The sequence below is a fragment of the Scomber scombrus genome, chromosome 7, assembly GCF_963691925.1.
Source record: "Scomber scombrus chromosome 7, fScoSco1.1, whole genome shotgun sequence".
Taxonomy (NCBI): Eukaryota; Metazoa; Chordata; class Actinopteri; order Scombriformes; family Scombridae; genus Scomber; species Scomber scombrus.
The window spans coordinates 14,002,843-14,057,211 of NC_084976.1; the positions used below are offsets into that span (position 1 = coordinate 14,002,843).

Below are 54,369 nucleotides of genomic sequence, written 5' to 3' on the forward strand. Positions count from 1 at the left end.
TCTATGGTTTGATGAACAGGAACGAAAGTAAGCACTATCACACCACCTGCACCTTGGTGACACACTAGAGATAAGGAGATGTTATGTACAATCAACAGCATCCAAGGAGTACCTAAATCGAGCTTAATGTTTACATATTAATCATTATTATATCTAAGTAAATAATGCTTTTATCAAATATTTAGCTTTATCTAGTGTAAATATCAAGATTGTGTTTTTCAATGTATCCATTCATACATTTAAGTGTGAAATTTTTCATAGTGCACTTCATTAAAACTTGAATTGATACGCTGTCAAGGCAAAGAGTGAGCGAAAGATTCCAATCTTTATTAAAAACAAGGTTTATACATTAATTACAATATCAACTCATGTCTTAAGCTTGTGCCTTATGGAATGCAATGACTGACACACCACAATGTGTAAGGCAAGGCATAAAACGCACAAATCAGCATTAGTGATAATTTCTTCTTTAAACGCAGGACTACAAAAAGGCTCTTAGTGTTTTTAAATGTTACATGATATGATAAAACATTGGCAATTCAGCCTTGACAATTTGTCCTTAATAAGGTGATAATGTTAAAATGTACAGTGTATTTGAACTGTTTTATATAGAAAATCAATACAAAAAAATATTTCAATTAAGCACAGCACTTTGAAAAATTCCATTCACAATACTTGTCTGCTGTCAGAGAAACAGGACATGTGATTCATTTGTGTGGGCGTGGAGATATTGGAACATAGACAAAGGAACATTTTCAGGATTGTACCAAAAATGTACAAGTACAAAATATACTGACTTCATTTTAATTCATTCCATACTGATATTGAGGTAACTACTATATAATGCATCAAATTACTGTACCACCATTACAACCATTAACATACTACGTACGTCAATACCATTTAACAGCAATTATTGATATTTTCTGAAATGCTTTGTTATTGTTTTGTACATCGTATTATTTAAAAATCCTTTTTTCCTCAAGTCAATCACATATTCTGCAGAATTCTGGAAATAATGGCTTTTGTGAGAGCACAGGTGGTTGAGAGGTGGCGAGCATGCTATCACCTCCTGTACCGTACCACACTGCACATTGCATGATGCTCACTGCTATGGATCAATATATGTCTCCCTGCTGCAAACTGACTGCTATACAGGTACAGATTGTTGCCCGTGGCTGTACAAGGCCAAACACAGTCAGACACAGAAAGGCATAGCACCGGAAATAAATTACCTTAGCTTGGAGTAAACAAGGAAGAGCTGAGAGAGGGTCTATTAGGACTCTCAAGGTGTAGTGACGTAGTTTTGCATACAGTCTAGCAGTGAAAGGGAAGCCCTGTTACGATCTGCAGGGCGTGCCATATTAGTCTTATCTAACTCTCACACTCACATCATGCTGGGGCTCCCCTGCGTTGCCCCCAGCACTAAAATAGTCCAGCTAATCAGGGGGATTCCAGACCTGGCCAATCAGAGAAGTCTGATCTTGTTGGTCCTAAATACGGAATCTGTAACTGAAACATCTGAGGTATTGAGAAAGTGCATTGTTGCAGAGTCTTTGTGATAGTTCAGTAACAACAATTCAGCAAAAAGATAAAGTTTGTATAGTCATACCAAATCAGGTGTAAAGTAAGAGTAAAGGGGACCAAAGTGAGTCATTGGCAAATAAAAAACTTCTACTGGCTAAAACCACCATCAACCAGGATAAGTAAAAAAATCCACTTTTAAAGGTGCAGTGTGTAGAATTTAGTGGTGTCCAGTGGAAGGGATCTGGCAGAAATGGAATAAAATATTGATAAGTATGTTCTAATTAGGGTATAATGCCATGAAAATCAGAGCTGTTGTATTTGTTTTATCTAGAATGAGCCCTTGATATCTACATATGGAGCAGGTCCTCTTCCAAGGAGCCTGCTGTTTCTGATAAACAAAGCACTGGCTCTCAAGAGAGGACCTTTCACTTTTTGTGAGTTTCGCTTGCCATTGTAGGTTCTCCTACATGTTTGGAAGAGGAGAGCGAGACGAGGGGTATTCAGTTGGTTGCAATCTGCAACCTCACCGCTAGATGCCACTAAATCCTACACACTGATCCTTTAAACACATGTAGTGATTATAACACTCAATAATCACATTGAGAGAAGTTAAACAACAGAAGCACAACAACAGCAGAGGCAATTATTTGACAAAGGAATAAAAAGAAATGAAATATATTTCCTTTATAATACCCTTCTTATTTCCCTTATAGCATCATTCACACTGCCTAGCATACTAGGCAAGAAAACAAAAAACAAATATAGCTAAAAGACATGAAGAGACTCAGCTGAAATCCCTGTCAGGCAAGATGAGAGGGGCAATGAGGGTCCAGAGGTAGAGCCCAAGGCCCAGCCAGCTGGAGCTCATCTTCACCCACACAGCAGGCATACTGCTCTGCATGGCCTGGGTGGTGGTGTCTGGTCTGGGAGGGGACAGAGAGGGAAAAGTAAAACTTACTGAAACCAATTCCAAAAATCCACACATTATAAAATGTATCAACAGATATTTTTCACATACTGTTCTGTGATTGATAAGGAAAAGCTCAGTGGTGGATGAGATTTTTCATGTAACTTGAAATGATAGTGCCCTCTGGTGGCCATGTTTGAGGCCTACAATGCATTGGCAATAACGCCTGAGAATCATTTTAAAACTTTTGGCAATCTCATAAGCATCAACACAGACATGTTCAATTCTTCACTGTTTGCTAATCATTTTGTCAATCGGAGATTTAACAATGTTGTGTTTAAATGCTCTCAACTACGATAAAAAAAAAAATAACGATCTCTCTCACAAGCTGTATTTACTAGTTTAACCACAATCTTACAAGCAAGTGCTGAACTGAACCCTTCATGTCACAAGCCTAATTCTTCGACTTATGCTGCATTTCTATCTGTTGGCACACTAACCCTAACACATACTTACTGGTACCAGTTGGTGAGAGTCATCATGATGTACAGAGAGGCCAGACAGAGGTGAAAGTGGAAAAACGAGTAGCTGTAAGTGACTGCCTCTTCCTCATTGTCCACTGCCCTGCGTATGCCGTCCTCTCCCACTACACCCTCTCCACCTGACCCTCCGCCCTCCTCTGTCTGCATCAGTTTGTTGACTTGGGTGTTACTAGATGAACGGATACTATAGGAGAGACAGATGGAGAGAAAAAATATTAATTATTTTTTTTTTTTTTTTAAACACAAAATGTGATTTATGATGGTGTTAGTGCTGCTAAGCCTACCTGGCATAGAGAGTACAGAAGAGGAAGATGATCAAACCAACAATACCCTGAGCATCCCACCACTGCACCTGTCCTGGGGTGCTGTCACCAGACGGTTCAGTGGTGCTGACGTTCGACACGAGACTCAACAGGCTGGGGTTGCACTTGCGATCTAAACACAGCACACAGCATTTGACATTTTAATAAACTATAACAGGCTATAAAAATACATTATCTTACAGTGTCCCTGTTGACACGCGACCTCAAATTTGGCCTTTTTAATTTACACTTGGCTGTAATGACAATAATAAAAAATAAATAAATAAAATTCAGTATATGCATCCAATGTGCAGTGAAGATGCCCAAAACCTCCCAGAATGTGGTTTGAAATTAATTTGATAATATTAATATATCAGCAGCAAAGTGTGCATGATTTCCAGTTTATAAATACATTACTCTCCGCTGAAATAAATAACTGTCCATGTTGAGCAGTTTCTAATGTTTTAATATGTTCCCTTTGTGATCTAAAATAAGCAGATGTAGCCTGTGAAATGCTAACATAAAGAAAACATGGGCAATGTTTCAACATGCATTAAACCTGAGACAGAAAGCTACCCTCAATTACATTCTTTATCTATCTAATTTTTTTCAAAAAGTAAAGTGAAATCCTCTGTTTGGGTAGTCAAGATGCTTTTTTAAATATTGTGTAAGTGTTATAACTCAGATGCCAACAGTAATACTGCAGTCTACACAAAAGGCAACTGAACACTAAGCTTACATTTAACACAAGCTTGCCAAATGTCTATACAATGACATTTGCTTAGGAAACGAAGCTCACAACACATGAGACTAGGAAGATGCGCAAACTATTAGCAAGAAGCAGCTCTTTGTTTTTCCTATAATGTGCCACTGAAAACTTACCGGTATGATCAAAATGCTGCAGTGGATAAACCGCATGTATACAGGTTTAAAGAGGACAGTATGTATTATCACAAATGCATGCAGAAAAGAAGAAAGCTGCAACTGTTAAACAAGACAACAGGAGACTCACTTGGATTGTTGGTCATTGCAGACCATGTGACATACATGGTGTAGAGGGAGATGAGTGAAGCCTGGAGCAAGCCAGAGTGTGGTTGGGCTTCCTGTAACAAACAGGCCAAACACTCAACATGACAGATTTTCACAAACAAAACTGCATCAAAGACATAAAACATAGTGTCCTCATATCTGATGGAGGTGATGCAGGTAACTAATCTATACTTTGTTGTATGCTCTACTTCAATTGGCCATATAACTGTATGACCATATGTGAGGTGGAGAGACCCCTGACAGGCTCTACAAACATAAAAACATAAATTAATACTTACCTGTCCTTAAATCAAGTAAATGAAATTAAGTGTGTTTGAGTGTGGTATTAGTAAGACATGCTCATCTGAGACTTTAAAATGAACTGGGTCAGCCCATGAGAAGAGGAAGATCATGCCTTATTTGTAATTTGCCATATTAAATTTGACTGATTGTAACAGAAGACGCTTCTGCTGATGAGGCACAAATCCATTTAAACAAGGGAGCTAACAGCAAGGAGAAAAATGAGGTCATGTCCATGCTAGGAGAAATAAATGTGAAAATGCTATATTCCTCTCAACATAGTTCCACCCAAACTAGTGTATTATACATTTTCACTGTGCACATTTTAAATGTGGTCTTACAGCGTGAACCAAAAGTAATCAATGACATTCTCTGTGTTATCTGATTGGCATTGTTGTATAGAATTAGAAATCAGGGGGAACCAGAAATGTCAGAGTTTGTCTATGTCTTGTGTTTTCTGAGTTGTTGATTCTGGAGAGCTTTTTAAGAAGTTTCATTTTTGAGGTGCTTTTGGGAGAAAAAACAGGCTAAATATAGAGATGGAGTGCCAAAAATGAAGAGAATATGCATTTTCATATAAACCTGAATTAGCACAGAGATGGCATAAGACTGGTCCACACTGTACCTGTATCTTGGGTAGGATTGAGACAATGGATATAATAATACAGAAGATCAGGTTGAGGCTGATGAAGACTTTGTGCTCCGTACAGTCATCAGGCGTTGTGTAGTAAACATAAAACAGAACCACAGCAGTGATAGCCAGGCCGTAGAGGAGGACGGTGAAAGACAACAAGCCTGGAAATGACATCAACAAGAATATTTTAAAAGAGCAGCACAGGTTTGTATAATCCATTCAAATGTTGTGTCAAGTGCAGAAATAATTGATATGATTAACACCCATTTTTTAATGTTGTACCTGCAAACCAGCATTTGTTGTCACTATTTTCAGCATTTTCTACCCACACCTTGTTCCAGGAGTGAGCAAAGTCGATGAGGAGAATAAGTTGGATTAGAATGAAGATGAAGGATCCCACCACTCCAAAATAAAACCACACTGTGAAGCGTAAAGGAAAACACACAGTTGTTCCCATAATCTAAAACTGTTAATTGTCTGAGTCATTGATAAGTCAGTGTCTGCTCAAAATAAAGACACATAACATATGAAAGCATGTTAGTACCAGTATGAAATGTTCCATCAGGGATGAAAAAGGCTCCCACTGTTATCCCAATAAGGATCAGAAACTTAAAGAACCAGAACCTGGAAAAGAGTTCCAACACCACCATGAATACAGCAGACAGAAAAAAAGTCGTACATGAAAAGCTGAACATTTTTCCACCCACGTAGCCTAATGACTAAATTCCTCTCATCCTGAATGGTACACATATTTACCCCCTAAACACATTTTAAATTGTGGTATAATGCAGATTGTGAAGACAAGCTAATAGGTAGTTGTTTAAGTTTTAACCTCAATCCCCGAGACATGGACTTCATCTGAGCCAAAGAAAACATTTACCCGTTCTGAATAGCTGCACGTGGGTCTTTGCTACTACGGACACGAATCATGATGGCGGAGAACATAAAGAAGAAGCAGGTCATGGCGAAGCACATACGGTACACAGACTTGTAGCCCACAATGACATCACAGTTGACATGGTTTTCGATACCAGGTATAGCTGTTCCTCCCTGGCAAAATCCTGGGATCTATGAAACATAAGAATTAAAGTAACTTGTAAATTAAGCTTAGAGGAAAGTATTTCATAGAGCAAATATGTAACAATACTTAAAATACCTCAAGGTAAGTGACTGGGGATTTTCTATGAAAGTGTTAAATTGTAAAAATTTTTTACAACATCTAGCAACACGTTTATTACACACACATTAGCCACTTACAGAGTACTTAAACATGTATGAACACCTGTATTCCATACAACTTGTATAGTGTATATTTAGCAAGTACAGCATATCGTAGAATAAACATATACTGTAGTTCAAGAAATCTAACGTGAGGCCCAAAATGCAACACTACCTTAGGGTAACGTAATTGTTAGTAACTGTGATCTCACTTTGCGGAGCTGTGTCTCCATTCCAGGCAGGATCATGATGACTGACACGAAGGTCCCCAGCAGCAAAAAGAAGGAGAAAACCAGCCGTGTGATTGTGGAGTTGTTGGAGGATGGACAACAGCCACACAGAAGGCACGGTGCTGAGCCACACAGACAGGAGACCTACAGGTGTGGCAGAAAATATTATTAACTGTCCAACTACATTTTCTTTTGTATTACCATAAAAACTGGTGTAGAAGTTGCACCGGTGTGTAAGATGCAGTCTATTTTGGGGTAGTGTCATGCTGGGAAAAACTATTTTCTACAAAGGCTGGTTTATTTGAATGCACTACTAACTCAGACTGGCTTGGATTAGGCTATGAGTTTCAATTAAACCTTTTAAAAGAACACAGTAACTTTACATATTTGATACAGTGTGTAGCTATATGCTTACTCAAGTTCCAAAAACTCTCCATCAGAGCTGTCGCAGTGCACAAATACTGTGGCCAAGTTGCACTTTTGCAAATTGCGTTTCAACATCAGTTTGGTCTGTAAATACTGAAACATCACAGTAACTAGTGTCTGAAATACTGCTAATCAACACACTGAATCATTTTTAGTGTGGACGGATTTTTACATACCTATGATCATATCCAGACCCAACCTCTCTCTTCATTTTACTGCTGTATAGGATACACCGGTGTATAAGATGCACCCCACTTTTAAATGAAAAAAATTGCATTAAAGGAGTGCCTTATACACCAGTTTTTACAGTACGTAGAAACTGACAGAATTACATGGAATCCATTATTCTTCATTTCACATTGAATATGACAAACTTTTGATTTTTGCTTTTGATTTACAACTTAATATATTATTTAAAGTTTGTGTTAAGTGAATTCAGCCATGTTCTTCTAAACACATTAAATAGGTCATAAATGTATTTCTCAAAAATGTGTCAAAAGCATTTCAACAATTTAGATTTGAATTGTGGAGTTAGGCTTCACAAACTGTGTTTCAAAATTTCTGTGTTCAGGATTTAGTGGGCGGGTCTGAAAATCACGTAACGCGGCGGTGATTGGCATAAACTTGCCCCTGCTGCTGTAGCAGTATAAATACATTCAGCGCACACTACTACTACTACAGTCTACAGTTAGCCTCCGAGTTAGCCGCGGAACTAGCAGCCAAAAGCTCTCAGACAGGTCCATGTTTCGGGTAGAGGTGGTGACTTTGATTGACAGGTGACACTTGGTAGAGGATGGGGTTTCAGCGAATTCGGCGGGCCCGCCCACAGCGTTTGTGAGCAGAGACAGAGGCTGATTTTTACACAACTTTGAAGCCTAATTTCATATATTTGGCGATTTTTTTAATCATTCAAATTTGGCAGGGTGGTTAACAACACACTTTTCTGTGGTATGTCAAACTCAGAACACATATTTATTCTTACTTTACACAGACTTTAATATTATTAAACAAATGGAAATGGATTAGCATAGCCAAAAATGTTGGTTCTCTTTAATATTTTGTAGCACAGCCTTTGGAGGCAATAACTGCAGTCAAGGCCTTTCTGTAAGTCTGAATAAGGTTTCTACACTGGTGGTTTTCTTCTTGAGCAAACTGCTCCTGTTCTCTCAGGTTTGATGGGTGTCTCCTGTTATGGAGAATTTGTTTGTCAATGGTTAACTCATCAGTGGAGAAAGTGCACAGGAGCTCAGGATGTTTTATGCTGAAAATGTTTATTGAAGCTTGGCTTTGGACAGTCATATCATCTGACCTTGGGTGACACTGTGCAATGCTGTGTCACTGTTATCAAAGTGACTCCTGTCTTCCCCAAAACACCACAGACAGTTGCCTTCATCATCTCAAGCAGAGAAACAGTATTTTTTTAAGGTCAGCCTTTACTGTGACCTCAAGGCCGTGCCTGACCCTAAATATGGAAAATTCTCTAACAGTCTCCCAACTGCAAGTTTCAGCTCTTTCCACAGATGTTCAATTGGATTCAGATCAGGACTCATAGCAGGCGACATCAGAACAGTTCAACACTTTCTTCTCATCCACTCTTGAGTGCTTTTTTTTTTTTTTTTTTTTTTTTTTTTTAGGTTTGGGGTAATAACATCACTGAGCCTCCTCCATTTTTTATGGTAGGCATGGTTTTCTCTTTTTTGAAGGCTTTATTTTTTTCTTCAGTAAATATAGGGATGGTGTGCTTTACCAAAAATCTCTAATTTTGTTCATCTGTCCAAAGCACTTTCTCCCAGAAGGACTGTGGCTTGTCAACATGCAATTTGGCAAAGTCCAGCCTGGCTCTTATTGTGTCTTTTACCATGGAGCCAATTTAAATTCAGACATCGTTGGATGGTGCAATTTGTAACTATTGTACCTTGAACTTAAAGATCAGCTTGGATCTGTATTGCAGTTTTTCTTGGTTCTTTCTTGACCATTTGAGCAATCCTTCTGGTCAATCTCAGATCAATTTTCCTGTTGCAACCATGTCCAGAGATGTCGGCTACAGTTCCATGGGCCTTAAACTTCTTAATAACATTGGCAACATTGGTCACAGGAACATAAAGCTCTTTGGAGATGGTCTTGTAGCCTTTATGCTGACCATGCTTGGCTATTACCTTTTTTCTAATGTCTTCAGCCCACTCTCTAGTGTTCCTTCTGTGTTTCATTTATAATGTGATGTACACAGTGGCACAAAACATTAGAGTGAGTAATTTAACCCCAACCCTCCTTCTGAACTGGCTGCATGAGTGCTTATAAAGATTGAAAACAACTGTGATACTAATTAAAACACAATAGTCTGCTTAAAGCACCAGTACAAATCAATTATTTTATGCAACTTCCAAAGACCGCCAATAATTTTGTCCATGCTATTTATAATGTCTTTGTAGAATATACATGAGTTAAGATATTTTCAAAACGTTTTTGTTTAGTTCCACTGCAAACCAAACATAGACATGCACTGATAATAAAATAATTTTAACTGTTCGGGGCCAATGGTGCATTATTTTAATAAAACGTAAGGGTACAAATAATTTCAACCATGTCGATTAGGGATGGAGAAGGGACAAAACAAAAAAAAGACATTGAGAGTTTAAGCTTTAGGGGGACCCTCATTTAAAATCAGTCAAATTCATGTGGGCAACTGCTTTGCCAGAAAATTAATAATAATTTGGTTTTGTTCCATTATAAAATACTAGGCCTATAAATTATTAATCATGACAATCAATTTCGAAAACTGGATCCAAATAGATAAACATCATGCACATTTCTGACTCAAAACCTAAATAATGATACCATGTCTTAACTGACCAAAGGTTTACAGCTGCAGCAGCTTGCTGATGTTTACATACTGTTAGCATTTCAGATTAAACAATTAGAGCAGAAAATGTTTTCAGAGTATTAAATATTATATTAAATATTATTCTAAACTGCAGCCCCACTAGGGTTATCGGCGAGTATAACTTCCCCATGGCTTTTATGGTGTTAACTTAGTCATCATAGATAAAAAAAAAAAAAACAAGACACCACCCTATTTATATTAAACTGACTTAGCTTTACTCATGCTAGAACTAATGTTTTACTGGCCAATATCCTGAGCATACATATTACATTTAGTGTGTCAATAAGTAGCCAGCGTTTACAATTATGTGAAATATTTCTAACATTAACTTTAACCAGCCAAAGTGCAAATGGCCTGTTCTGACACTTCCTCTTTCCTAAATGCCATGTTAATTCACTAGTTTGATAAGCTAACTTCCTTGAACTGTGTAATGTAATGTTAATGTGTAATTGTCCAGTACAGATAGCAATGTTGTCTGACTTTACATTTAAGCTATAGTAAAGGCATTTAACATTTGGTTTCCTGTTAGCAGGTTTAATTGCTTTATGCTAACCTTAGTTTACAATCGAGTTATTTAGCATTAGCTCGACTTAGCTCGCTAAAGTTGAGAATGAACACAAGAGTGAACAAAAACCTTGCAATAATATCTGAGACAATATTCGTATTGAGATGAGATACTTACACAGCTGGCTACAGAACACAAGGCCAAACAAGCTCCCATTTTGACATTAAAATACAAAGATCGACTCTCGTTTCCCTGTAAAACAGCGTCAGAAGCTAAAAACAGACGGAAGTTCCTCTCCACAGATTTCAAAATAAATGTTTTCGACCTCAAATGACAAGCTTTTCAACATAAAACACAGAGTGTAACAAGATGGGTCCACTTGAAGATGCAGGTATGACCGTTTTACCAAAAATTTTCTGCATGAATAATTTATTGTATTTTTGAAGGATGAAAGCACATCTTTGTATAGTAATTAGGTTTACATTTTTGTTTTTTGTTTTTTATTTCAGCCAAAACAGCCTCGTTGTGATGGAAACAAGAGAGTTTATGTGGGGACTTTGAAACCTACCATCTGATCTCTCACTCAGCATCCTAGCAGAGGAGCGTCTGTTGTTTAAAACTGCAGGAACAGCAAAAAAAGAGCCTGTCAGGTGCTGATAGAAGCCTCTTCAAAGGTCCTGCTGCTAGTGGGGCATCAGCACAGCAAGGGATCCGATGCTGATTGGGTTATTAATAGCCCCTAAATATTAAACCAGCAACAATGAATATTTCAGGAATGAAGCAGGTAAATATAGTAATGAAGTACTGTTAGGTAAAGTTTGGTCTAGAATTCATGTTGTCTTTCACCTTATATATAATGCAATGTACGCATACCCTACCTCTTGAAGAATAAGCAGATAATGGTTCTGGTCTATGAAATTCACACAACATTTGTCTCATTATTTCTGGGGCTACTAGACATAGTACTGGCTTATTGAAACAAGAAGCACAGTGTTTAAAATATTGCTATAAAGTGCTAAAAAGATGCCAGGGAGGCGGGCTGAGTGAGAAAGGAGCAAAATCAAGCACAGTTGGGGCGTTATGTGAAAATTGTGAAGGATTTTCCAAACGGGGCAAAAATTGAAACAAACGACAGTGCCGGTAGTGTCGAAAAGGTCAAAAATGGGGATTTTCCCAAACCTTGCTAAAAGGGGCCAGGGGGGCGGGCTGAGTGAGAAAGGAGCAAAATCAAGCACAGTTGGGGCGTAATGTGAATATTGTGAAGGATTTTCCAAAGTGGGCAACAATTTAAAAAAAACGACAGGGCCGGTAGTGTCGAAAAAGTCAAAAATGGGGATATTCCCAAACCTTGCTAAAAGGGGCCAGGGAGCGGGCTGAGTGAGAAAGGAGCAAAATCAAGCACAGTTGGGGCATTTTGTGAAAATTGTGAAGGATTTTCCAAAGTGGGCAAAAATTGAAAAAAACGACAGGGCCGGTAGTGTCGAAAAAGTCAAAAATGGGGATATTCCCAAACCATGCTAAAAAGGGGCCAGGGGGGCGGGCTGAGTGAGAAAGGAGCAAAATCAAGCACAGTTGGGGCATTTTGTGAAAATTGTGAAGGATTTTCCAAACCGGGCAAAAATTGAAAAAAACGACAGTGCCGATAGTGTCGAAAAAGTCAAAAATGGGGATTTTCCCAAACTTTGCTAAAAGGGGCCAGGGAGCGGGCTGAGTGAGAAAGGAGCAAAATCAAGCACAGTTGGGGCGTTTTGTGAAAATTGTGAAGGATTTTCCAAAGTGGGCAAAAATTGAAAAAAACGACAGGGCCGTTAGTGTCGAAAAAGTCAAAAATGGGGATTTTCCCAAACCTTGCTAAAAGGGGCCAGGGGGACGGGCTGAGTGATAAAGGAGCAAAATCAAGCACAGTTGGGGCGTAATGTGAATATTGTGAAGGATTTTCCAAAGTGGGCAACAATTTAAAAAAACGACAGGGCCGGTAGTGTCGAAAAAGTCAAAAATGGGGATATTCCCAAACCTTGCTAAAAGGGGCCAGGGGGGCGGGCTGAGTGAGAAAGGAGCAAAATCAAGCACAGTTGGGGCTTTTTTAAAAAATTGTGAAGGATTTTCCAACGTGGGCAAAAATTGAAAAAAACGACAGGGCCGGTAGTGTCGAAAAAGTCAAAAATGGGGATTTTCCCAAACCTTGCTAAAAGTGGCCAGGGGGACGGGCTGAGTGATAAAGGAGCAAAATCAAGCACAGTTGGGGCGACACTACCGGCCCTGTCGTTTTTTTCAATTTTTGCCCACTTTGGAAAATCCTTCACAATTTTCCCAAAACGCCCCAACTGTGCTTGATTTTGCTCCTTTCTCACTCAGCCCGCCCCCCTGGCCCCTTTTAGCAAGGTTTGGGAAAATCCCCATTTTTGACTTTTTCGACACTACCGGCCCTGTCGTTTTTTTCATTCTTTGTTCAATTTGGAAAATCATTCACAATTTTCACATTACGCCCCAACTGTGGTTGATTTTTCTCCTTTCTCACTCAGCCCGCCCCTCTGGCCCCTTTTAGCAAGGTTTGGGACAATCGCCCACCCTTCCCCACTTTTGACTTTTTCGACACTACCGGCCCTGTCGTTTTTTTCAATTTTTGCCCACTTTGGAAAATCCTTCACAATTTTCACAAAACGCCCCAACTGTGCTTGATTTTGCTCCTTTCTCACTCAGCCCGCCCCCTGGCCCCTTTTAGCAAGGTTTGAGAAAAATCCCCATTTTTGACTTTTCCAACACTACCGGCCCTGTCGTTTTTTTCAATTTTTGCCCGGTTTGGAAAATCCTTCACAATTTTCACACAATACCCCAACTGTGCCTGATTTTGCTCCTTTCTCACTCAGCCCGCCCCCCTGGCCCCTTTTAGCAAGGTTTGAGAAAAATCCCCATTTTTGACTTTTTCGACACTACCGGCCCTGTGGTTTTTTTCAATTTTTGCCAGGTTTGGAAAATCCTTCACAATTTTCAAATAACGCCCCAACTGTGCTTGATTTTGCTTCTTTCTCACTCAGCCCGCCCCCCTGGCCCCTTTTGGCAAGGTTTGGGAAAAATCCCCAATTTTGACTTTTTCGACACTACCGGCCCTGTCGTTTTTTTAAATTTTTGCCCCGTTTGGAAAATCCTTCACAATTTTCACACAATACCCCAACTGTGCTTGATTTTGCTCCTTTCTCACTCAGCCCGCCCCCCTGGCCCCTTTTAGCAAGGGTTGAGAAAAATCCCCATTTTTGACTTTTTCGACACTACCGGCCCTGTTGTTTTTTTCAATTTTTGCCAGGTTTGAAAAATCCTTCACAATTTTCAAATAACGCCCCAACTGTGCTTGATTTTGCTCCTTTCTCATTCAGCCCGCCCCCCTGGCCCCTTTTAGCAAGGTTTGGGAAAAATCTCCAATTTTGACTTTTTCGACACTACCGGCCCTGTCGTTTTTTTCAATTTTTGCCCGGTTTGGAAAATCCTTCACAATTTTCACACAATGCCCCTGTCGTGCCAAAAAGTGATCGTCTGCCAGAATCTGATTTGTGGCCGCGGGAGCGCGCACAGCAGCCCGTTGAGCGGTAGCGCTATAAAACGTCTAGTTTTCTTTTGATTAAACGGTCATAATATGCATATACAAACAATTATCACACATTATCACAACTGTGGCCAAAAGAAGTGTAGTTTGTAGCGAAATAAGGCATGGCAATTACGTGATAGACATGTCTCTACAGTATGTTTGATTTATGGGTGTGTTTTCAATAAAGAAATGATCACTTTTGCATTGATCCTCGTGACTCTGCATTGTTTTTTATCTGATCTGGGCCCTACGTAGTATTTGCTTCCCATGTTTGGATGTGTTTTGTATATCTAATATTATTGTTTATGCATACTATTAAAATAACAAACAGTTTTCACCTGCCAAAATTGATTGGAGGCCAAATGCATTTACTGAATGGTTATTTCTGCCTAAATATGACTTGATCTCATTCATAAGCTTCATAATATAAACACTAGAGCTCACAGGACAGTTTGGAACTCTTTTAAAGGAACATTACAACACAAAATGTGCATTTTCACCTGCCAAAAATTGATTGTAGGCCACATACAGTTACTGAATGGTTATTTCTGCCTAAATATGACTTGATCTCATTCATAAGCTTCATAATATAAACACTAGAGCTCACAGGACAGTTTGGAACTATTTTAAAGGAACATTACAACACAAAATAAGGCATTTTCAACTGCCAAAAATTGATTGTAGGCCACATACAGTTACTGAATGGTTATTACTGCCTAAATATGTCTTGATCTCATTCTTGAGCTTCATAATATAAACTCTAGAGCTCACAGGACAGTTTGGAACTCTTTTAAAGGACCATTACAACACAAAATAAGGCATTTTCACCTGCCAAAAATTGATTGTAGGCCACATACAGTTACTGAATGGTTATTACTGCCTAAATAGGACTTGATCTCATTCATAAGCTTCATAATATAAAGATCTGAGCTCACAGGACAGTTTGGAACTCTTTTAAAGGACCATTACAACACAAAATGTGCATTTTCACCTGCCAAAAATTGATTGTAGGCCACATACAGTTACTGAATGGTTATTTATGCCTAAATTTGTCTTGATCTCATTCTTGAGCTTCATAATATAAACTCTAGAGCTCACAGGACAGTTTGGAACTCTTTTAAAGGACCATTACAACAAAAAATAAGGCATTTTCAACTGACAAAAATTGATTGTAGGCCACATACAGTTACTGAATGGTTATTTCTGCCTAAATATGTCTTGATCTCATTCTTGAGCTTCATAATATAAACTCTAGAGCTCACGGGACAGTTTGGAACTCTTTTAAAGGACCATTACAACACAAAATAAGGCATTTTCAACTGCCAAAAATTGATTGTTGGCCACATACAGTTCCTGAATGGTTATTTCTGCCTAAATATGTCTTGATCTCATTCTTGAGCTTCATAATATAAACACTAGAGCTCACAGGACAGTTTGGAACTCTTTTAAAGGAACATTACAACACAAAATGTGCATTTTCACCTGCCAAAAATTGATTGTAGGCCACATACAGTTACTGAATGGTTATTTCTGCCTAAATATGTCTTGATCTCATTCTTGAGCTTCATAATATAAACTCTAGAGCTCACAGGACAGTTTGGAACTCTTTTAAAGGACCATTACAACACAAAATAAGGCATTTTCACCTGCCAAAAATTGATTGTAGGCCACATACAGTTACTGAATGGTTATTTCTGCCTAAATATGTCTTGATCTCATTCATAAGCTTCATAATATAAAGATCTGAGCTCACAGGACAGCTTGGAATTCTTTTAAAGGACCATTACAACACAAAATGGGCTTTTCCACCTGCCAAAAATTGATTACGGCCATTAATTTGATACTGAAAAGTGTTTTCTTGCTCAAAATTACTTCCTATTACTCAACAGAGCAATATTTAGCTCATTATAGATTAACCTGTACTCTGTATCCTCTGGAAATGGTGTAAAGGGCCAATGCTATGCATAAAATGCATTTTTTTACTTGCCAAAAATTGATACCTGCCCTTAATTTGATTCTGAAAGAGTTTTTCTGCCTCAAAATGACTTCATATCACTTTCCACAGTAATATGAAGTCATTTTGAGGCAGAAAAACCCTTTCAGTATCAAATTAAGAGCTGGAATCAATTTTTGGCAAGTGAAAATCTGCATTTTATGTGTTGCACTGGCACTTCACTCAGTTTTCAAGAGGTAAAGGGTACTGTTTATGGTATTATCTTCTAAATATAACTCTGTTGAGTGATATGAAGTCATTTTGAGGCAGAAAAACTCTTTCAGAATCAAATTAAGGGCAGGTATCAATTTTTGGCAAGTAAAAAAATGCTATTTATGCCATGCATTGGCCCTTTACAAGATTTCCAGAGGGTACAGAGTACTGGTTAAGGTATAATCAGGTAAATATAACTCTGAAGAGTTACATGAAGACATATCGTGGCAGAAAAACCCTTTCAGTATCAGATCTGGAGCGGGAATCAATTTTTGGCAAGTAAAAAAATGCATTTTATACGTAGCATTGGCCCTTTACACCATTTCCAGAGGGTACAGAGTACAGGTTAATCTATAATGAGCTAAATATTGCTCTGTTGAGTAATAGGAAGTAATTTTGAGCAAGAAAACACTTTTCAGTATCAAATTAATGGCCGTAATCAATTTTTGGCAGGTGGAAAAGCCCATTTTGTGTTGTAATGGTCCTTTAAAAGAATTCCAAGCTGTCCTGTGAGCTCAGATCTTTATATTATGAAGCTTATGAATGAGATCAAGACATATTTAGGCAGAAATAACCATTCAGTAACTGTATGTGGCCTACAATCAATTTTTGGCAGTTGAAAATGCCTTATTTTGTGTTGTAATGGTCCTTTAAAAGAGTTCCAAACTGTCCTGTGAGCTCTAGAGTTTATATTATGAAGCTCAAGAATGAGATCAAGACATATTTAGGCAGTAATAACCATTCAGTAACTGTATGTGGCCTACAATCAATTTTTGGCAGTTGAAAATGCCTTATTTTGTGTTGTAATGTTCCTTTAAAATAGTTCCAAACTGTCCTGTGAGCTCTAGTGTTTATATTATGAAGCTCAAGAATGAGATCAAGACATATTTAGGCAGAAATAACCATTCAGGAACTGTATGTGGCCTACAATCAATTTTTGGCAGGTGAAAATGCACATTTTGTGTTGTAATGTTCCTTTAAAAGAGTTCCAAACTGTCCTGTGAGCTCTAGTGTTTATATTATGAAGCTTATGAATGAGATCAAGTCATATTTAGGCAGAAATAACCATTCAGTAAATGCATTTGGCCTCCAATCAATTTTTGGCAGGTGAAAACTGTTTGTTATTTTAATAGTATGCATAAACAATAATATTAGATATACAAAACACATCCAAACATGGGAAGCAAATACTACGTAGGGCCCAGATCAGATAAAAAACAATGCAGAGTCACGAGGATCAATGCAAAAGTGATCATTTCTTTATTGAAAACACACCCATAAATCAAACATACTGTAGAGACATGTCTATCACGTAATTGCCATGCCTTATTTCGCTACAAACTACACTTCTTTTGGCCACAGTTGTGATAATGTGTGATAATTTTTTGTATATGCATATTATGACCGTTTAATCAAAAGAAAACTAGACGTTTTATAGCGCTACCGCTCAACGGGCTGCTGTGCGCGCTCCCGCGGCCACAAATCAGATTCTGGCAGACGATCACTTTTTGGCACGACACTACCAACTGTGCTTGATTTTGCTCCTCTGTCACTCAGCCAGCCCCCTGGCCCCTTTTAGCAAGGTTTGGGAAAATCCCCATTTTTGACTTTTTCGACACTACCGGCCCTGTCGTTTTTTTCAATTTTTGCCCACTTTGGAAAATCCTTCACAATTTTCACATTACGCCCCAACTGTGCTTGATTTTGCTCCTTTCTCACTCAGCCCGTCCCCCTGGCCCCTTTTAGCAAGGTTTGGGAAAATCCCCATTTTTGACTTTTTCGACACTACCAGCCCTGTCGTTTTTTTCAATTTTTGCCCACTTTGTTTTACTCTCACATATGTGGATTATGAGTTTGGGTACTGTCCATGTATCTTTGGGTCATTCGAGTTTCTTTTCAGGAACGAGTATTGAAAAACAAAAAACGAGTGATTTGTTTTAAATCTATGATCATCATCATCTATGATCATTTTTACTACTATTGAAATGTACTGCAACATACTGACAGGGATTCCTAATCCACCCCATTATATCAATGAGGTCAAGCTAAATAACAGAAAACTCTTTGTATAATGAAATATAGTTCAGCAGTATCACAAACAGCTCCAAACAGTTGATTTAATGCCTCTCTGAAAACAGTTTCAACAAAAACTGAACATTATAACCTTAATAAAGTGAGAATTTACTGCACAACTGTTTTAGTATTAGACTACAATACTTTTAGCAAGATGGACATGATGCACTGGCAACTACTAATTTATGGCAGTTTGCATATGCATTGTTTATTCAAGTAATTCAAGTGACGTTTACAAGAAACTATCTGGCAGACACCACAACACACAAACATAGCAGACAGAGGAGCTTTGTTGTCAGTACTGTTTCGGGCAAATAAGCCAACTCATTCCAGCGGCAACATGGTGACCCCGGTCTGTTGTTTTTTTGTTTTGTTTTGGGTTTTTTCATAACGTTGAAGATGTTAAAAGTATGTGGCGATGATGATGATAATGATGATGATAACAGGGTGAAAAAACAGATGGTGGTTCAGGATAGTTATCATAATCAACCAATATATTAACTCAGCCGGACAAGTCAAAATAACCACTTTGCTCAGTCATGGGTTTCAAGTTTAATTAATAATCTTGTACATTTAGTGACTGAAAATGTGTTTCTGAGTAAAAATGGTTAGGAAGTGATCCTCCTCTGACCTCCAATACCTGGGCGGTTTGACTGTTTTTGTGAGACCAGAGTGAGCTGTAACACCTTGTTACCAGAAATGTCAGAGCTCGATCATATCATATTTACCTTTCTATATTGACATACAAATACATATGTGGCACAGATATTTACCGTTATATAAGACAAACTGATATACTTCTTTTGTATGCGCACAGCAATACGACAAACCTCCCAAATACATTATGGTAAGAATTAAAAATGCAACTGCAGCTAATTGTTACATGGTTTCATAAAGATACAGTGCGATTTAAGTTGAATAGCATTAAACTGTATCAGCTGTATTACTATGGTAATCAGATTACTTCCCTACAAGTAAGTTAATTACTTGTTGGAAGTTAAATAGTGGTAAACTGTATTACAATTAGGGCTGTCAATCGATTAAAATATTTAATCGTGATTAATCACATGATTGTCATGAGTTAATCTGCGATTAATCACAAATTAATCACCCATTTTTTATTTGTTCTAAATGTATTTTAAAGGGATATTTTCCAAGTTTTTAATATTCTTGTCAACATGGGAGTAAACAATCCAGAATAATGAAATACTTACTGTACTGCATGCTTTAAAAAATATGCTGAAAGCAAGTCGGCTGGCAGAGGCCCTTGGATGGCAGTTCATGGTTGCCAATTGATCAGTGGGACAAAAGTTGAAGAAAACCACAGTGAAAGATGCCAAAATCCTGTTTAGGCAGCCTAAAGAACACCCCAAGGAGGTCGGCTTCAAGTCTGGTGGATTGTCGGGGCCGCCCTCTGGAACCCTACGTAATGTAGTGCACCTATGGTAGCCTACCGATGCAAAAAGTAACTACAATTTTTTTAAATTACAATTTATAAGTGTGTTGCTCTATTTGTGCATTTGTGTGATGTAGGATTTATTTATTATTATTTATTCTTTATTATTTATTTCTATTTTATTTCTTTATTTTATTTCTACTTAGAAAGTATAAGTTAAGAGACTTTCATTACAAGATGATTAGTTAAAACAATTCAAAATACACCTGCATTGTTATACATTTTGTGACTTTCAGTCATATATTTCATCATAGAAGTTTTCTGGAAAATAGTGTTAAAATCTTGTCTCGTTCTCGTTCTCGTGAACCCAATACCGTGTATCTTATTGTGAGCTGAGTTTATGTCACACCCCTGTTTCACACTGTAACAGATAAAGCAACATCAGTCCTCGGGGTGGCCCTGATACATCAGCCTTGCACAAATATTTAGAGTCTACCTTAACATGTTCCTGCATAGAAAAAATACTAGTGTACACATGTGTCAACATACTACAATTACATTTAGTTTTAAACTACAAGCAATATCACACAGCCTAGGATGGAGGGAATGCGGTAATAATTTGGGACATGCAGTGTCTCTGTGATGTAATGTTGCCTTGTACCACACCAGCAGTCAACTCCAACCTGTCAGAATGTTAACTGTTTATGAGCTTCAGCTGAGCTGCTTATGACTTATTCTCACTACTAGAGGCTATACTGATTTGACAGAACAATCTGGTGGCTGAATATAAGGCATTCAAAGTACCACCCTTTGCTATGTCAACCCATCTGTACCAGTCTCAATGATGAATGGTGACATGGGCCCTGTTTACAGGACTGACATTAAGCCTATATGAAGAATACCTTGAACTTCAGTATGTGAAATACACATGATGGGGTAGTTTTTTTAACATATAGTAAAGTTATATCACCCATGGGGCATTTTTGGCCACTTGCCCCTGTGAGGCTCCTATAATCTCCTCTTTGTTCTTGTGCTGGTGGGCTCACTTGGTTGGTAGCAGTTATTAGCTGATGTCTGCCTTTCTATTTTATTGTTCATAGGACGCAGCTGCCAGGATTAAAACTTCCCTTTCAACCATTACAACTCATTCATCACTCTCTCTTGTAGTTTTTCCCTTAAGGAAGAGCTGCAACAAAAAGCCGAACATTGCACTTGAGCTTCACAGAAGATGTGCAGAGAACCTGTTTTCATTCAAATAATTTGATTCCTAATATTGGAGTTTTATAACAGTTTGTTTATAAGTAGTCTAACAGGGAGATAGACTGGTCTAATCGACCCCAAACATAAGTGACATCACTATTAGGCTACATACTTTAGCCTACATGATGTACACTACATTTCTTTGTGAATTACTTTTTGTAAAATAAAAGGCACATATATTTGTTCATGCATAGCCCATGTAACTCATAAAACATAAAATATTTCCTTATTCAATGTAATAGCAATACTTCCATCAATGTGGAAGCTACACTTGTGAGAAAGGGAAACATTACTAAATACTATATTTGATTTTAATAAGACCAGAAGAATAGAAAGTACAATTAATTAATTACATATGTGGTATACATTTATCATTATTTTTACACATACTATGTTTGAGGTGAGGTCTGTGGGTCTATTTTAAGTAAAGCTAATGTCAATTAAACACAAAGGTTTTAACAAGACCAACTTGCTGTACCATCCCAATAATACTTATTTACTAATACTTATACGGGTAAGTCTCTTTCAGTGCAATATGCTGGATTGCAGTGTTGGGAAGTAACTAGTTACATGTAACGGTGTTATGTAATTGAATTAAAAAATAAATGTAACTGTAGCCTAATGCATTACATTACATTTTTTTATACTTTGTAAATAAATCATGACATGGGCTGAAATGGTGTCACAGTAACAATTAAGCCCATGCCAGACTTTTGACCTTTTTCATAAAATATCTTTATTTTATATTCCAAAATCTACATGAATTAATGAATACATTTCAAATGAGAGATAAATCTTGCTTTATAAGAAATGATCTCCCTTATACATCATGTCAAGTAACCTTCCCAACCCTGCTGGATTGCATATTTATCTGCGGACAGTGACTTAAAATACACATGTATGTGATGTCAAGTCTATGAAAACGTTAGATTAACGCATGGTGTGTTTTGGCAGGTGTTGCTCTAACAACATGAGGAGGCTCTCTCTGTGCCAGCTTTGTCTGTTATTTATCCTGTTACTCCTGGCGCTTACAGCGTCAACAGTGTCTGTGATTGGTGGATTTGGACCAATGAAAACAAACTGCGCTGATGATGTATGAAGTCAGTAGCTTTTCGCGCGAAGGGGCAGAAGTCGGCGGCTTGAATAGAGAGAAGGAGAAGTTGGTGGAAGTCTGCTCTTCAAGCGCAAGCACTTGACGGTGAGAACAATACTCTTATGTAAATTTTTAACCAGGCTTTCAGTCCATTCAGTATTAGTGCTGACAGACTTAAAGGTAAATTCACACACCTTTTTTCTTTTTTCCCCCTTTACAGTTCGGTTCAGCTTTACTGAAGTCAATTTTAGATGTTACGGACTTTGTTGACATGGCCGCTGATATGCAATTCATCAAAATTCAAACAGCTTTTGAAAATACATTAAAAACAGGTTGCATTTATCAGTATATAATAGGCATATCATTTATTATATTGTAACATCTTCCCATATACTATAACGTTAAGCCAATACGTTTATTTACAATAAGTTGTTTTAGTCGATATTATGTAATCATGACCATGATGACACCATAGTACGTTTAGCTAGCTGTCTTTAGTGGTTGATGCTTATCTTTCTTACTATTTGTTGGAAAACCGACTTATTATTATAATTTTAAAGTACTTTTCCAAGTTTATGTTTTTGCTTCGGTATTTCAAGTGTGTGTGTGTGTGTGTGTTTGTGGGCGGTGGGGGGTGGGGTGGGTGTAGTGTTAGTAAGGTATTTTTCCGTTTGTTTTGCCGCGCCCCCGCCATTTTTTATAACATATCTTGTAGAAATGTACCTTGTGTGTGCACTTTTGGAAAACTGCCTTTTTAGAAACTGCGTTTGTGTCATTATTACTCGCTAACACTGTATAGTAGCTGAGACAGTAAGACAGATAACTTGTTTTGTTATGTCATGTTGATAACAGGTTATGTAACGTTACACCAGTATGATTTGCAACTATAAAGCACCTGCTGCTGTGTAATTCGTATTTATACTTAGAGGATGAACTGCTGCATCCACATGTGTGACAAGTCCTCAAATAAATGACTTAAGTATATGTATTTTTGAAATAAACAGGTTATCATGTTGGCTTTGTGTGTCCAAAGCAATATGTGTTTTGATTCTGTGGGCTAAAACAGGAGGAGAGTAATATTTTTTTGCATGCTTGAACAATGATCTGTCAAAACATGAGCTGTTATTGTCGCTGCATTGCTGCTCCTGCTGTCAGATCATAGACATTCTGCAAAAATAGCACCGCACCCTTTGATTTACCCAAGTTATATTAATGAACACTTTACTTTATGTACAATCAAAACATGTATTTCTTGATACTAATCTTTATGTTTTCCTCTAGTGGTATTACAAGCAACAATCCTGCTGAAATGGAAGTCAGTGGAGGTGGGTGTAAACTGCTAATATGTGGATTATAATTTTTTTTTATGAATGCAACAATATTTAAAAAAACATTTTAAAATCAAAATGAATGCCTTTTAAAATAAAATGTAAATACTCTTTCATTCCGACATAGGTCTGTACTATAAAAACAAAACCAAAACAAAAAACATACTTACTGAGTAAGTTACTGAAGACTTCTGAAACCATATAACCACTCAAACACATGTTGTACCAGTAACTGGAGTTCTTTGATGTGGTTGGTGCTACATGTTGCAGCAGTGATCTGTAAGGCAGCACTTGTACAATGCTGAAAAACAGTCTTTGTTTTGTCACATCTTATTTTCATTTCTACTTCATTGGAAACGCAAGATGATGCCACAAAGCTGTCTGGATTGTTGTTTTCTTTTGACCTCTCTGACAGAGCAGTCACCCCTAAAAAGTAGCAGAAAGCAGGGCTGGGAGATTTGGACAAAATCAAATATCACAATATTTTAGATATCGATATTTCAACAGTATTGTAGAGATGAATGGTGATGCTTTCATAAAATATTTACACAATTAAGTTTTTGATAGATAATCATCAGTAATATGGATATAATGACAAACTTGGTAAAAGGTACATAACAAAACAGCTAGAACAGTGGTAAGTTCAGAAAATTATATATTTTTATTTTTATTTAAAACCAGGAAAAGACAACTCTGATGATATTACGATATCCAAAATCTAAGACGATATCTAGTCTCATATCACGATATCGATATAATATCAATATATTGCCTAGCCCTAGCAGAAAGACAGCTTAAACTCTTTCAATTATCTTCAATCCGACAATGAATCTCAGTGGAGGCACTATCTTTGTGTAGCACTGCTTAATTGAACACAGTTTTGTTAATCAGTTAATTGTTTGTCATTTATCAAGTAAAAAACAACCATTTCTAATATTGGAATCAAATTCTATGTTCTTTGTCTCCGTCACTCTATCACAGATCTGCCATAGCTTGACCATCCATTTTACTAGTCAGCACTAACAAATGTCCTGTTTTATAGACATCCAAGTTAAGGAGCTGAACAAGCGTGCTTCAAGTCATGCATTCGAGCTCATCCTGAGCCCCTCAACTCCTGATGCCAAGGGTGAATTTCCATTGTCCCCTCTTAAAAAAAAGGAAACATCGCTGGATGAGATTAAGAGGAAACTGGAAGCTGCAGAAGAGAGACGCAAGGTAATTGCTCACGGATGTTTTTAAAAAATGACCATGAATACACAATACATGTTTAGGATTCAGGTTCAGTAAACTCTTCTGTCATTTTGTCAGAGCCATGAGGCTGAAGTGCTGAAACACCTCGCTGAGAAACGTGAGCATGAGAAGGAGGTCCTCCAGAAGGCCATCGATGAAAACTGCAACTTTAGCAAGATGGCACAAGAGAAACTCAATCAGAAAATGGAGGCAAATAAAGAGAACCGCAATGCACGAATGGCAGCACTCAATGAGAAATTCAAGGAGAAGGTAAGCTCCTAATGGCATATCGGCCTCATGTTCATCTTTTATGTTGGAGAAAAAATTAATGAATGTGATTCTTCTGTCTTTAAACACAAACAGGACAAGAAGCTTGAAGAAGTGAAGAAAAACAAGGAGACAATGACTCCAAGCAAAGAAAATTAATTTTGATCATAATCTGGAAAAGTTTACATCTCAAAAGATAAGTTTATATTTTTTTAACTGACACTTATATGGTATTGTTTGTTGTGTTAGTTTTGATGGTGTGGATATAGGGTGATTCCTCCTTACTTTTTTCTTTAGATTTCTCTTCGGCAGCTGATTACACTGTTTTTTGTGGTATGAAACTGTGTATTTTTACTTTTGGAGGCATTCCATTGTACTAAAGTGGTTTATGTACTAAATACTGTTTAATATGCTGAATAAGTCTCATAATACTGTTCTAAATTGTTGATAATGTTTGAATAAGCTGTATGTGGTTCACCCATTAAAGTTGATGTCCACAATTTAAACGTTTTCTGCCCTTATGTATGTTGAGTGAATCAATGTTATTGTGAAAATTATTTATTTCTGTATCATGAGATGAAGACTGGCATACTTTAATGTAAGAGTACAGAGTCATCATATGGCATGTCCTGTAGTAGTTTAGTAATACTGATACAATGCTGACACCTAGTGGCAGCTTTGTAATCTTACTAACAGTTTTGTGACTTAGAAGCAGTGATTCTCAAAAAAAAACCTGAAGGGTCACTAGGTTTAAGACAGAAAATATTTTTTTTCTTTACTGTTTCTTACTTTTGCTCCTTCAGTTAAGACAAATGGTCAAAGTGTTCACAAATCAAGTCCACGGTGAGGTTATAGCCTGGGGTAATAGGCTAAACAGGTTGGGAACTGCTATTTTGAATGATCAAATGAATAAGCTAAGGAGGAGGATCTTTTGTAACTCTAAATGATGTATAGAATATTTAAATAAAACTAGCTAATAACCCACAGACATGAAATCAATGACAATGTGTCACAAGTAGACATAGCTTCACTTTAAGCAGTCACAAGCCAATTATGTGATAATAGACATGGATTACCATCTTTCCTCAGTGTTAACCATCTTTATTCCTGGGTATTCTTCAAGGTAGGGAAACACCCCTATCACTGTGGTACCACATAAACATATTCACACGCAACTGTATACATGCACATTGATTTCTCTAAAGCTTCTCAACCTGCTTTTATTTCAGTTTCACAGCATGTGGAGTTTATTTTTATTTTATTCAGTTAATTTTATATAGACAATGCAAGTTAACAAAGTAGCACTTCCTCTTGTTACAAACAACTTGAAGTACTGATGTTCTGCATACAGAGATCATAGCTACTGCTAGTTTCCAACTTCAGTCTCTAGTTAGGTTTTTAGTAACAGAAAGAAAAGCCTTATAAGGAACTGAAGTCCCACGTTTCATGTGTGAGATTATTGTCATTTAAATTATTGTTTATTTTCACAAATTGATATCTGACACTTTAAATATTCAGTAAAAACATTTATAATGTAATCATGATCTCATTTAGTTTACAGATTTTGCAGAAGTTGTACTCTCAAATACTAGAAAATGTTTTCACATGGTTTACATGCATAGTAAGTCACACACAACTGCACTCATGAATAAACCATTTTCATCTTACATCAGTGAAATAAATAAATAAAACCCAACACACAACACTAGAAATATTTCTTTTTTTTCAAGTGAATTAGTGATTTTTACACTTTGTACACAGTATCGTAATGTTTGTCCAAATTACACTTTGTACACAGTATAGTAATGTTTGTCCAAATGTGTTTACACATAGCTGTTTGTGTTAGGGTTGTGCTGCACAATTCCGTCTTTGTCATGTGTTGGGAGGAAACTTCTGTACTCACCAGCCCAGCCTGCTTGTCACATAGTGCTGTGTTCCTTAAGTGTCTGACAGCACGGGGGACTAAGGCTGGCTGGACTCCAAGACCCATCTCTCAGCCTCTGCTGGAGTTTTGGATTCTTACTCATGATCAGGACTTTTCCTGGATTTACAAAGGTATTACCAATTTCCATTTTGTTAGTTTTTTCCATATTATCATTGATGTTCTGAGCTTCTGTTCACACTTGTTGCTCATGTTCTCAGAAGATGGCCTTACTCAGGTTAAGACACAGATCATCCTAAAGTGGATAAAAGCCCAGAGGGCCAAACGTATTTATCTGTATTGTAGGAACACCCCGAATTAATCTCTGTTGGGAAAATGCACTGAGTGGGTTGGCTTAAATAAAGAAACAATTTAGATCTCTCAGACACACTAAGTTCAACAAAGAAAACATTGTTATGGAACGCAAACCAATGGTAGGCAAAGGGCCATAAAATAGCTTTGACCACAGTAGTCAAGCAGCAAATTTGCTCATTTTGATAATAAAATGAGAAGGCAACTTAGAAGCCAAAACACTGACAGAAAAATGCATGTTTGTGTTGTACATATTACTGCATAATTCTATTAATATTCCTCATTTTCTTGTTTTGCTGCTGTGTGTTGTGTCCTTCTGCTCTTAGTTAGTACCTGACAATGTCCTAAGTCATACAAAGTATTTGCTAACATTACTATTTTCTCTTTAATATTGCTCTGCATGATTATCAACTATTCTTTTTTAATTTAAGGGGAATTATGTAACATCTGTCCAGGGACTACAATTGAAAAATATATTGGACTCTAAATCCTATTTGAAGGCAGGAACGCCAAACTTGTGTGGGTCCAATTCATTGTCCACAGGATGATGACGGGCTTTACATCTGAGTAAATTCTCATAGCATTTGGGGGGAAAATGATGCACGTTGATAGGAATAGCATGTGCAAAATTGTCACATCCCTTTAACCTTTGTTAAATGTAGTGAGACTTTTTTGTATTTTATTTAATGTAGCAGACACACTCTGCTACATGCAGGTGAATATATCATTATATCATGTTATTTATTTATGTTATTTGTTATATTTTATAAATAACCAACAGGTTATCTGTTAGAAATGCCTCATGGAAGTGCCATACATTCAGTAGTGCAGTGGAAGATTTCCTGTGCAGGGTGGGTGGGTTGTTCGGCTAGGCGATAGCTGCCATTGGTCGAAACGATGCGTGCGGCCGTAGAAAAGAGCCGCGCTGTGTTTACTGATTGGATAGAAGATCCGTCTGTCACAATGCCTCCGTGTCCTCCCAGCATCTGCGTGGTGGGAGCCGCCAGCCAGGCGCTGCTCCCTTCACCGTCATCCTTTCTCTGTCTCTCCCGTCAAACAATGTTATTAATATTCTGCACGGCTCTGAGTCATTCATCGACTGCTAAAATTAAGACTTTGGATTGAGTCTACCATCTACAGGTATGTGCGATTTTGGGTGTTATTTAGTGTTATTGTGTGATTTTCTTCCGGTAAAAATGATAAAGCGGAATAGGGTGAAATACGTTCAGATGCGCCTCAAACGCTAAACCCGGACAGTTGTTCTTAATGTGCAGCGATATCTTCCTAATTCAGCACACAGCCGAGGTTTATGATGCACATGAGGATTTGAAGCGAGCCCCCATGCTCGGAAGAAGGCTGAATGCAAATTTATTTCGGACAGAGGATCTCATTTTTAAGAGGCATGTCGATCAGGTGCAGATTTAAAGCAGTTGCTTGTGGGAATTCACTGCAACAGGCCCATATAGGCCCGTATCTAACACACAGGCTACACATTGAAAGATCTCTTCTGGTTATAATCGAGCATTTCACTCACGTTTAAATATTTCAAAGGATAGCAACCCTTGTTGGAAACAGGGTGTGGACGTCGGATGGGTTATGTTACGTAATCTCCTCCCATTCATCACTCCACTCCTTTCCTCCTGAACCCCGGCCTGTGTTCATCCCACACAGCCTGGTCTCTGTGAGACCGCTGCCCCTGCTCTCTGCCCTGCCCACATCTCTGGGAAGCAAAGTGCATGAACCTGAAAGATCTGGAGCACATCAAATTAATGTGATTTTAAACGGATATCAATCCAGATTTTATTCTATAAAGAACACTCAAATGACTATAGCCCAAAAGACAACATTTGTAGAATATTGTCCAGTTGTTAATGTTTCAACAAACACGAACATCTATATTTGTTGCAAAGCATTGTAGGTGTTGTCAGGCATATTTCCCCCTGTTTTTTGTTTACTTAAAGACCTGTCCAAGTTTCTCTATATTTGAAAAGGAAAAATAAGTAACTAAGCAAATGGTCATCTAAATATATAGCATTGTAAATATTGCATCTAAATCATCCACAGGTCAGGTCTGAGAAATGTGTCAGTGCTGTTATAAATGCTGCAATCATGACACATAAGTAGCACTATACTGGCAAAATGCTGGTAAAATTTTCTTTTCCAAAAAACAGCGATAATCTATTTAGTTGCTTCTAAAATTTATAAAATTGGTGTTGGACAGAAAAGCTAATTTTGCACCCAACTCTGAGTAGAAATGTTTTTGGAAGCAGATATCAGGCTCCAGTGTACAGTATAGTGATAACTGTGTCATTAGCTTAGCTGTATTTGTGTGCACATGTGCATGTGTACATTTGCCAACTGTCATCTACCATTTACAGTGTAATATCCAGTCCTTTAACATTTCTGGGAGTTTGGGTGTTTCTCAATGATCCAAAACAGACAGTCCTCCACTTTTCAGGGAATAATATCTTGTTTGCATCACTGATACTGATAATTAGGGGGAAAAGGCCTTATTATGAGAATATGTCTATAAGGTCTGCTAAGGCCAATCTTTTTGCTCCCCCTCAACCTTTTATTAGCAAATACTAATGGAAAACATTATTGCTTCTGTCACTCGTTAAAGTGACCATCATCACATTAGATCAGCTGTCGCTAATGAACATTTATTCCATTATGACTGAAATGCAACGTTTGGCTGTTCTGTGGTTTATGTACTCTCTGTGTCTGTATTCAGATAAAGATGGTTTGTGGGTCACATAACAGCCCTGTACAACCACCAGTGAACTGAATGTGTGCTGCTGTTCAATAGGGACCAACAAGGTGGCAACTCTTAACTGGCAAACTTAGGAAACTCACAGTTTAACTTTGATTTAACATTTTATTTTGCTCAAGTTAATACACCTGAATTAGAACTTTCAGTATATCGTGTAAGTGGCTGCTGAAGTACAGCAGGCAGCTGACTGTGTCAAGTACATTCATAAACATTTTATATATTGCTAGCCTCATTTTCAGGTTGTAGGTACAGGTCAACATTAATTAGAAAATTACAAAATTGAGTTGTGTATATACTTTAGCATTTAGTTATTTGTTGGAAGACATTGAATGGTAAATGAATTCAATAAAATGCCATAAAACCCCATCACTACTCTTTAGTCAAGCATAACTTCATGTGTAATGTAAAAGTGGTTTCTCTCATTGTCAGTCACGCAGAGAACTTTCAACAACACTGCCGTTCATTAATCTGAAGCTTTTTAGTCTATTTTGGATGATTGTTTTGGTTTTACGGCTCACAACTCTTTAGCAAAAACAAGCTGAGATAAATCCACTTTTCACTACCTGCCAATCTCTAGCATTTATCAACCAAAAAGCACATCTACAAGTGCTAAATCAAAGGCAACTCACTTGCTTTAGATTGTTGAAGATGTTTTGCTTCTCATCCAAAAGGTCTCTGAAGAAAACCTTCATGCAGAAGGCTTCTTGAGTTCTGATAAAGCATTTTTGATGAGAAACAAAATGTCTTTGACTATCTAAAGCACAGTTGCCTTTGACTGAGCACTTCTACATACATGATGATTAAGATGACTGAGAATGTTCACAGATCCAAAGAGCTGGATATTTTTCTCAGCACTTGGTGGAGACATAAACAGAGTTGAGAATAAATGCATCCTACCTTTCATTTATATGACATTTTTTAAGTCAAAGACAAAGTGTTTTCATTTATCGTAATTTAGAGTTGCAACAAGGATTATTTTGTAAAACACAATTTATCATTTAGTCTAAAACATGTAACCAAACAAATCAAAATGTCTGTCAGTTTCCCAGTGCCCCAGGGGGCTTCTTCAAATTGCTTGTTTTGTTCAGTCAGCTGTACAAAACAAAATATATTCCATTTGAACTCATATAAAACAGAAAAGTGCCCATGTCTGCAGCCACAGAATATGTGACAATTTTGCCTGATAACTTATTGATTTTCCAAATGTATTGATTTTCTTTGCTTTGTTGTAGTGGTGGTGTTTGCAGCGCACATTTATACACACAAAGACCTGGAGATGCAATATCTCAAAGCCAGATAGTTATTGACTAACTTCAGTTCATTCATTCTTTCAACCTCCCTCTCCCGCCCACAGTTTGCCATGGCGACGGTGGTCATGGAGCAGATTGGACGCCTGTTTATCAACGCGCAACAGCTGCGTCAGATCCCTCAGCTGCTGGAGTCGGCCTTCCCCACTCTGCCTTGCACTGTGAAGGTGTCTGATGTTCCCTGGGTGTTCCAAGAGCGTCACATCCTCAGCGGCTACAGACAGCCGGACCAAAGCTGGCGTTACTACTTCCTCACACTCTTCCAAAGGCACAACGAGACCCTTAACGTGTGGACCCATCTGCTGGCTGCCTTTATCATCTTGGTGAAGTGGCAGGAGATCTCACAGACGGCAGATTTTTTGCGAGACCCTCACGCTCAGCCTCTTTTCATTGTCCTCCTGGCAGCTTTCACCTACCTCTCCTTCAGCGCCCTCGCTCATCTTCTCTCTGCCAAGTCTGAGCTCTCCCACTACAGCTTCTACTTCCTCGACTACGTGGGGGTTGCTGTCTATCAGTATGGCAGTGCCCTGGCACACTACTATTATGCCATAGAGGAAGAGTGGCACAGTATAGTGCGAGGGCTCTTTTTACCTGCTGCAGCATTCCTGGCCTGGCTTACTTGCTTCGGCTGCTGCTATGGCAAATATGCTAGTCCTGAGCTGCCCAAGTTTGCCCACAAGCTTTTCCAAGTGGTGCCCTCAGCTTTGGCTTACTGTTTAGACATAAGCCCTGTGGTCCACCGCATCTACAGCTGCTACCGGGACGGCTGCTCTGACCCAGTCGTCCCATACCATTTCTACCACGTGCTCTTTTTCCTAATCGGCGCCTATTTCTTCTCCTGCCCTCACCCAGAGAGTTTGTTCCCTGGGAAATGTGACTTCATTGGGCAGGGCCACCAGATCTTTCATGTGTTCGTGGTGGTGTGCACCCTGACGCAGATCGAAGCGCTCCGAACAGACTTCACAGAGCGGCGACCTTTCTATGAGCGTCTCCACGGCGATCTTGCACACGATGCCGTTGCACTCTTCATCTTCACTGCCTGCTGCAGTGCACTCACCGCTTTTTACGTGCGCAAGTGTGTGCGTGCTTCTCTCCACGAGAAGGAAGAGTAAAAAACAAAATTTAAATGAGTGAAAATGTTTAATTTATTTTACTCTTAAGTGACAGTTAGTTAAAATAATTCAGATGTTTTGTCAATGAAAGCTTGTGAAAGTGACTTATTATTCCTTCTCTCTGTGATCTGCCAAACTACAGTAAGCTAAAAAATTTGATGTTTTTGTGAGTTACAGTGAGGAAAAGGGAATCTCGTAATTTGTCTGTAGCAATACAGGTAGTCTTTAAACACTGCAACGAGTCCTTGTATCTTTATTCAGCTCTTTTATCAGTCTGAAAGGGGTTGTTTCACTTCAGCATATAAACATACACTTCAGAGGTGAGCTGAAAAATGAAGAGGCTAGTTTCTTAAGATGCCTTTTACCCAAACATATTTCGAATAATCTGTCTTTATCAAATTGTAGCATTTCAAATCATGCAAGCATTTATTTTTAGAATTTACAGTCCCATAATACTTTCTATACCAATTTAAATTTAGTTCAAATTGGTGTTCTTTCATATACCTTTCTGACACTGTCCTTGTGATTCTGCCCCCCTTTTTAGGGATCAAAGCAGGGTTTAAAAAAAAAAAAAATGTTATTAAGGCACTGTGCCACACAGATGTTAGAACATATTCCAGGAACACTGAGAAATCAATTTGAAACCAAATAATTATACCTCTAATTAAAATAAACGGACAGGTCTTTTTGATAGCATTCTAAAACATCATGCAAAAATGAGGCTGGCACTCAGAAGTGGTTAAAAGATGGAAGATTACTGATGTCTCTTTGTTGTTGTGACAATGTTAATATTTTTAATTCAAAGGGCTGGAACTTCAGCTTTTGCCTTTCCACACCCCATGATGTCAATGCTTTTGCGTGCATTGTTTTCATTGTTAGTTGAGTCACAGAAGCTGTGTTTGACTGTGTTTTGCTTTTGGTATTTTTTCTTTTTAGTATGATGAATATGTATGTGCCTCAAAGCATGTCTTTTGGTATATACTGTGGATGTTAAATGTGTGAATGTCTATAAAAGGTTAGCCAGGCACTTCTTTCCTACCCTGTAAATAAGCTGTGTTTCTCTAGAAAGTTGTTTGCATTCCATCTTTGTCTCCAACTAGTAACACTCAGAGCTGAATGCATATTTTCCTGGAGTACAGCACATTCCTATTTTCCTCCATCTTAAAAAAACAAACAAACAAACAAACAAAAAAAAGGGTTTTGTGTTCGGTGTCCTCTGCCTATCAGACTATATTGGCTATGGATACATCATTTCATACTGTGGCTCTGAAGTGTCCCTTTGTTTTGTTTTTTTCTCCTTTGTTGACTTTGTTATAAAAAATATCCTGCATATATGGCTCATTGATAATGTTGCCTAGATTTTTATCTCACAAAATCTCAAATGCTAATGTCAGAAATGATCTATATTCATTACTGCACTCTCTGTTCATGATGGTGTTTAATGTGCCAATGAATCTGTGATTATATCAGTGATGGTACTACTGAAAGATGAATTCAGAGGCTGAATGTCATAAGTGACAAGTTGATTTAAATGATGTCTCGACCAGACTGCAAACATGTTACTGATGAAATTTAACCTTTACACCCTTGAATATGAATTGTTGACTTTGGCATTACTGACCTGGTCTCATCATGCACTGCCTGGATCAACACTGTATATACTGTAGCTGACAACACTGGCTATGTTTACATGCATGGATATTTCTTCTGTTAATCTGGTTATTCTGATTTTGTGTTGACATTTTGCACATGTCATAATTAAGAATAACTTGGGTAAACCTCCAGTTGGGAGAAACTTCTACAAGATTATTGTGCAGGGTTATAAAATTGGTTGGCAGCACGATTGATGCTCTTAAACATGCATACAACACATTTTGTACATGTGAGCTCAGTATTATTTATATTAATGATATTCAATTGGCAAATAAAGCCTGTAGCTCTCTCACCAGTCCTGCCTGTCACATGAGGTTATTGTCATGACCATCAAGTGGACCAAAGCACTGGGATTATAATTTCTTGTTCAAGATAATGGAGCAGGCTTGTGATCAGTATTTGTTTTTTGCTGCAAAATGGATATTCTGTGACAGAGTATCTAAGTAGCAAATCTGACTAAGATCTGAACTGGAACTTGGCCAGTACTGTGTGTAAGTGAATGTGTGTGTAAACGTAGCCTCTGATGCCACCAAAGGTTTCCCTTCATCCCTTTATGAAAGCAGGGTGACAGGGACCAGAATGTCTTCTGCCTCTTAAAATATGTGTGACTGACTGTACTAATATTCTATTGTATTTAAGAAAATAAAGTGTTACAGTAACTTCAAATTCTACTGTTTGTTTTTTACAGGTTGGGGATCATACATGAGCAAAGAAAGGCCACAATTTAAGTCTTAATTGCAAAACCTGATTGATTTAAATATGACTGAATTTATTGCAATGTATTTTGAATTTCCCTTTTTGAAATTTCTGTAAGGTCATTTAAAGTTGTAGAATTTCAAAAACCCCTTTCTGTATTTTTTTAGGGTTCACAAACATAGAACATTTTCTCAAACTCACTTGTTAATTTTTGTATAAAAAATCGAAGTTGAGTTTAAAAAAAAATCAGGCTGCTCAAATTGGATTGCTGATATTAGGACACCAAAGTTCAAATTCAGTGCCGGCCCTGACTATGTTGACGCCTTAGGCAAGATTTTAGATTGGAGCACTCGACTGCTGCTGCCCCAAACCCCCATTACTACAACACCACTTATTCACCTGATTTTGGTCAGCTCTTGAAGCAATGCATAGCAACTGCATTATTTGTCACATAAAGGAAAGCAATGCAATGCAATCGTTAAAGAGACTGTAGTTAAAATGGCAACATCACCATCACCACTCATTTATTAATGTGTTAATTATTATGGCCTTTCTTTGCTTCCATTGATCTTAACGCATTAATGTCCATTTATTTCAAATCAATACAGTTTCACTATGATTGAATCTCACATTTGCCCATTGAGATTTATGCAGCATTAGGAAATAAATTACAGTTTAAATTGAATTTAAATTCTTGGTGAAATTGAAAGTTTATAAAAGTATTTTAAAGGCATTTCATTGTAAATCTAAATCTAATTTTAAGTTTTATTTCCTGACACATAAAGGGAGTATGCAAAGATACTCCTGGAACTGGAAACTGCTAATCTATTGGTTCATCCTGATACAGGTTGACTTAACTGTCTCAATAACTTCTAATGTTATAGGGCAGGTAGTACATTTTATTCTCAGACCCTACTGCAGGCAGAGTAATGGGCCTGGCTGATAGGTGGCAAGTAGGAGGTGGTAAATGTAAATAATGGACAGTAAAAGAGGCGTACTATTTCTCACGACATGCTTTAGCTCCATTATTAGTTATTTTTTCCAACACCACCAGAGGGCAGCCTTGTTGTTTGATAGGATAGATACAGTTTGACAGTGAAGGGTAGACTACAGTGTATTGGAGGGACCATGTCATATTCGCTAAAACAGACTTTGAAGAGAGGTTTTCAGCTAAAGGGATTTTGTGGGGGAAAAGGATGTGCAGCTGTTTTTGGAATGGTTTTGCAAGAGCAGTTGATCACACAGATGCAGTTTTATCACAAAAGCATTTAATCGTGAAAGAGAAACTAATCTCATAAATATGTTATACATACATTGTTGGGAAAGAATGGCCTCCTAATGTTGATGACTTATAAAGGCACAGTTTATAATATATTTCCTGTTAATCTTGACTTGTTTGTAAGTGAAATGGCTTAAAATGGTAAATAACTTTGTGAATTGTTGAAATGTTAACTATTTGAATTACATTTCTTGTCATTTGAAATGTTTATCCAAATTTAGATGAAGTTATTTACTTTGCAAGTTGATAAATGCACTGTTGTGTTGGTGCCACTATCTTGGGTTACAATGGCAAAAATGCAAAACAGATGGCTTCTGTCCTCTGTACAGTGTACATCAATTATTATCTTCTCAGGAAAAGAGCTCTAAATTGTACCTAGCTAGTAAAAAGTTTCATCTATTATTATCCAGATAGATAAGCTCAACAGTTCTGCCAGATTTATTTCATTCTACAAAACCAATTTCTGTGGCATGAAGTTCCAAGAATTAATGTTTACAAGATTGAATGTTTCCATTAGGGGGCACAAATGATCTCCATATCTTCACTAACATATACATCAGAGCACTTTAAAATGAGCTTGCACGTCAATCAAGATAGCTTTTAAAAATGTATTGATGGTGATGCCCTGCTGTTGTAACATATCAGAATATTCATTATAAGCCATCTGCAGCCTGGATTATTAAACATACTGTTGACAATGTCCTTTGCTGAATCACTGAAAATGAACAATGAAAATGAATTATTGCTGTAAACATTTACTTATTGGTCTAAGAATAAGACATGATTGAATCTAATATTTTTCTTGCAGATGCTCCTCTGGGAACAAAAGTTGGCAATGCATCCTGCTCCTTCTGCAGCCTGGTGGCTGGTACATATGCTTTAAGCATACTATATGCATGTTCTGTATGTGTGGATGAGTGGTCTCAACACTTATTTTTTCGTTTAAACATGTCAATTATTTTGTTTGTGTTCTTACATTAGTCTAAATATGTGGAAATGTGTGTGGGTTTACATAGCATGATTCCTTTTGTTTACATATGTCAAGAGCTTTGCTTAGGATGATTAAAATGACTTGTACACTTTTGAGTTCATATTAGGTAATTGCCACCAAGTTTAGCTTTATGTCTCTCTCTTACACACACATACACAAACACATACATAACAATATAACCGCAAGCAGTGATTGCAAGGGTTTAACAGCTTAATTAAAAATGTCCTAAAAGTTTGGTGATGTTTGGACAAACTAACTTTGATTTGTGGTTAAATTTGCCCAAGGCCCATGCACATGTTGGGGATAGGTGGCGCCACCTACTGAGCGATTTCAAAATAATTTTATATGTTTTGTTCAACATTTGTTATGATCTGTTCTTTAATGATTGGACAAACAATTCCTTATTAAAGCCTGATTAGCATTATGCAATGCCCATTCCTTGTGTTTGCGCCCCCTAGTGTTTGATTTGAATGAAACATTTTTAGGGCACGTTTCAGGTACTTCTTTTTCTAAATAGTTGCTGACTTTGGTCTATTTATTTGCTGAACCATGCCCTTTTGAAGTTCATTGGTCAGCATCTTGAAAACTAAATAAAACATCAACAACCTTTATGCAACTTTTGATGAACTGGGTCCAATAATGATCCACAGATAATTTGGTAGCAATCAAACGTACGGTTTAAGAAGAGATGTCAAAATTGTTCATTCATTTTCATTTTCATTGGGGGCTGGAGCCAATCCCAGCTGTCATTGGGTCGTCAGTCCATCGCAGGGCTAACATAGATTAGACAGACAACTATTCACGCACACATTCACACCTACAGTATGGGAAATTTAGAGTCTCCAATCAACCTAACCTGTATGTTTTTGGTCAAAAATGTGTTTTCAAAAAATTCAAAATGGTGGAAAATCTATCTAGGAGCAAATCAGCATGGCCTATATGGATATATATATGTCTGTACCCACAGAATTATGGTTTTATGAGACTCACGGTTTGAAAGTTATAGTCCAAAACCTAAAGTTTATTGTTATTGCGCCACCATCTGGCTGATTGGGGTCATATTTCTTTGAATGAATGAATGAATGAATGAAGGCTTTATTTCAAACATGTAGAAAAACAAAAACAAAGAAAAAATATAAATATATGTATCTTACATAACAGAAAACAACAGTCAAACGCACAAAACAAGGAAAACAAAATTGATTAAACATGTTTGAAAAGGAGTAGGAAGAAGCATTCGCTTATTGAATCCTACCCCTTCTCCAATTTAAAATTCAACTATTTATTATTTATTTATTTCCTGTGTGTTTATATCTTATTTATGTATGTATTTTAATCCTAATTGTTATTTATATTTACTTATTACCATATCTAAATAATCAAACATATTTGTCTGATACAGACTCAAAAGAAATAAAATAAATTAAACAGATAAACAAATAATAAAGAGAATAATATGTGCAAACCCTAGTGCTCGTCCCACCCTCCTTCCTCCCTGTACCTAGTGTAAACCATGTGCTTATACCGCTGCTTAAACATGTTCATGCTTGGACATTGCTTCAGCCCCCCCGACAACCTGTTCCACAGTTTCACCCCACATACCGACACACAGTGAGTTTTTAAAGTTGTGCGAGCAAATGGATGCTTGAAGTTCATTTCCCCCCTGAGATTATATCCCCCTTCTCTCTGAAAAAACAGTTTTTGAATGTTGACCGGAAGTAGATTGTTGGCTGCTTTGTACATGATTTGTGCGGTTTGAAACTGAACTAAATCTATAAGTTTAAGTGTTTTTGATTTCAAGAATAAAGGGTTGGTGTGTTCTCTGTAACTAGTGTTGTGAATTATCCTAATGGCTCTCTTCTGCAATATAATCAGCGGTTGTAGTGTACATTTATAAGTGTTTCCCCAGATCCCTACACAGTAATTTAAATATGGTAATATTAATGAGTTGTAAAGTATGTGGAGTGATCTGTGGTCCAGGAAGTGTTTTGCCTTACTTAATACTGAAATGCTGCGTGACAGTTTGGTTTGTACGGAAGCTTATTGCATTCATTCAATAAAAAAAAATACAGATCCTGTTTTTCTGAGTAATTTTTTCTAAAATCAGTTTTTCTGAGTAATTTTTTCTGTTTTTCTGAGTCATTTTTTCTGTTTTTCTGAGTAATTTTTTTTAAAATCAGTTTTTCTGAGTAATTATTTCTGTTTTTCTGAGTAATTTTTTTGGATCAGTTTTTCTGAGTAATTTTTTTCCTGTTTTTCTGAGTAATTTTTTTTGGATCAGTTTTTCTGAGTAATTATTTCTGTTTTTCTGAGTAATTTTTTTGGATCAGTTTTTCTGAGTAATTTTTTTCCTGTTTTTCTGAGTAATTTTTTTTGGATCAGTTTTTCTGAGTAATTATTTCTGTTTTTCTGAGTAATTTTTTTCCCCTGTTTTTCTGAGTAATTTTTTCCCTGTTTTTTTGAGTAATTTTTTCTCTACTTCGAAATCTCGCGATAACACCTCACTTACAAGTGACTCCTGCAGCTCCTGCTCCTGCTATGACCCGTCTTCAGCTCTCTACTCCACCGGGGTCAATTAAGGTGAGGCAAGTTACACACAGGGTATGATACACATGATTTCAGTTTAGTTAGCCGCTAACAGTTTTGTTTCCATCATGCCGGACAGTTTCTTTTGTCAAAAGTGAATCGCCTTTCTTCCATTTTATTGGCTTGGCACAAATAAAACGAGCCCACATGCCGTCATAATATTAAGCTATATGCTAATCGTAGCCTATGACTCATAGGCTATGAGCAGTGTTGGGTAGTAACGCGTTATTAGCCTAGTAACGCCGTTACTTTTTTCAGTAACTAATAACGTTTCCGTTACCGAACGCTGCGTTACTCCGTTCTTTTCCGTTCGTTCTGGTGAGGTTTTACAACGGCACACAGTTCCCACCATAGATATATATGGTTCCCACAACATTTGAGCGATCAATAAAGTTTCATTGAATTGAAAGACAGAGCACAACAAAGCACTCGGTGCCCTCTAGCGTCCTACATGTAATCAAACACGCTCCATGAAGAGGACGAGACAGGTCAGAGCACGGCATGACGGCGAGCTAAGCTAACATTAGCTAACGCAGCATCCTAGTCCAAAGCTGTGTGTCAGTTCAGGCTGCAGCTGGGACACAGCTCCAGAGTCACAGCGAGCACACAGCACCCACTCCACCCGAACAGCAGCGGTTAGAGTGCGACAGACGGACTCCAACTATGACACCTGAAACTGTAAACACAGCTGATCGCTCTGTGTAAACACAGCTGATCGATCGATAAAAATGACCGCTTAAGTGAATTTTTCCGTCATTGAAAACAGGTTCTTGAATGTAACTCGGTCAAGACGTATCCTCAAGATTTTTTTTTGCAGTTCTGCTAGGTCAAGCTGCTGGAGCCAACATGCAATGATGATGGTGACATTTTACAGATAAAAGCAGATGTTTTTTTTCATCAGCATCAGTACAGAACTGAAAGGGTTAGAGGGGAATTCAATCAACCTTTATTTAATGGCTAACTAAACTGAAATCATGTGTATCATACCCTGTGTGTAACTTGCCTCACCTTAATTGACCCCGGTGGAGTAGAGAGCTGAAGAAGGGTCATAGCAGGAGCAGGAGTCACTTGCAAGTGAGGTGTTATCGCGAGATTTCGAAGTAGAGAAAAAATTACTCAAAAAAACAGGGAAAAAAATTACTCAGAAAAACAGGGGGAAAAAAATTACTCAGAAAAACAGGGAAAAAAAAATTACTCAGAAAAACAGAAATAATTACTCAGAAAAACTGATCCAAAAAAAATTACTCAGAAAAACAGGAAAAAAATTACTCAGAAAAACTGATCCAAAAAAATTACTCAGAAAAACAGAAATAATTACTCAGAAAAACTGATCCAAAAAAAATTACTCAGAAAAACAGGAAAAAAATTACTCAGAAAAACTGATCCAAAAAAATTACTCAGAAAAACAGAAATGATTACTCAGAAAAAACTGATTTAAAAAAAAATTACTCAGAAAAACAGAAATAATTACTCAGAAAAACTGATTTAAAAAAAAATTACTCAGAAAAACAGGATCTGTATTTTTTTTTATTGAATGAATGCAATAAGCTTCTGTAGGTTTGTACATGTTTTATGTGAGATTTCCATGTCAGTTTATCATCCATAATTACCCCAAGAAATTTATTTTCATGTACCCTTACAATATCTACCCCATCTACTTGTATATGAACGTTATTACTTTTACAATTCCCAAATAGCATGACTTTTGTTTTATTGAGATTTAATGACAATTTGTTTCTATCAAACCATGTCTTTATTTTAGACAGCTCTATTGCAAGCATCTCTAGAAGATTTTGTAAATTCCCCCCTGAACAAAAAATATTTGTATCGTCAGCAAATAAAACTAATTTTAATAACTTCGAAACCCTGCAGATGTCGTTTATATATAAAATGAACAGTTTTGGACCCAATACTGACCCCTGGGGGACACCACAAGCAATGTCCAAGCATGATGAAGTACAGTCCCCCAACTTCACAAACTGTTTCCTGTTCTGTAAATAACTCTTCACCCAGTGTAAAACTATCCCCCTGATCCCATACCGTTCCAGTTTATTGATTAATATGTCATGATTGATTGTGTCAAAAGCTTTTTTGAGGTCAATGAATATTCCAATTGCGTACAGTTTATGATCTATAGCATTTGCAATTTCCTCAACTGACTCCATTAATGCCAGTGATGTTGAGCTGTTAGATCTGAATCCATATTGACTGTCAGTGAGAATTTTATGTTTATCCAGGAACTTGTCTAATCTATTGTTAAATATTTTTTCTAGAATTTTTGAGAATTGTGGTAGTAAAGAAACAGGCCTGTAGTTTGTGAAGTGGTGTCTATCCCCAGTTTTATACAGCGGCACAACTTTTGCTATTTTCATTTTGTTTGGAAATTTACCGGTTTGGAATGACAAATTACAGATGAAAGTTAATGGCTTTGAAATCCCCTCAATGACTCTTTTTACAATATTCATGTCAATATTATCATAGTCAGTAGATGTTTTATGTTTACAACTTTTTACAATATCAATTATTTCCTTTTCTTCCACTGCTGTGAGGAACATTGAGTTTTGATTCCTATCTATAATACTGTCATTCCAATCCTGAGATGGGCATGGATCTGGGATTTTTTCTGCCAGGTTTGGTCCAACATTTACGAAGAACTTATTAAAACTATTTACAATGTCGTCCATGTTGTCTTTCTTAATGTTGTTATCTATAAAATACTGTGGGTAACATTGTCTAGAGCTATTTTTGATGATATTATTTAATAAATCCCATATTCCTTTAATATTGTTTATATTGTTAATTAATATTCCATGATAGTATTCCTTCCTGCTAGCTCTAATGATATTGGTTAGCTTATTTTTATACTTTTTATATTTAATCTCTGCCTCTATAGTTTTCTGTTTTATAAATTCTCTATACAGAGTATTTTTCTTTTTACAGGCATTTTGTAATCCCTTAGTGATCCACGGCCGATCTGTATATTTATGTTTCTTGCTGTATCGTTTAACTGGACAATTTTTGTTATATAGTGATGTGAATATCCGAAGAAATGTTTCATATGCATTGTCAACATCATTATTCTTATATATATCATCCCAGTTTTGCATTAATAAGTCATTTTTAAATGCATTCATCTTTTCCTCAGTCCTCAATCGTCTATATATTGGTCTTGTATTGGAATGACACGACAAATAATACAGTAATAATAAAACAGCACAAAAGCAATAAAGTTTCAGCCCCTCAGGCTTCATCCTCAAATTATTATACTCTGTCTGAGTGGAAATTCACATGCTTTGCTAATTAGAACATCTCTAAAGTCCATTTTCCAGTGATGGAGAAGAATCATTGAAATTTAAGGCAGAAATGGGCTCCTGATGTATCCATGTTGGATGTGATTAATTCACAGTATTACACACTCAGACGGTCCTAAATCAAGGCAGAGATAGTGATAATTGCCTTACAGCCTGCTTCCTGTCCTCTAACTATCAATTGCTTCCCCAGACTCCATCAATTTTCATATGTCTGCTTTGGGAGCAGATCACCGTCCTTCTCTTTGCAGCTTTCCTCGTCTCCTTTCCTCTCTGACTTGGTTCTTCTCTCTGCGAGTTGCACTGCACAGCTATTGCTTCTCTCCACTCTTTTTTTTTTAACGCTTCATTTGCTTTGTATGATTTGAATCAAGGTTACTGAGGTAATATTGGTTGGCCTTGGTCTCCTATCGTGTATTGTAATTAAAGGTTTGACTTGCTAGAGGGAATGGCTTTGTTCAGTTATTAAATCGCCTTCTCTTTTTGCCAGACGACAGGCAGCCAACTGCTTTTCCCATCTCCTTTTTTTTTTTTTTTTTTTGATGAACCTCTTCTGTGCTGCCAGGTATTTTGTTCCCACATCTTTTGTTATTGTGGTATTTTCATATGGTGTCTCGCTTTTGTTATTACATGGTGAAAAGCTTTGGGAAAACCACTGTGTTATGAGGGATGTAATCATATGAAGAACTGAACAAAGCTGTAAACTGTAAATTAGAAATGAATCAAAATGGAAAATGTAATACTGCAGTCCATATAATTTCCTCATAACTAATAATGGTACAGAGTTGGTGTAGCTACTCAGCAAGACTGTCATACATTTCTCCTTCCAAAACCTCATCTTCTCGATACAGTAGATTTAATTTTCATTACAGTAAAAACAGTGGTTGAAAGTTTTAAAGTATATTGAAAATACTTTGAAATGTTCATTTTATTCTTCAGGTTTTAAATGTTTCATGGTAGACTGAACAAAAGCCAGATAACATTTAATGCTTGGTATTCCTGGTTCACCTAAAATCGTGCAGATTTTTGAAAAATCGGTTCTGGTTCTGGGCTTTATTGATATTGCCAAGAGTTGGATAAAAAGATTGAGACTTCTCATATATTTGTCTGTTAAGTAAGAACTTGGAACTAAAGGATAGTTATGGCGCTTTTCCACTATACAGTTCTAGCACTACTCGGCTCGACTCGGCTCGATTCGACATGGTACCAGGAACAGTGGCGTGCACAGATAGACCCTAGGTGGTGCTATAGCACCTGCCCGTTGCCCTCTGGACCAAGCAAGTGCCCTTTTGAAAGTTTTTTTTTTTTTTTTTTTTTTTTAACAGTGTACTGTATGTGGCCCATGTTGACATGATAATCTATAAATGCTCGACGATTAAAAGCGTGTGATAATAATAATTTTCAGTCAGCATTGCGTATACCCACTTCTAAATCCCCCCTGATGCGCACCATTCAGTAGTATCTGCGAGCCAAATTGCCCATTTTTTTCCTAGGATGGCAAAGCCATGACCCACGCTACTCTGCCTCTAATTGGCTAGTACACGCTGTCAATCTAATCAGTAAACTGATGAGCCAATCGGAGGCAGGGAAGGGCGGGCCATGCCGAGGTAAATATTGCTAACCGACGAATTTACTTTTACAAGTTTACTTTAAATGATTAGCCTTTAGGATATGCAATGAACCGGTAAGTTTAGGTAGATTGCTAGTTTGGGTAACTTCTGAAACATTGGACACAGAGAACAGTGCAACACAAATAATACAACATGTTGCCAGTGAGATGCAGAGCAAAATCATCAGTAGCATTAGTGCATTATCCTTAAATTAGCTGTCCTAATTGACGAGGCATCTTCTTTAAGTCACAAAGCTGTGATGACAGTTTCTATTAAACCATCAATTCAAGAAGAAAGCACTTTTGAGTTTATCTGATTGATTTTGATGAGTGGAAGAGAATGATATGTGTTTTTTTTTTTAAATCTAAGGTGAAATATGAACAAGGATGCATTGTCAAATTCAGATCTGAAGTATTTTATTTAAATAAATATTCAAAAAATAACTGAAACACCATGTTTGCCTCATTTATATTGTACATTCACGCAGGCTGCCTGTGTGACCATTAATACCTACAAACTGCTCCTGATCAGGTCATGTTAGTTTTATAATAGTGGCACATCTGGCCCACACTATCTGTTGCTAATCAGCTGTTCAAAGAGACAGTTTACAAAAGAAACTACTGACTTGCCAAGTGAGAGAATAGGTGTCATTCCTTATTCCTTAGTCCATCCACAGTGTAGATGGACTAAAAGTTCACTCAAAATGCATAGTTGTCTCTCACTAGTCTGTGGGCCAGTATTGGTTTAGTCATTTCATAATCATTCCTCCCTGAGATCAAGCAGCGGAAATTATGTGACAATGAGCAAATACTACTGACAGATTTTTGGGTAAACTAAATAAAGTCTTACATGTCACTGTTTCTAAAACGGCGTTTTTCTGGTCTGCGTTAAAAAAGGGCAAAATTGAGAGTATACCCACTTCTCCAGGGACCACTACACCACTGATTGTAGCTGCCTAACTTGCTAAAAACCTCATGTGCGTATATTCCATAGAAATAAGACAACAGTGATTGACTGATCAGTGCTATAGTCCAATTGAAAGGTCAAGTAATTGTATTAACATATTGACATAAATAAATATGCAATTACATTCAACATGTAACTGTAATGTTTTTTTGTTTAAAAAAAAAAAAATCTCACACTGCTATAATAAGGCAGCCGACAGTTCCACCTGCCGCACAAAGTGCCCTTATTTTTCACTGAGCACCTGCCCCCCAGAATGTCTGTGCACGCCACTGACCAGGAACAACCTTTTCCATTACAAAAAAGTACATTGAGGCATTAGTGTACTTGCTGCTGTATGTGGCTTTTTGTCACACACAAAGCAAGAAATTGAGCCGTATGGCTGTAACGCTGTTGCCAGTATTTAAAAATGCCATGTTTGATTCTTATGTGGTTAGCTTAGCTTAGCATAAAGACTGGAAACAGCAGCTAGCCTGACTTTGTCCAAACATGCATCCAAAATCCGCCTAGCAGTACTTTTAAAGCTCACACATTTCTATCTGGATATTTAGGTGGGAAAAAAAGAACTATATACGTTGTCCTTGAACATTGAACCCATAAGCTTGTGTTCAGTATCAATAAATACATTTACATTTTCTCTTTGTGTTGAGAGAAACTGTAACTCTGTCAGTATTATATTTTGTAGCAAAACATTTTTACTGTTGGAGTTCAGTTGTATATGAATTTGATTTCAAAGAAACAGGGTTGCCCTCCCCCCAGTTTTGTAGCTATGTTAAGCTAATCATCTCTGTCTCCAGCTTCACATTTAATGGGCAGGTGAGAGTGGTGTCAAGCTTCTCATCTAACTCTTGGCAAAAATAAAAATAAATGTCCAACTATTCATTTGACTTTGCTCTGTAAAGAGGCTTCAAGGCAGATACTTACAAACTTAAGTTACAAACTTAGATTGTGCATATTTTTTCAGCTAACATACAGACAGCACTGTGCATGCTATAAACTATACTTGTCTCTCAGTCTCTACTCTTTCATAGTTCTTTCTGCACTGCAATGAATGCCATTGTTTTCCAGAGACATATTTAGCAACTGAAATGGGTTTTGTGCTTGACAGTGTTTGGTTTATTCTGGCATTACCACAAATCCTAACAGTGTTGTCATCATACTGTGCATTGTTGAGCCGTGGAAGACACTGCAGTAGACAGATAAAGGCTAAAAGAAACATAGAATACAATATAGATAACAGGGTAGATGAGGCAGACTATCGAGGCATGTAAATTGTGAGGCTCCAGCCAATCAATGGTTGTTTTAGATTGACTATGATCCTTATAAAGATAAACAGTGAGTGTGTGACTGGCTTTGTAAAAGAATGAGGCAGCAGCTCATTTAATTGTCTAATATTTATACTGCTTAAAGTAGTATGGTAGAATCAGCCTCTGTCTTCATGATATCATAAACATTGCATTGTCCTCACTGGCATTGATATATATTGTAGCACTCTTTTCACAGTGCTGTCAGAATTTAATACAAACCTAATAGATTCAGTTTGCTCCAGAAGAGACACTTTACACCTCATCTTCATCTTTGCAGTTGCCTCGGTTCTACTTGCTTCACCAATCAGCTCGTCCAGTGATCGGGCCTATTCATCATGAGCTGGTTGAGGAGATACTGGAGGCTGGCGGAGGTGAGGAGGAAGCACGTATGCCCTATCTGAAGGTCTCTCTCTCTCTTGCCAAAGCCCGTAGCCGCTCAAGGATAATGAATTCCCTCTTCCTGCCCCTTAACCTCTCTGTATACAACAGGGTTACAGACTCCCAGCACATTATACCCAGATAACCAAAGAGTGTGAAAGAAGCCTGGACATTGTGTTTTTCTCACAGCAGGCATTTGCTTAGGGGTAGATATACTTGTTTAGTGGGTGTTATTGTTTGAATAACCTTTTCCTCACTTCGATTTGAGACATGACAGCCAATAATCCATGCTTCTGCAGCACGTTGAATGAACTGTTTTTCTTTTATGAGAAAAAGATATCTGCTTATTATTATTATTATTATTATTATTATTATTATTATTATTATTATTATTATTATTAGTAGTAGTAGTAGTAGTAGTAGTAGTATTGGTAGTAGTAGTATTTTACAGCTAAAACACCTTTATGATGCAAGTATCACCAATGCTAATTTGTAACACCTGTCCTTAGAAGGGCTTTTGTGAAAGTGACTACTTTTTTTTAAGCGTAAAAAAAATTAGGCAAACCAAGTACAGCCATATAATAAATACAATACAGCCAAGAATAAAAAGAAGATGAGCAAAATAAAACATGATACACAGCACAATAAAATAAATCATTGTAAAATACTGATCTGAAAAGTAACTAAAGCTGTCAAAGAGTAAAAAGCTAAGTATAAAGAAGCATAAAATAGAAATACTCAAGTAAAGTAAAAATACCTCAAAACTGTACTTAAGTACAGTACTTGAGTAAATGTACTTATAGTTACACTCCATCCATCAATTTATTTCTCATCTGATTGTAGTTTAACCAATAATCAGGTTTCTGATTGTCTATCTTCTAACCAGCAGAATACTTTCCATCACATGTGATTGTATTGACAAAAAGTCAAGACCCCTGATCCTCTTACCAAATGTAACCCCCCCCCCCCCCCCCCCCCCCCCCCCTTATTCTTGTTGTGCCTCACAGAAGAATCTTTATGTTACAATTCTGAAAAAACATCACCTGGTGAAGAGTCCCCCCCTCCTCCTCCTCCTCTTCCTCCTCCTCCTCCTCCTCCTCCTCCTCCTCTTCCTCTTCTGCCACAGTATGAGTTTTCACAAAAGACTCCAGATGGCTCGGGATTCTTTTGTTGCGCCCTATCTGTCTGCTTCCTCTGCTCATCTCTTCTCCTTGATACACACTATTCAATTACCCATGCACCTGCAGCGCTGGTTTCAATTTTCAGACGCAAGTGTTTGAACAAGCTTTTCATGCTTGTTGCTACAGAAAATGAGAAGCCATTTCAAGTTTCCCTACAACCACTAGCTTTAATATCTTTACGGTATTCTATATTGGAAATCAATGTTGAAGAGTTGTTTCATGATGGAGCAGTTAAAATAACTTCCTTTTCCTTTTTCGTTGAATGATGAAAGTGTTGAGCAAGACAGAACAATGCTTGTATAGCTGATATTCAGAGTTATCTATTTCAGTTGTAACTGTTAAAGTAATTGTTGGATTATGCAATTGGATGGGCTCAGTTATTGTTGTGACTTTTTCGGGGATTAAATCCACACTAAGGATTAGTACACAAATTGTTAAATTGAATTTGGGGAGGTACAGAGATGGTAAAGAAAAGTGGTAGTATATAATATATTGGCTCAGCATTGCTGAATAGACTTGCTCTTCTTCAGAGCAGAAGTAACCCCCTCTGATCCCTGTTCTACAGTTTAAACTGGCTTATTAAGCAACAGTTGACATCCTGTGGGAGTCTCATTTTATGTGAGAAGTTGAGCACCGATTGTAGAATAAAGTCTATCAAAGACATATAAAAAAGCACCATTGTGTGTAGTAGCTGCTATAATCATTTAAAAAAAAAAGACTGACAATAACAAGTAAAACTAATAATCAAACTGAATTTTTGATCTATGAACACTGAGACAAATGCCCTAGGCTAACTACAACCAGAGGCAACATGAAAAGAATCCAAAATTAAATGATTGTGCCCTAATCCAATTCCGCAAAGGTGCAGGGGGAGGGGATGTCTAAAGCTGTTTAATCCAGTATACTGGTGCCTCAACCCTATCACATCCATCTCTATTGTAGGGTTGTCCACCTAGATTAAAACAGATGGACTATATTTGATCGTTAGACCCTTGCAATAAATATATTGATAAAGTTTTCAAAGATACAGTGCATTGCATCGTTGAGCTGTCAGCCTGCTTTGAAGATTATGAAGTACAACCGTTTTGAAGCTACACTGAACTATTGTTTTATATTATCAACAGATTAAATTAAACATGTAATGTGAAAGGGGTCACTCCTAATAATGGATTCACAGTTGTATGCTTTGCTGTTCATTGTACCTTTATTAAAATTATGACAGGACATTATTTTTGAAAATGACCACAAATAATGAATAGATGTAAGTTTAGATGTTCATATAACCTTTCAGTACTAGCAATCAGTGAAGGTTTTACACAGGCTAACGTCCCTCAAGCAGCACACAAGGTGGTAAAAGGTTAAATTACAACATTATATTGTAGTGATTACCTTCACTATATCCTCCATGACATTACAGCTGGGTCACTTTGAGGCAATTAAAAAGCTTTTCTTCACTTTTTATTTCCAAGTGAGCATGTGCATTTTAATATATTTTCAATAACTGTGATGAACTCCTTATATCAAGCGCTTAATCAGTAACGAAGAGTAGATTAAAATACCTTTATCTTCCCAAAATAACCATTAACTGTCAGCATGGGGTAAATCTTGGAGCGCAGGTGGTGAATCCATATTGGTTTCCTCATTCAAGACTCTTAATAGCTAATAAAACAAGACCTGCCTTCATTAACTGACCCACAATAACCTCAAAATAATTCAAACTTCTAAAGACCTGTGTTCAAGTAACATATCATTTTTCTTTTGAAGGGGTGAGCATTAACAAAAAAGAAGAGAACCCCCATGACTATCAATCTAAAACAATACATATAATGTGACAAGTGTATCTTGACAAAATCTAAATAGAAGTGTCTGAGTGAAAACAAGGGATGGGTGGGGGCAATCACTGTGGTTTGGTGCTCCGAGCACTGTGGATCGACACAGGCTGATAGATGGCGCTCGGGCTGGCTGACAACAGTGGCACAGTAACTAAATCACAGTGAGGAGGGATAGAGCTGATAAAAACTCTGGGTCTGTCACACTGTTTCTGATTTTCTTCCAGCCTCTCCGTTGCGAGAGAGCACTCCTTTTAAACTTGGTTTGAGAGGATATTTAGAGATGCTTGAGGGAGGTGAATAACTGCCTTCTCATGCCAATTAACCTGAGCACTACTTCTGTGGGAATAGTCTATGTGCAGTTAATGTGTTAAAAACTGTGTGAATCTGGATTTTTGAACCTGTAAGACCCGACCACCTAATCTCAGAAGCCCCTACTGCTGAGAGGATAATTTTCAGTTAGATATGTGAAAAATGTGCCAAAAATATTTATTTATTTCTTTATATTTTTATCTTTTATCTTTTTTGGGCTGTTATATAAAAAGTTGAATAATTGCTGATACATAAGCATAACTAGGTCTATCCGTGTTCAGTTTGCAGTCAATATGAAGATTAGTTGTGGTGCTATTTAGAATTTATTCTAGCCTTTTCCTCTTTCAAGTCCAAATAAATCAGGCTGTACATTTGATGAAAGATTGCTGATATGCCACTTCAAATAAATGCTAGCTATGAAGATAACAGTACTTTGCATTTTGGTGGAAACTGAAGAGTCCTTTAAACAGAATATGCCCTTGAAAGGGACCACAAACTATGTGAAGAGCAGCTTTCTGCAGTTTAATGAAGCACTCTGTTCACAGCTGGTTTAATAACATGGACGTGGAGCAACATGGAGCAGCAAAAATAAGAAATTCACTGTCATGAAACCAGACAGGTCACCAACACACTTGTATTTTATTTTCAAAAAGGTTTTTGCCAATAAATATTTATATGTCAATACACATGTATGAAACAGCACATAGTTTTATTTAGATGTATACTTTGACATGTAATGTAAATATTACACTCACCGGAACGCAATCCAATACAACAGCCCTGCCATAAATTCTACTTTAATGAGGTTTGTACATTTTTACATTTGGTTAACATTGTCAGAAAGGTGAACTGGTGTACTGGAGTGCATTATATTTTGCCCCCCTCATGTATGACAAAATGTTAGGGACACTTTTCAATATAAAACACTACCCACTATGACCTCAATAATAAACACAAAGTAGAATTATCACCTTTCCAACACTGTCAGCAAAAACTGAAAATGAATAAGTTTTATAAAATTGGAACCGATGGCAGAGCTGTTGTATTGGATTGCATTATATTGCACAGGTATACCTAATGAAGTGACCGTTGGCTGTGTGTAATAAGTATTAAATGTGAAACGCAAAACATACCTATTTAGGTAAGTTACAGAATTTTCTTTTGTTAAAAAAACATTTTGTCAGTTTTTATATAACAGTTTTTATGGCCCATGTGGTCGATTAGTTCAGAATCTGTAGAGGAATAATATCAAATTACATTCATTTGCAACAGGCTTATATTTTCCAGTGAGACAGTAAGATGTCAGCACAGTTCAGTAAGTACAACATTTCATCTCTGCTGAAATAAAAAATACATAAATGTTTTATATTCACGCTGACTTTTTGATCACAATGTATCATTTTGTAAATGATCACCTGCAGTGGAGTTCCTTCAAGCATTTTCTCTACAAAACTGAATTAATGCAGCCCTGCTCCAACAGATTCAGAGTGACTTAAAAGGAATTGTATAACATTTAGGGAAATATGTTTCTTTGCTTTCTTTCTGAGAGCTGGACGACTCTTGTGCTTTTACACTAAATATATATATATATCTTTTTGATTTAAAAAAAGCAGATTTCACAAATTTACAGCACTGAGAGCCACCATCTATGTCCAATTTATTTCAATTTTGTGGATGTAATCTGAACCTAAAATATGTAATTGTGGTTTAGTTCAGATTGTGTTTATCACACTGATCGCCCAAAAGACTCAAACAAATACATAGTATATGAGCACAGATGGGAATGCAGTTGGAACACATGTACAAAGTGAATATAAACATATTAAAGCCAAGTGAATGAGAGGAAGAACAGATGCTGTATTAATTTACTTGCTGTTAATCCAATACTCAGCGGCACCTCACACTTCTTCCCCTTGGCACAAAGGTCTGCTGACATGGAATTGGTATTCTTCTGCAGGCACAACTTTCTGGGGTAAATATTCATAGAGGGGACTGGCATGAGACGATAAGGAGTAGGGGTCCATTCATGATAACACAGGGGAATTTAAACAGAATATTTAATCAAGTACAATGTTGTATCTCTGGGACAATAACAATTCAAAGCTTTTAAAGGCCTACCTTAAAGCATTTTGGCAAAGGTCAAGGAGGGTTTTTACAAACCCTTTTCACCCTGGAGCAGTGTGCCATTTAGGGGCTGTTTTCATGGGTTTGCAATAATCATAGACAAAAACGTGGCGTATTTGTTGTCCCAGAATACAGTGCACAGCGGGATGCCAACTGAATATAGAAAGATATCAGGATGCACACAAAAAAGCAAAATAAAAAGCAAACTTGCGGCTGCATATTCTGATATGAATGTATCACAGACAGGGCTGTAAATGATGGTTTACTTCTCGGTAGCTGCTTGCTTATTGCTTCCAAACCATTTTCTGTTTTCTTAAACCCTCACATTGAAATCTGCTGTGTGCAAATGGATTCATAAAATAAATATACTCACGACAAAAACCTCTGACCACCATCCATTCCATACTGAAGTCATTTGTAGTCATTTAAGCACTTCTGTATTTTTAAAATGTATTTTTAATCCATCCTCCATGAAATGCTCAACATGGGAATCGTTGTTCATAGGCCTGTCAGTACCAGTCTCATTTTACATACGATAATAATTTTTCTCTCTTCACGAGGTGTGACAGAAAACACATAGCTGACAGCGCAACAGGAATCAATACATCATTCAGATAACAAGCCCCCAAGCACTCGTATTCACGGTTGAATAAGCCTGCAGTTAATAGTTTCACTTCTAATGCAATAGCTAAGTGCAAAATTGGAATCTCAGTGTGAATGTGGAGGGATTCCAAATGACTCTCAGTACATCAAAGTTTTTGGCATTAAATACATGTATAAATGACATGTCTATGAAAACTTGGAATATGATGTTGACTAAAATAAATTACTTCATGTCAGACAATATTTGTACCTGTTTGCTGAATTTGTTTTTGTATTTGAATATATGATGCAGGAAAAAGAATAAACATCTATATTCTGTTGTACAATTTTTTCAGGCTAGCAAGCTGCGTTATAGAATTTTGTGCCTTTTTAGATGTAAATAATTTAGATCCTACACTCTGCCCTTGTCCTTTTAGCTCTTCTTGTCCATCTCAACCAGTTTATTGGGGAAAAGTGGAGAAAACATATAATTCTTTTTATTTATAGTTCTCAGTTCATATAGCAAATGTGTCTCTGTTTGGCTGTCTGTTAAAGTAATTTATGCACAGTTTAACCACGCCAACTAGCAAGAATCCTACTAGTGAAAAGCTTTGATGGCAGATATACTCTACTAAGCTAGTTACTGGAATATTGACTATCATCAGAATCTGTTTATTTCGCCAAGTATGTAACACAGAAGAGATATTTGACTCTGTGCATACACATATGTATGACATGTAATATATGACACATCATGATTGGATTTAGCTATTACCTCATTAAGTGAAAAAATGAATTACAAAGGTGTCAGTTCATCAAAATAGATGTTTTTCATTTGACGATAACAGAGATGTTTAGTTATTAAACTTAATTTTTGCTTTCTTTAGCTGTCAGCAGTCTTTCAGTGAATTATGACAGCAGCTTCTACAGCCCACATATTACTGAGCCAGACCATAGTTTGACCTCACAACAGTCAGAATCAGTTATGAAAGCCGAATGAATGTACAGACTAAAGTGCATTTGAATAGTTGTTTTAAATCTCTGTTTTTGTATTACTACAAATTTAAAAGTCTGTTCTCACAGCAATGATAGATTTATGACGATATAATTTGGAAAAACTGATGTCAAAAAGCATGATTCACGTCTCAACTTTGACCAAATATGTGGGTACTGTGTTTAACCTTTGTAGGACAGGGATTCTACCTCATTTA

At 37.2% G+C, this 54,369-nt stretch overlaps 3 protein-coding genes across 3 annotated transcripts; 2 read left to right on the top strand and 1 right to left on the bottom strand.

The window, feature by feature from the left end:
- Positions 1 to 306: 306 nt before the first annotated feature.
- On the bottom strand, positions 307 to 10,789 carry serinc2l (serine incorporator 2, like). Its single transcript, XM_062422491.1, has 10 exons — positions 10,679 to 10,789; positions 6,672 to 6,833; positions 6,122 to 6,309; positions 5,786 to 5,865; positions 5,524 to 5,661; positions 5,233 to 5,402; positions 4,291 to 4,381; positions 3,261 to 3,411; positions 2,951 to 3,160; positions 307 to 2,450 (listed from the first exon to the last, which is right to left on the bottom strand). Exons 1-10 carry the CDS (start codon positions 10,715 to 10,717, stop codon positions 2,312 to 2,314), a joined length of 1,368 nt encoding a protein of 455 aa, XP_062278475.1. The 5' UTR covers positions 10,718 to 10,789; the 3' UTR covers positions 307 to 2,311.
- Positions 10,790 to 22,164: 11,375 nt separating this feature from the next.
- On the top strand, positions 22,165 to 25,428 carry stmn1b (stathmin 1b). The gene is made up of 5 exons (XM_062422434.1): positions 22,165 to 22,214; positions 23,391 to 23,434; positions 24,480 to 24,652; positions 24,746 to 24,937; positions 25,031 to 25,428. The coding sequence occupies exons 2-5, from the start codon at positions 23,419 to 23,421 to the stop codon at positions 25,091 to 25,093; spliced, it is 444 nt and encodes a 147-aa protein (XP_062278418.1). The 5' UTR covers positions 22,165 to 22,214; positions 23,391 to 23,418; the 3' UTR covers positions 25,094 to 25,428.
- A 2,790-nt stretch (positions 25,429 to 28,218) lies between these two features.
- Positions 28,219 to 32,402, top strand: paqr7b (progestin and adipoQ receptor family member VII, b). Its single transcript, XM_062422747.1, has 2 exons — positions 28,219 to 28,307; positions 31,295 to 32,402. Exon 2 carries the CDS (start codon positions 31,301 to 31,303, stop codon positions 32,357 to 32,359), a length of 1,059 nt encoding a protein of 352 aa, XP_062278731.1. The 5' UTR covers positions 28,219 to 28,307; positions 31,295 to 31,300; the 3' UTR covers positions 32,360 to 32,402.
- Positions 32,403 to 54,369: the final 21,967 nt, after the last annotated feature.

Bases quoted from the DNA above. Each gene is read 5' to 3' on its own strand.
- serinc2l (XM_062422491.1), bottom strand. From the start codon at position 10,717: ATGGGAGCTTGTTTGGCCTTGTGTTCTGTAGCCAGCTGT. The intron at 6,310-6,671 runs GTGAGATCACAG...TATGTTTCATAG, and splicing joins TGGAGACACAGCTCCGCAAA to ATCCCAGGATTTTGCCAGGG. The intron at 3,412-4,290 runs GTGAGTCTCCTG...TGCTGTGTTTAG, and splicing joins TGCAATGACCAACAATCCAA to ATCGCAAGTGCAACCCCAGC.
- stmn1b (XM_062422434.1), top strand. The intron at 24,653-24,745 runs GTAATTGCTCAC...TCATTTTGTCAG, and splicing joins CTGCAGAAGAGAGACGCAAG to AGCCATGAGGCTGAAGTGCT. The intron at 24,938-25,030 runs GTAAGCTCCTAA...AAACACAAACAG, and splicing joins ATGAGAAATTCAAGGAGAAG to GACAAGAAGCTTGAAGAAGT.
- paqr7b (XM_062422747.1), top strand. From the start codon at position 31,301: ATGGCGACGGTGGTCATGGAGCAGATTGGACGCCTGTTTATCAACGCG.